The 72,089-nt window shown below is 38.4% G+C and overlaps 1 non-coding gene across 1 annotated transcript; it reads right to left on the bottom strand.

Moving 5' to 3' along the window:
- Positions 1-46,417: 46,417 nt before the first annotated feature.
- On the bottom strand, positions 46,418-46,549 carry LOC115029916 (small nucleolar RNA SNORA17). Its single transcript, XR_003835490.1, has one exon. It is a non-coding gene; the product is annotated as a small nucleolar RNA SNORA17 (small nucleolar RNA).
- Between the last annotated feature and the right edge of the window lie 25,540 nt (positions 46,550-72,089).

Raw genomic sequence — 72,089 nt, 5'->3', positions numbered from 1 at the left:
AAACATGGATCTAAAGTCACTTCTCATGATGATGATGGAGGACTTTAAGAAGGAAATACAGGAAAACACAGGTAAACAGCGAGAAGCCTTTAAAGAAGAAACCCAAAAGTCCCTTAGAGAGTTACAGGAAAACACTACCAAACAGGGGATGGAATTGAACAAATACATCCAGGATCTAAAAATGGAAGTAGAAACAATAAAGAAAACCCAAAGGGAAACAACTCTGGAGATAGAAACACTATAAAAGAAATCAGGAACCATAGATACGAGCATCAGAAACAGAATACAAGAAATGGAAGAGAGAATCTCAGGTGCAGAAGATTCCATAGGGAACATGGACACAACAATCAAAGAAAATGCAAAATGCAAAAAGATCCTAACCAAAACATCCAAGAAATCCAGGACACAATGAGGATACCAAACCTACTGATAATAGGAGTAGATGAGAATGAAGATTTTCAACTTAAAGAGCCTGCAAATACCTTCAACAAAATTATAGAAGTAAACTTCCCATTCTTAAAGAAAGAGATGCCCATGAACATACAAGAAGCCTACAGAACTCCAAATAGAGTGGACCAGAAAAGAAATTCCTCCTGACACATAGTAATCAAAACAAAACAAAAAAAATTGCACTAAATAAAGACATAATATTAAAAGCACTAAGGGAAAAGGTCAAATAACATATAAAGATAGGCCTAATAGAATTAATCCAGACTTCTCACCAGAGACTATGAAAGCCAGAAGATCCTGGACAGATGTTATACAGACATTAAGAGAACACAAATGCCAGCCCAGGCTACTATACCCAGCAAAACTCTCAATTACAATAGAAGAAACCAAAGTATTCCATGAAAAAACCAAATTCACACAATATCTTTCTATGAATCCATCCCATCAAAGAATAATAAAAAAACACCAACACAAGGACAGAAACTATACCCTAGAAAAAGCAAGAAAGTAATCCTTCAACAAACCTAAAAGAAGACAGCCACAAGAACAGAATCCCAACTCTAACAACCAAAATAACAGGAAACAACAATTACTTTTCCTCAATATCTTTTAATATCAATGGACTCAATTCCCCAATAAAAAAACTTAGACTATCAGACTGGCTACACAAACAGAGTCCAACATTTTGCTGCTAATGGGAAACCCATCTCAGGGAAAAATATAGACACTACTTCCAGTGAAAGGCTGGAAAATAATTTTTCAAGCAAACAGTCTGAAGAAACAAGTTGGAGTAGTCATTCAAATATCGAAAAAAAAAAAGACTTCCAACCCAAAGTTATCAAAAAAGACAAGGAGGGGCACTTCATACTCATCAAAAGTAAAATCTTCCAAGATAAACTCTAAATTCTGAATATCTATGTTCCAAATGCAAGGGCAGCCACGTTCATTAAAGAAACTTTTGTAAAGCTCAAAGCACACATTGCACCTCACACAATAATAGTGGGAGACTTCAACACCCCACTCTCATCAATGGTCAGATCTTGGAAACAGAAACTAAGCAGAGACACAGTGAAACTAACAGAAGTTATGAAACAAATGGATTTTACAGATATCTACAGAATATTTTATCCTAAAACAAAAGGATATACCTTATTCTCAGCCTTCATGGTACCTTCTCCAAAATTGACCATATAGTTGGTAACAAAACAGGACTCAATGGACACAAAAATGTTGAAATTATCCCATGCATCCTATCAGATCACCATGGACTAAGGCTTATCTTCAATAACAGCATAAATAAGACAAAGCCAACATTGACGTGGAAATTTAACAATACTCTCCTCAATGATACCTTGGTCAAGAAAGAAATAAAGAAATAAATTAAAGACTTTTTAGAGTTTAATGAAAATGAAGCCACAACATACCCAAACTTATGGGACACTATGAAAGCATTCGTAAAAGAAAAACTCATAGCTCTGAGTGCCTCCAAAAAGAAACTAGAGAGAGCATACACTAGCAGCCTGACAGCACACCTAGAAGCTCTATAACTAAAGGAAGCAAATTCACCCAAGAGAAGTAGATGGCAGGAAATAATCAAACTCAGGGGCAAAATCAACCAAGTGGAAACAAAAAGAACTATTTAAAGAATCAACCAAACCAGGAGCTGGTTCTTTGAGAAATTCAACAAGATAGATATACCCTTAGCCAGACTCACTAGAGGGCACAGGGACAGCATCCTAATTAACAAAATAAGAAATGAAAAGTAAGACATAACAACAGATCCTGAGGAAATCCAAAACACCATCAGATCCTTCTACAAAAGTCTATACTCAACAAAACTTGAAAACCTGGATGAAATGGACAAATTTCTAGACAGATAGCAGGTACCAAAGTTAAATCAGGATCAGATCAATGACCTGAACAGTACTATATCCCCTAAAGAAATAGAAGCAGTCATTAATAGTCTCCCAACCAAAAATATCCCAGGACCAGATAGGTTTAGTACAGGGTTCTATCAAACCTTCAAAGACGACTTAATTCCAGTTCTTCACTATTCCACAAAATAGAAACAGAACGTAGTCTACCCAATTCATTATACAAAGCAACAATTACTCTGATACCTAAACCATATGAACACCCAACAAAGATAGAGCACTTCAAACCAATTTCCCTCATGAATATCGATGCAAAAATACTCAATAAAATTCTTGCTAACTGAATCCAAGAAAACATCCATCATGACCAAGTAGACTTCATTCCAGGGATGTAGAGATGGTTTAATATATGGAAATCCATGAAAGTAATCTACTATATAAACAAACTCATAGACAAAAACCACATGATCATCTTGTTAGATGCTGAGAAAGCATTTAACAAAATCCAACACCCCTTCATGATAAAAAGTCTTGGAAAGATCAGGTATTCAAGACCCATACATAAACATAATAAAAACAGTAGCCAACATCAAAGTAAATGGAGAGAAGCTGGAAGCAATCCCACTAAAATCAGGGACGAGACAAGGCTGTTCACTTTCTCCCTACCTATTCAATATAGTACCTGAAGTCCTAGCAAGAGCAATTAGACAAAAAAAGGAGGTCAAGGGTATACAAATTGGAAAGGAAGAAGTCAAAATATCACTATTTGCAGATGATAATATAGCATAAATAAGTGATCCTAAAAATTCCACCAGAGAACTCCTAAACCTGATAAACAGCTCCAGTGAAGTAGCTGGATATAAATTAACTCAAACAAAATAATGGCCTTTCTCTACACAAAGGATAAACAGGCTGAGAAAGAAATTAGGGAAACAAAAATAGTCGCAAATAATATAAAATATTTTGGTGTGACTCTAACTAAGGAAGTAAAAGATGTGTATGATAAGAACTTCAAGTCTCTGAAGGAAGAAATAAAAAAGGATATCAGAAAATGGAAAGATCTCCCATGCTCATGGATTCTCAGGATCAATATAGTAAAAATGGCTATCTTGCCGAAAACAATCTACAGATTCAATGCAATCCCCATCAAAATTCCAACCCAATTCTTCACTGAGATAGAAAGGGCAATCTGCAAATTCATCTGGAAAAACAAAAAACCTAGGATAGCAAAAACTCTTCTCAAGGATAAAAGAACCTCTGGTGGAATCACCATGCCTGACCTAAAGCTGTACTACAGAGCAATTGTGATAAAAACTGCATGATACTGGTATAGCGACAGACAGGTAGATCAATGGAATAGAATTGAAGACCCAGAAATGAACCCAAATGCCTATGGTCACTAGATCTTTGACAAGGTAGCTAAAGCCATTCAGTGGAAAAAAAAAAAAAAAAAAAGAAAGCATTTTCAACAAATGGTGCTGGCACAACTGGGGGTTACCATGTAGAAGAATGCTAATTGATCCATTTTTACCTCCTTGTACTAAGGTCAAGTCTAAGTGGATCAAAGAACTCCACATAAAATCAGAGACACTGAAACTTATAGAGGAGAAAGTGGGGAAAAGCCTTGAAAATATGGGCACAGAGGAAAATTTCTGAATATAATAGCAATGGTTTGTGCTGTAAGATCAAGAATTGACAAATGGGACCTCATAAAATTGCAAAGCTTCTGTAAGGCAAAGGACACTGTCAATGAGACAGAAAGGCCACCAACAGGCTGGGAAAGGATCTTTGTCAATCCTAAATCAGATAGGAGACTAATATCCAATATATATAAAGAACTCAAGAAGATGGACTCCAGAAAATCAAATAACCCCATTACAAATGGGGTACAGAGCTAAACAAAGAATTCTCAGCTGAGGAATACTGAATGGCTGAGAGGCACCTGAAAAAATGTTCAACATCCCAAATCATCAGGGAAATGCAGATCTAAGCAACCCTGAGATTCCACCTCACACCAGTCAGAATGGCTAAGATCAAAACTTCAGCTGACAACAGATGCTGGCGAGGATGTGGACAAAGAGGAACTCTCCTCCATTGTTGGTGGGATTGCAAGCTTGCACAACCACTATGAAAATCAGTCTGGTGGTTCCTCAGAGAATTGGACATAGTACTACTGGAGGATCCAGCAATACCTCTCCTGGGTATATATACAGAAGATGTTCCAACTGGTAATAAGGACACATGCTCCACTATGTTCATAGCAGCCTTATTTATAATATCCAGAAGCTGGAAAGAACCCAGATGTCCCTCAACAGAGGAATAGATACAAAAAATGTGGTACATTTATACAATGGAGTACTACTCAGCTATTAAAAACAATGAATTTATAAAATTCCTAGGCAAATGAATGGATATGGAGGGTATCATCCTGAGTGAGGCAACCCAATCACAAAAGAACTCACATGATATATCCTCACTGATAAGTTGATATTAACCCAGAAACTTAGAATACCCAAGATAAAATTTGCAAAACACATGAAACTCAAGAAGAATGAAGACCAAAGTGTGGACACTTCACCACTTCTTAGAGTTGGGAACAAAACACCCATGGAGGGAGTTACAGAGACAAAGTTTGGAGCTGACACAAAAGAATGGACGATCCTGAGACTGTTGCACCCGGCATCCATCCCACAATCAGCCAACAAACCTAAACACTATTGCATATGCCAATAAGATTTTGCTGAAAGGACTCTGATATAGCTGTCTCTTGTGAGGCTATGCCAGTTCCTGGGAAACACAGAAGTGGATGCTCACAGTTATCTATTGGATGGAACACAGGGCCCCCAATGGAGGAGCTGGAGAAAGTACCCAAGGAGCTGAAGGGGTCTGCAACCCTATAGGAAGAACAAAAATATGAACTAACCAGTACCCCCAGAGCTCGTGTCTCTAGCTGCACATGTAGCAGAAGATGGGCTAGCCGGCCATCATTGGGAAGAGAGGCTCCTTGGTCTTGCAAACTTTAAATGCCCCAGTACAGGGGAACACTAGGGCCAAGAAGTGGGAGTGGGTGGGTAGGGGAGCAGGAGTGGGGGAGGGTATAGGGGACTTTCAGGATAGCATTTGAAATGTAAATGAAGAAAATACCTAATAAAAAATTGGAAAAAAAAACCAATGAGTTTATGAAATTCTTAGTCAAATGGATGGATCTGGAGAAAATCATCCTGAGTGAGGTAACCCAATCACAAAAGAACACACATGATATGCAGTCAATGATAAGTAGATATTAACTGAGAAACTTAGAATACCCAAGATATAATTCACAAAATACCTGCAGCTCTGCAGCTCAAGAAGAAAGAAGACCACAGTGTGGAAACTTTGATCCTTCTTAGAAGGGGGAACAAAATACCCCTGGTAGGAGTTACAGAGACAAAGTGTAAAGCAGAAACTGAAGGAATGACCATCCAGAGAGGGTCCCACCTGGGGAGCCATCCCATAAACAACCACCAAAACCAGACACTATTGTGGATCCCAAGAAGTGCTTGCTAACAGGAGCCTAATATAGCTGTCTCATGAGAGGCTATGCCAGCACCTGGCAAATACAGAAGTGGATGCTCACAACCACCCATTGGAAGGGGCACAGGGTCCCTAATGAGGGAGCAAGAGAAAGGTCCCAAGGAGCTGAAGGGGGAGGTGATAGGGGATTTTCTGAGGGAAAACTTGAAAAGGGGATAACAGTTGAAATGTAAATAAAGAAAATATCTAATAAAAAATTTAAAACAGAATAAAAAAAGAAATCAGTAGTCATATACAAAAGACAAAGGGGCTGAGAGGAAAATAAAGGAAACAACACCTTTTACAATAGCCACAAATAATATAAAATATTTTAGGGTAACTCTAATAGAGCAAGTGAAAGATCTATAAAATAAAATAAAAATGTCTTTGAAGAAAAATTGAAAAATCTATCAGAAGATGGATAGATCTCCCATGCTCATGGATCAGTAGGATCAACATAACAAAAAGAGGCATTCAACATCTCTTTATGGTCAAAGTTCTGTAGAAATTAGGCATAGAAGTGAAACACCTCAACATAATAAAGACAATTTATAATAAATCCATACCCAGTATTAACTTATATGAAGAGAAATTCAAAGAAACCCAACTAAAATCAAGAACAAAACTTTTCTTCATAAATATTCAATGTATTTAAAGTTCTATCTAGAGCAATAAAACAACTGAAGAAGATTGCATGGATACAAATTAGAAAGGATGAAGTCAAAGTATATTTATTTGTAGACTATATAACTATCTGCATGAGAGAGCCTAAAATTTTCCCAGGTAACTCCAACAGCCAGTAAATATTTTCAGCAAACTATCTGGGTACAAAATTAACTCACAAATATGACTTAGAGAGAAATCAGGGAAGCAATACCTTTCACAATTGCCTGAAATAATACAACACTTCTTGGGATAACTAAGCAAAACTGTGAAGGACTTACGTGATATAAACATTAAAATAAAAAAAATATCAGAAGATGGAAATATCTACTATGTACGTGAATCAATAGAATTAACATAGGAAAAATGTCCATCCTACAAATTCAATGCAATAACTATCAATCTGCCACCAACATTATTGTCAGATATTGAAAGGACAATTTTCAACTTCATATGGAAACATATATACACGCAAATGCATACACACAAAGGAAGAAAAAAAGAAAGAAAGGAAGGAAGGAAGGAAGGACGGAAGGAAGGAAGGAAGGAAGGAAGGAAGGGAGGGAGGGAGGGAGGGAGGGAGGGAGGGAGAGAGAGAGAGAGAGAGAGAGAAAGAGAGAGAGAGAGAGAGAGAGAGAGAGAGAGAGAGAGAGAGAGAGAAAGAAAGAAAGAAAGAAAGAAAGAAAGAAAGAAAGAAAGAAAGAATAGGATAACTAAGTCAATCTTAAATAATGAAAGAAATGCTAGAGGTATAATCTTCTCAGACTTCAACTTATACCACAGAGCTATAGAATTAAGTAGAGCATGAATAGACAAAAAGCAACCAGGTTTATCAATGGGCTCAAAATAAAAACCCTGGCCATTTTCTGTCAGTTCTTGAAGCAGATCCTCTGCCACAGGGCTCCATACTCAAATAGTGTTGGAAAGAAGTGAGTCTCCCAGGAGTGTAGCCAGGCCTGTGCGCCCAGGTAGGTCCACCACTGCTGCTCAGAGTAACCTGCCCAGAACTCTCAGGACACAGGAACTGAGAGGCAGCCTGGGACAGGAGTCTTCCAGTTTCCATCTGCACTCAGAACTGACCCTGTGCCACAGCTGCATACACAAATACAGCCAGGAGAGAGGTAATGTCGTCCCAGCAGTGCCTACACACCTGCATGCACAGGTAAGACCCCCCACTTCTCTTCAAATTCCTGGCTCAAGAGGGATCCTCACAAAGCCATCAGGACACAGGAACCAAGGATCAGCTGGGGACAGGATCGTTCTGGTCTCTCTCTGCACTCCAGAGCTGACCCTGTACCACAGCTCTCCATATCTAAATTCCTTCTGGAGAGAACTGGTCTCCCAAGACTACTGACACAGAGGCTTACAGGACAGAGAAGACACAGTCAGAGACAGTCAGACTAGCTAACAGCAGAGATAATCAGATGGCAAAAGGAAAGCACAAGAACATAAGCAACCAAAACTAAGGATTCTTGGCATCATCAGAACTAAGTTCTCCACCACAGCAAGCCCTGGTTACCCCAACACACTAGAAAAGCAAGACTTTAATTTAAAATCACATCACAAGATGATGATAGAGGAATTTAAGAAGGGCATAAATAACTCCCATAAAAAATACAGGAGAACACAGGAAAACAGGTAGAAGAACTTAAGAAATCCAAAAAAAAAAAAAAAAAAAAAAAAAGCCGTTAAAGAATTACAGGAAAAACAATCAAACAGGTGAAGGAACTACAAAAAAAAAAAAAAAGCCAATATCTAAAAATGGAAATAGAAACAATAAAGAAATCACAAAGGGAGATAACACTGGAGATAGAAAACTTAGGAAAGAGATCAGGAGTCATAGACGCAAGCATCACTAACAGAATACAAGAGATAGAAGAGAGAATAACAGGTGTAGAAGATACCATAGCAAACATTGACACAACAGTCAAAGAAAATGCAAAACACAAAAATCTCACCCAAAACATCCAGGAAATCCAGACACAATAAAAAAAACCTAACCTAAGAGTAATAGGTATAGAAGAAAGTGAAGATTCCCAAATTACATGGCCAATGAATATATTCAACAAATTTGTAGAAGAAAACTTCTCTAACCTAAAGAGTTACTAAATTAAAATGGAATACAACTCTAATCAACAATCAAAGTATTTCCGAAGAGGAAACACAAATGGCCTAGGAACACTTAAAACTATTTAGCATTCTTTGTTACCAAGGGAATTCAAATTAAAAAAGCAAAAGTACTGTGAATTTTCATTTTACATATGTCAGAAAATCCAAGATCAAGAAAACAAAAGTTCATGGTGGCTAGGATCAAAAGTCATGGAATATTCATCTATTGCTTGTAGGACTACAATCTTCTACAGGCACTAAGAAAATTAGTGTGTCAGAACTTCAGGCGTCCAGTAATCAATCTTCATAAAGACCCAGCTCTCTTAAGCACATACTCAAAGAATACTTCATGCTATTACAGAGATACTTGCTCACCCATGTTCCTTACTGCTCTATATGTAAAAGGCATAATTGAGAAAAATTCGGATGTTCCTTAACAAATAAATGGACACAGAAAATGGTGAACATTTACATAGTAGAATATTACTAAGCCATCAAAAAGAAATCACAAAAATCAGAGGTAAATTGATGGAATTAGAAAAAAAATTCTGAATAAGGTAACCCAGGAACAGAAAGACAATACTGTATGCATTCACTTATCTGCTGACATTAATTATGTTGCCAATGACAACCAAGCTAAAATCCTTAGAACTACAGAAGATAAGGATAGAGTTAAAGACTGAGGTGGAGGTAGAATAGTCATAGGTTGATGGGGAAATGCTAACAGAAAGATCAAGTGGGGAGTGCTGGGGAAGATGGGATAAAGGAAGGAAATATGGAGAAGAACAGCTAAAATTAAGGGCTATTTGAGAGATAGTATGAAAACCTAATCCAGTGAAAACTTTCTAAATTATATTCATGTATAAAGGTGATCTAAATGAAATTGACAAATAATGAAGAAATCAGAGCCCCAACTGGATATCTGTTGTTACCAAATGAAGCTCCCAGTACTGGGATTGAATTACATCTAATTGAGTTGTTGGCCAAAGGTGTGTGATAGGAATCCTCAAACTGCCCATGACTACATAACTCATTGAATGTTGAGAAGTCAAGTTGGTACCTACATAGAGCCTTCACCTCTGCATGCCAGTATCTTTGACACTGGCTCTAAACTTGTAGGTCTCAATCCCTTTGATAGGCCAAACAACCCTATCACAGGGATCATATATCATATATCCTACATGTCAGATATTTATACTAAAATCCATAATAGGAGAAAAATTAGAGTTATAATGTTAGCAAAGAAACAAATTTTATGGTTTGGGGGCAGCAAAACATAAAGAACTGTCCCAGTTTTAGGTTACAGAATTAGAAATGTTGAAAACCCTGGTCTATACTATAGGAGGTCTGCATGCTACCAAAGGAGAAAGGTAAGCACAAATGCTTTGATCTTCAATGGCCTTCTGCTTGCAAGATATGCTAGAACAATGCTGGCACAAAGTTTGTGGAAATAACCAGCCAGTATCTGATTTCACTGAAGGTTCCCTCCATGAGATGGAAGCTCTACTTGACACTGCTTGAATAACCAAGAACCTTAGACTAGATTGTCTAGAGACCTCAGGTAAAATCAAATGCTACTGTTATAATCAAATAAACTAACAATGTAGCAATAAATAATTCCTAATCATTTTCAGATGTACTTAAAGATCAGTGTGTCTTCAGCCATATCTCAGAAGTTTCCTCTTGCAGCTGGTGGTAACAAATACAGAGACCCACAGACAGATATTATGCATAGAATGAGATATTCTGGAATACACAGACATAAATGGGATGTCTTCATCAAGTTTCTTCCCTCATGGTTCAGGAAATACTACAGAGCAGAAGATGGCAAGAGTTTAAAAGCCAAAGGTGATGAAGAACACCAAGAAAAATAGACCCTCTAAGTGAACATTACTGATGTACATATGAACTCACAGAGACTGAGACAGCATTCATCAAGTCTTAATGTCTTTATAACAAATTGGCTCTTAGAACTGAAATGAGAAAAATACATATTCGCTGTTTTGAACCCAGAAGTTGTTTCCAAATGAAATCAAATTACAAATAATTTTTTTTTTGTTTACATTGAAGTTTTCTTACTGGCGAAACAAACTCCTCTTTTGGGTAGGCTTCAAGCCCAGTAATAAATGATCAATGAAATGAACTCACCAGCATCTTTAATGGTTCCTAGTCTCATAAGGCATGACAAGTTTTTCTTCTGTTTTTAATTTTATATCTTTTTATTTTGTAATTTATTTGCATATTTTTCTCTTTACCATACAGGCCTGTGGCAAACATTTTATGGCTTCCAGTTTAATGATGTTATAGGATTCCTGAGTGGGAGAACAAGTGGATCTCTGTGTCTGTATTTGATCATGTTCCTTTTCTTTGGCTACTTCCTTTCTGTGTGTTTTGTGATATTCAAAAGTATTAGATTTTGTTTTATCTTATTATATTTTATTACTATCCCTTAAAAGGCTGCTTATTTTCTAATGGAAGAACTAGGTGAGTCCATATGGGAAAGTCGGTTGGGAGGAACGCAAGGAAATGGAGGGAGGGGAAACTAGAATAAGGATATATTATTTGAGGAGGAAATGTTATTTTCAATAAGCAATATATATATAAAATTTGGATTTTAACAAATCTAAAAATATTTCTTTGAGAAAATCTGCTAAGAATATTGATGTGGTTTTAATGAGGATGTGTGAATATTTGTTTTCCTACTGATGGAATTCTTGAGGAAGATTGTTAGTACACCTTTGCTGGGGACTCCTGTAACTTTGAAAGTCTCACATCATCTTCAGTGTGTTTACCTTCTCCTTCTGCTATGGCTCTGGATCTGAGCTTTCGCTTGCTGCCCAAGCTCTTTCTGCTGTCACACATTTGCTCTGACATCATAGACTCTAACCGTGTAAAACAGTGAGCCCAAATGAATACTTTCTTTTATGAGTTGTGTTGGGCATGGTTTTATTGTAGTAATAGAAAAGTAGCTAAGACAAATATGATTAGACAATTTAATAACTGGCTTAAAATATTGTCAAATCCCACATGTCACAGACTTTTTCATTTAATTTATATAAAGGAAATTGATTTATATATGATAGAAACCACCAATACAAAAATGGGAAAAAATTAGTCTTGACTAGTCTCTTCATCATGGAAGCATTTACAAGAACAAGGTAACTCATATTTTTTAAAATTTGAAATTCACCAATGAATAAAAAGCAAGTAGCCAAAGTTGCCTAAATATTTGAGGTTATGGAAATGTTCAATTACACCATATTGGGGCACAAAGACATTCTTGGCAGAAGGGTAAAATGAACATTTCTACAATAGGAAATGCTAGGAAGAATACCAAGGAGCTCGTCATCCTCTTGCACTGTAAAAGCATGTGTGTACATATGAAACTCACTTCAAAGTTTGCTCCATAGACCAAATTATGACTTTTAAGAATCATATCGTAAAGGGAATGGCAATATGGAATATCACTCTGGGAAAACACTGAATAGTTTCTTTAAAGTCAAACTTATATTTACTGTATCAGTCAACTGTCTACACCAAAATATTCAACCTGTAAAATTAAAAACTGCTTGAGTTCTCATAGCAGCAACATTTATAATTACTGAAAAGGTGGAGTGAGCACGAATGTCCTTTAATAACTGGATGGAGTAGCACGCTCTGATAGAGCATTGATCTTACCATGGCCTGGGCACATCTCCAAGGCATCAAGCTGAGTGGAGTGAGCCAGTCTCAAAGGTTCCATGCTATATTACCCCATTGATGTGACATTCTGGAATAGAAAAGAACATAGTGACAAAGACCCCAGGGGTTAGACTATTCTAGAAGACGTTACTGCGCATGGGTAGCAGGAGTCTGGGAGAGACATGCACACTCTGCCCAGCTAAAGTGAAAGCTCAAACTAGAAAGAGTCAGAGAGTTGAGCATTGAAAATAAGCTTAAATTAGAGTATTCTAATATATTTTTTTAAAAAAAAATCTATAAAGTCAACAATCCTAATGGAATGTATGTGTGTTGAGAAGCAGTTTACCTCTATCAAGAATCATGTTAGCAAACTCTAGAGCTCTTGTATTGGGGGTAAAACGAAATGTAAAACCCTATAAAAAGTTTAGTTAGAGGGGACAAGGGAATAATTAAGACTATTGCCAAATAATTGAGTCATAATTACATAAAAATATGAGATTTGAAAATGATTACAATATCATAAAAATATTACACACATAAAATTTCACTCCAGTAAATAACTTTGGTAACATGAATAACAAAACTTTATCATCAAAAAATAGACTCAGGAGAAAACGAAAAAAAAAAACACTCACTAAAACAAATAATAATTATTTTACCTACTTCAAATGATGCCAACAGCCCTCCCAAAGTTGATAGACCCAGATACTTTATGGGACAACAAAAAATTAGTTGAGATGATATGTTCTCATGTTTTGGAACTTAAATGTGTGACTCTATTCTCCCTATTTCTGAGGTAGAAGAAATCGGTAAGTGAGAAAGGACACTATTAGTAAAAAGTAGGACAGACATCAAGTCCTGGCTCTATCTCTTACTCATGGTGCTATGTCATATTTGAAGCAAGTCTGTAGTCAGATCTCACTGTTTTTCATGAGTGAAGAATAAATATCAGGCATGAACATGCCTTGTGCATGCATGAGCATACTCAGTGAGTATTTCCAAAGTGGTGGCAGCACCTAGAATCATGAGGTGTGAATTTAGCAGAGGTTCATAGTACAAAACATCAGGAAAGGTCACCTCTTCCAGGTACTATGTTAAAGACAGTAGGACAAATTGTGCTCATTTTTGAGTCCATAAGATTATAGATTGAAATTTGTATGTGGAGTACACATGGGGCAAGATGGAAAATAGTTCATTGTCACTGCTACATAAAGAATTGATCAATTTTGAACTTGTGAAGATTCAGTCCTCACATTCTAATTGTGAACACTAAGAAAGCCTGTGTGTGTGTGTGTGTGTGTGTGTGTGTGTGTGTATGTGTGTTCATGTGTGTACAATTCACTTCAAAGCCTACAAAAACCAACAAACTATGACATTAAGAATCAAAAGACCCAGATTCACAGCTTTGGGGTCTAGCAAAAGAAGAGCCAAGAAATTGTGATTACAGAAATGTAGTAGATATTTTGGATACAAATTGCCCCCAACTGGTATTTAAATCCCTGGTCCTCACCTAGGGGCACTCTGATGGGACACTGTGGTACCCATATGGATAAAGTGGATCTCTAAGGGATGGGAAGGACTGTGTGATTTATATTCCCAATGGCTTTCAGTACCCTGTGCTTCTTGGTCATTGAAACATAAGAGACTTCTTGTACCTGCTTCCTCAGTGCACCTATTCTTGCATTGATGCCCTCACCATGATATTGGGCCTACATCAACTTAAATAATGAAATAAAATGACCAAATTTTATTTCTTACTTTGCATTTTATCAAGAATCCCTACAACCATCAAACCCAGGCACTATTGCATATGCCAGAAAAATTTTGCTGACAGGACCCTGATATAGCTCTCTCTTGTGACTCTGTGCCAATGCCTGGCAAATACAGAAGTGGATGCCCACAGTCATCTATTGGATGGATCACAGGGACCCTAATGAAGGAGCTAGAGCAAGTAACCAAGGAGCTAAAGGGGTCTGCAACCCTATAGGAGGAACAACGATATGAACTCACCACTAACCCATAGAGCTGTGTCTCTGGTTGCATATGTAGCAGAGGATAGCCTAGTTGGGCATCAATGGGAGGAGAGGCCCTTGGTATTGCAAAGATTATATGCCCCAGTACAGGGGAATGTCAGGGCCAGGAAGCGGGAGTGGGTGGGTTGGGGAGCAGGGTGGGAGAAGGGTATATGTGGCTTTGGGGATAGCATTTGAAATGTAAATGAAGAAAATGTCTAATAAAGAATTCACTCATAGTATTGAGAAAAGTATCTGATACAGAATCCAAAAGACACCCACACACTTCAATATGATGGGAAATGAGGCAGGAGGCTGGAACTATGTGCCAGAGCTGTAGGAAGATAGTGTAGATGCCATTTAAGTTTCCCAAAACCTCCCCTGTACTTCTTGCCTGAGTTCTCAAATATCAGGCCTGATGACTTCCTGGGGTAAAAGGCATCAGATGTAGAGCTAGGTGAGCTCCATCCCATCAGTTGGAAGAAATTGATGTCTGGAGACCTCTGATTGGTATTCCATAATGTGATTCTTTTCAAAGACAGGAGCCTTCTTTGAAGGCCTAGCACAGGCTTGGGTACTACGTATGGAAAATAGTGTACTTATGTGGCAGGAAGAGTTACATTTCAAATGGAGAAATAGGAGGGTTGGGAATCTATAACCCACTCAGAGTGAATCCACTAGTATTCCCCATAGGCACTGTCTCTTACATGCCTTATGGCCTGCTCACTCAATTCTTAGGACCTGACTCTCCAATTAACTGTTGGTGAACAACATAAACCCTTTCTACAGCACCACAGCAGACATGTGGCAAGAGAACTGAGATAATGGAATCTGTCCTTTACACCACCCCGTGCTGGGGTTGCCAAGGCCCAGACTGGGTAGCTGTTGTTTGTCAACTGCTTACCATTACTTTTGCAGTCACGTGATATATAATTTCAAGTCACATAGGTGAATGTTCACTGTGAATTCCCATTTCATGGCTCCATGCCCAATAGTGTCAAAGACAATGACAGAATCATGAAACAATATTTAGTTGGCATGAATTCTGTGCCTGTTCTTTCTTGTGCCAAGCAACTCATTGTATAGTTATATCTCCTTCAGGATAATGCTAACATTACTTGGCATGGTTACTGGTCCTATGACAGGTTTTGGCTCAGCAGTATTCTAGGGATGAAGATACACCCCATGAAGTGGATGGAAGGCTCACACCATGTGAGAACTGACCATCTGGGGAGTTTTAGTAGGTGCTGAAGTGAGTTTCCTTAGTGTGGCAATAGCAGCGCCCCTAGGAAGTGAAGGGCCTGAACTCATCTGTCTCAGAGTGTCTTCCAATTTTTTCCATGTTTCCTCAGTACCCGTTAATTACAATTCTTTCTTCTCTGTGCTCCCTGACTGTTCTTAAACCAGCAAATACTTTCTCCAAAGGAGCTTGCTACTCTTCCTGAGCATAAGCCTGATCTTGATATAGCATACCCATTCATACCAGTCACCTGAGAAGCTCTGCCCTCTCCTACTACCATTGTGGTTCTGGGTGTGAAGTAGCAAGAAAAAAAGTTACATGTTTCATTAATGGTAATCAAGAGGTGAACTATACCCTATATTTCCAACTTATTATCAAAAGACTTTTACACAGAAGTACACAAAATAAGGAATAGAGGAGATTAGTTCAATAGTGAGAACAATTGGATATTCTGATTGATGTTTTGAAGATGGTTTTCCTATGGATTCCAAGGTGGCTTTGGCCTTAAGACTCTGCTTCCATAGCATTCTACGTGTCACCCACTAGTTTCAAAACTTAGAGTACTCTCTCAACATCACTCATCTTGTCCCAATGAAGCCAGACAAGGCAGTCCTCTCCTACATAAGTGCATGGGACTGCAGAACAGTTGGTGTATGCTCCCTGGTGGTGGCTTAGTCTCTTAGCTCCCAGGGTCTGGGTTAGGTGACACTTTTGGTCTTCCTGTGGGGTCTCCATCCCCTTCATCTCCTTCAATCCTCCCCTCACACTTTCATAGGGTCCCCTGATCTCAGTCCAATGGTTGGCTAAAAGTTTCTGCATTTGTTTCAGTCAGTTGCTAATAAAGCCTCTCTGAGGACAGCCTTGCTGGGCTCCTGTCTGTATACACGACATAGCATCAGTAACAGTGTCAGGGTTTGATGTTCACCCATGGGATGGATCCCAAGTCGGGCCAGTTACTGACATGCCTTTCCTTCAGTCTTTGTTGAATTTTTGTTACTTCATATATTTTAGACAAGAACAATTCTGGGTCAAAAATATTGAAGGTGGGTGGCGACCTCATCCCTCTGCTCTGGGCCCTGTCAATCTACTGGAACTGGATTGTTCATGCTCCATCTCCCTACTCAAGGGCATTTCCACCAAGGTAGCCCACATTGAGTTCTGGCACCTCTCACTTTCCAGGTCTTCAGGATTTTCTAGCAGTTCCCCCCATTCCAACTCCCAGCAGCTGCATGTTACCATTCATTCTTCTGGACCTCTAGGGACACTTATCTTGGACAAAGAAGCCAAAATCATACAGTTGAAAAAGGAAGGCATCTTTGACAAATGGTACTGCTCTAACTGGCAGTCTACATGTAGAAGAATGCAAATTGATCTGTATTTATCACCTTGTACAAAGCTCAAGTCTAAGTAGATCAAGGACCTCAAAATAAGATCAGATACACTGCATCTAATAGAAGAAAAAGCGGGAAACACCCTTGAACACACTGGCAGAGGGGAAAATTTCCTGAACAGAATACCACTGACTCAGGCTCTAAGATCAACCATTGAGAAATGGTACTTCATGAAACTAAAAAGCTTCTGTAAGACAAAGGACACTGTCAATAGGACAGAATGTACAGATTGGGCAAAAATCCGTACTAACTCCTTATCAAATAGAGGGATAATATGGAAAATATATGAAGAACTAAGGAAGTTAGACTCCAAAAAACCACATAACCCAATTAAAAAATTTAATACAGAGCTAAACAGAGATTTCTTAGCAGAATATCGAGAATGACCAAGAAGCACTTAAAAATGTTCAACATCCTTAGTCATAAAGGAAATGAAAATCAAAAGTTTCCTAAGATTACAGTTTACACCAATAAGAATGGCTACAATCAAAATGTCAACCAACAACTCTGCTGATAAGGATGTGGAGAGAGAGGAACACTCCTTCATTGCTGGTGGGATTGCAAACTATTACAGCCCATCTAAGGTACATCTAAAAAATGTTCTAAAACTTATCATACTACAAAGTCTTGGAAAAGATCATCCAAGCCGTTTTTCAGATCTGGATCGCAGGAAAGAGATTGAATTTGTGTCAGTCACAGGGACCATGGAGCTTCGAAAAGAGGGAGGTGGCTGAATGCCTTTGATCTCCTCCTTTATAAACAGATAGCCTGCAATTTAGATTGCTTTGATGTTGTTTAAAATATAAATAACTTAAGCACAGTTGACATATCACTACTGTGGAAGTCTCAGACAAACTTTCTTTCTTCTGCTACTGGAATCCCATTATGACCTGTGGGGCCTTTGAGGTATACTTATACCTACACCTTAAGAAACCTTGAAATCAAATTACCAGAGAAGTGAATGAAAACACAATGTATGATGAAAAGGAGTGTGACTGTTGCCAATTAAAATCACATTAAGGTGGGGCATTATAGTAGTAAGTATTTATTTTATTTCTTTTAATTTCTGTTGGCATATTGCTAGTCAAGAATGTTGTGGCTTTAGTTTACCAATATACATGCCAATCAACTGATAAGTGAGAAAAAATGTGGAATGTTTACACCATGGAATATGATTCAGCTGTTACAAAAATGAAATCCTGCGATTACAGATAAATGGATGGAGCTAGAAAAAATATCAGCTGTTATAAGGTAACCCAGTCCCAGAGGTATAATTATTATATGTATTCTCTTATAGGTGGATGTTGTCTGTTAAGACTTTGATAAGCAATTTACAGTCCATAGAAGTTAAGTATAGAGTAAGAGACTGAGTGGCAGTGTTGGATCTCCCTAAGAAGAGGAAGTAGATTAGGTAGTTATGGATGGCAAGGGAAGGGAACTGGAATGGGAAGAACAATGGGAAAGAAGCAAAAGGGGGATGAGGAAGGGAGTATATGGGGAGACAGCCAAAACTAAGGGGCACTAAAAAGATCATATGGCAAACTAATACAGTAAAAGTTTCTAAAATATATGAAGTTGATGTATAAGAAGTCACCAACACAACATGAAAGACAGAGCCACAACTTGACACACTTGACACCAAATGAAGCTTCCAGTCCCATAAATAGGTTATGACTAATCAAATTATTGCTGAAAGGAATTCTATGGGAAACCTAAAACAACCAAGGCTGTTGTCAAGGCCATTAGTTGCTCTCCTATTGACAGTAATGCTCTTATCCCTGAGGTAACATGTACACAATGTATTGACCATAGAGAGTTAGAGCTGGTGCCTACCTAAGAGCCTTTACCCCGATAGTCTAATGTTCATGGCACAGGAAGGTACTCAGCTCACTAAGAAAGAATAAAAATAAACTCCTGGGGGGCTGGAGAGATGGCTCAGTGGTTAAGAGCACCGACTGCTCTTCCGAAGGTTGTGAGTTCAAATCCCAGCAACCACATCATGGCTCACAACCATCTGTAATGAGGTCTGATGCCCTCTTCTGGGATGTCTGAGGAAAGCTACAGTGTACTTACATGTAATAAATAAATAAATCTTTAAAAAAAAATAAACTCCTGTCCAGGTAAAAACTTTTTGATTTATAATGGTGATCTTCCAGCACTCTATGTGAGTTCAATAGTGGCACAATGTTATAAAAGTAACCAAACAAGATCTGATACGTTCTAAGGTCCACTCCATGAGATAGAACAAGTACTCAAGATTGCTCAGGTGGCCAGTAACATAGTGCAGGGACCTATAGTGAATCCAAATACTACTGTTTTGATAATGGCCCATAGCAATAAAACGACTTCTATTTTTATCTTCCTACATTCATAGGTGGGAACCTGGAACATCCAGAGAAGCTTTATCCTGCAAGAGATAGGCACAAATACAGAGATCCACTGCAAGTCAATATACAGAGAGTGAGAGACCTTTGAATAATCACTCCTAAATGGGATGTTCCATCAAATCCCTTTCCTCAGTGCTCAGGGAATTCGGTATAAGAGAGGGCAGAAAGAGTGTAAGATTGGAAATGAGTTCAGGACACTAAGGAAGCCAGAGATTCTAAATGTGGCCCATGCACACATGAAAGCAAACACACACTAAGGCAGCATGCACAGGAACTACATAGGTCTATACCAGATGGGATCCTAGAGGTAAGAGGAGAATTGGTCACAAGCCCACATTCCTAACACAGAAGGTATCTCTAACTATTCATAACCTGCAAATGAAAGATTGGGTTTCTCCAAGGTAGTCTCACTGGGGAATCCCCTTTTACGATTAGGTCTCATGTTTATCAGAAGACGGGCTCCACAAAACTAAAGAAAAAAAAACCTTACAAATCCTTTGTGTATGTAGTTGTTTTTTTAATGGGATTCCTATGTGAGCAAATATATGTGTGTCTGCAACTATGGGGGTTTTGTTTATTTTGTTTTTGTCCTTTTCAATTTTGTTTGTATTTGTTTATCTTATTTTATTATTTTTCATTATTCTTTAGATGCTTGCTTTCTTCCTATTAAGAAACAGAATTGGTGTAGATCTGGAATGGGAGCAGGGCAGCACAGTAGTGGGAAAGAGATACTGTAATCAGAATATATTGCATTTGAAGAAACTATTTTCAATGGAAGAAAAAAGGTAAAAATCTTTAAAGCATATAGAAAGTTATTATAAAATTCACTGCTATTAATTTTTGTTCATCTAGAAGGGCCTTGTAAGCTACCTTTTAGTATTCCAGCTTTTAAAACGCCCATGCTCAAAACTTCTGAGTCTTCTGGCTTAGCACCAACCTCTGGATTCTTGCCTGCATCAACTTCCTTTCTATGTTATCATTCCTGACACTGAATATGCATGTGAGTGATGGGTCTTACCTCTAAGTTCCTTAAGAACTACTTATATATTTGAAACTTAGCTATGATCCAGCTCATGTTTCTGTTCACTGTGTTTCATATGTTCATGATTATTTGAAAAATATATTGTACCTTAGACTTAACTCCAGACACAACTGTGGTTACTTTGTATCTGTAGATGACTGGTAACAGTATCTTGAATTTTGTCTGTAAATCAGCATTTCTCAAATTGAATTAGGGACTCAAAGTCATCTTTCACTGAATTCTAATATGTGAACTACTAAGAACTATGTAAAACTCATTTCTCATTTATGTTAATTATCAGCTTTTCTTGAAGCTGATGTTCAGAATTTCTGTGCATTTTATTTTCAAAATTAACCTGTATACTTAGTATATGACTTCCACCACAAATCATCACACACAGTTTAAAACAACACAAACTTATCCTTTCAGTGTTCTGGAGACCAGACACCTAAAACTAAAGTGCTAATAAACTGAAGCCCTCAGACACCTTGTAAGAAACATCTTTGCCTATCCGAGGTTCTAGAGGATCTGCCCTTACTGGCTTCTTTGAGTTCAGGATGGCAACTCTACTTCATATAACTTGTTTTCTGTATCTTAAAAGGACACTGTATTTTGGATTTAGAATCTACTAAGATCATGCAAGCTGATTTTTTTATCTTGACATCATTAAGTTAACCTTGTTTTTAAATGTAAAGAGTTCTTTTTGATGACTGATGAGGTTAGGTAAAGGGCTCAGTGGTAGAATGCTTGCCTGCCATGCACAAGGCGCTAGCCTTGATTCGTTTTTGGTCTTCCACAATTTTATCAACATATATTCTGAATTTTGATTGTCTTTACTACTCATTCCCCACTCTCACCCTTCTACCTTTTGTCTAAAACTTTTCTTCTCAACAGCAGTCTTCCCATTTTGATACTTCTCTTTCCTTTGACCTACTGAGTCCTTGTGCTCAGCTGCATGATCAGGAGCAGGAGTCATTTACTGGAGCAAGCATGATGTATTTGTGACTACACCTCTAAAGGAAATGATGCCCCCTTTTCCCTTTGCCAATTAGTTGCCTGCAGTCCCCCAGTGAGGGGTGGGACTTCATGATCTCTTCTCTGTATGAAAAATTCTCAGTGGACCCAGTCTTGTGAAGGAAGATTTTGTGCAGGTAGTTCTAAATTTAGTGAGAGTAATGACCATAGCATGTCCTAGAGATACTATCTTTATCGCTCCTCATTAACCATTAGCTCTTATGTTGTTTTTCTATCTTTTTCTGTGCTTTTCCTTGAGCACTACAGTGAGTAATGTTACTATTCTTGTTTAGGGCAAAATACAAGCATAAGTATTTAGAAGAAAATTTGGCAACATGACCATTTACATATTCTACATTTTAGGTGAAGAGCATACTGCTATTCTGTAGGTCACCAGGCTACTTTACTTTGGGGGAAATGAGATAAATGTTGAAACAAGATACATACTGGTACTTAAGACTTAGGAATCTGTCTGTTGTCTAAGAGTATCAACTATAACGTAGTGCAAACCATCCAGATACATTTCCATTCCATTTGATCTGTACTGTACTATGTGTAACAACTAGTCGGAAGTACCATGTAAGGAGGTGCATGGCTCATCATTTAGGTTAAATATTCACTATCTTAATTTACCTCTTTCCTATCATGTTTTCTTCTAAGAACACTTCACACATGGATTTGCTTTCCCAGTTTAAGGCATGCATCTCTGTTTGACTACCCCTCTGATCACATGAGACTATTTCTTGACTTATTTCTTACCTCCTTCAAGTATTTATGCTTAGTTTTCATACCCCAACCTCCTGTTATTGTTGCTCCAGGCTGGGTGTATAGTGTTCTTTCAATAATCTTTCTCTGTAGGTCATATCTCTAATCCTTTTATCGTTTTGGATCCACTCCAATTTATCAATGTCTCCTTCTAAAACAAGCAGTCCAAGTGCTCCATGAAGTGCTGTGCACCTTGGTTTTAAGGAGAGAGATAACAGCTATTAACAAGAAAGTCAAGGGATTTTCAGAAACACACTCTGGAATTAATCACAAGCATTAAGGTAGCCTTCCCTAGTGTCTTACATACTCTTTTGTGGCTTCGACAACGGCATTAATTTCTTTCAACCATCAAGAGGAAAGGATAAATCAGATAGTTAAAAGTGTATTAGTTATGGCTAAAAATACTAGAAGTTTGAATTTATTCCATTTGTGCCTGGGCAAGCACATATGTTCTGCATGTATCTGTTAACTCATTTCATCCCATATTTTTCAACTGTACAGATGAGAAAATGAGGGGTATGAGAAAGTAGGAAAGTTTGGAGGTCTATTAAAAGGTTAAGTGGATTTGGAAGATGGATTTGTAACTTAAGGCACTTGCTATCAATCTGATGTGTTGAGTATCTCTGGAAATACCATAGAGGAAGGCAAGAATGGGCCCCAAAAGTGGTCATGTCACATGTCACACCTCTGAGCATATGTGTGTGTTAAGATAAAATCCTAAGATTTAAGAATAAGTTTATCTGCAGCATCTATGGGATATGGTTAGACACTTAAAAAAGAAACTGTGTTAGTTTAACTCCTAATAAATACTATGAACATTACTTCATTTAAAGGATGCTTCACTAAACACTGAGTTTACTCAGCTATTTTATTTTCTCCAAAATGTTTTGCCTGTCTAGACTTGGCCTTTGAATTAAGAGTAACCTTTCTAGTGGGTCATTACCTTAAAAGGTCATTTACTCTGTAACCAACCCCTAGGGTGCCATTCAAAAGGGGTAATTTCTCAGTGTCCATAATGAGGTCTTCCCACAGCTTTAACTATTGCTTTTTAAAATTCCCCTTTTTTACACAGTAAGCTGTAGATATATTTTCAATTGTGTGCAATGAAATCACACACACACACACACACACACACACACACACACACATATTCTTTATCTATCCCTGATCCAAGTCATGTAATTTTTATAAAAAAATTTCTGCTTAAGAACTCAATCATAACAATGAAAAAATAACAATGGAGAAATCCCAGGCTTAGGAAAATATGGAATAAAGATGCCCATCAGATTTTATTATGTGGAGATAAGCTTTTGGCAAAGGCAGAAGGTTCAAACCTGTTTATATAAAAGTACCTGGAATATTTTTGAAACTATATTAAAAAGCCCCCAGACCACCTGGATCAAATTTCCACAGGTCAGAATCTAGAATTTAGTATTCTATATTAGAGTAGTAATAACAAAAAGCTTGAAGAGAATACTTGCTTTCTCACTTGAATTTGGGTCCTGGACTATTGACCAAAATCTATTCAAGGGAAGCACCCTAATGTTGGTAATAGTAAGGACACCCTGGTTTGCATAGTTTTCTTTTTAATTAATTTGCTATTCTAGTGATAGTGAACACTACTCTAAGAATTAATCACTAACTGGTTACACAGTCTACAATAAAAACAAACAAGAAGTTAGACTTAAATTTACTCTCTAGTACCTACAGTAAGCCACCAAAGTATTAACAATTGGACTGACCCAGGTATCTGAGTAATTCTCCAAACCCTTACCTTACAGGAAGTTGGGAAGTCTTGATAGCTATAGAAGATAAGCCAATGAGAACAAAATACTATAGGGAAAGAGAGACAATGAAGCTAAATTAACGTTACTCTAACTTTCTTCAGTATCCATGGTCCGTATATAGTAAGTCCTCCGCCTTCTCAGCCTTAGATATGTCCTAGAATTGTATCACCATATTTCAATGGCTAATTGTTTCATTATTGGCTGAGTGACCAGCAACATAGTTGTTCATCTACCTGTGCCTCAATGTTCTTAGCTACAAAGTGAGTTATTATGATGATTAAGTATGTGAAATTCTCTACAGACAAGGAACTATTTCTCTGAAGTCATCAATGTCTCATAAATGTCAGCATCATTGAAGTATGTAACTCCATAGATGATGATGATAACTATGATGATGATGAAAATGATATGTGTGCATGTGTGCTTGCTTGCCTGCATGCATGTGTGTGTGTGTGTTGATGGTTCAGAGAGAATCTTAGCTAATAAAAATCACATGCAATGGGTAGTTCACAAATTAAAAGAATTCCTAATAATTGCACTTATTTATTTTAAGAACATGATTTTAATATTTAGCAGTTACAACACAGGCACTGGTATGTGCTCAGTGTCCACATTTTCTTCTTTATCCCTCTCAGTGGCTCCATGACTTGTGAACACTTTCCTTCATCCTCTTTAGAGAGATGAGCAAACAGAGTAAAAAGTTAAGTAAGTTGTGTAAACTAACAGAATCAACTAAGCAAAGATGATGATCTATCTTCCTGCTATGTTTCTCCAGATCCTCTGCTTAAGGCCTCTACTTTCTTGTCATTCTGCAGGTAGTGTTCAAAACAAAATTTCACATGAACAAACTACAGATTTAATATATATTTTTAATATCTTCCTCTGATGCTTCTTTGACAGGTCTTCACTCTCTTCCACTGGATACCTTGATTTGCAACAACAACCTGCCTTCTATACTGTCCAGTAGCTATACAATTCTAACATACAAGACCCTTCTCACACTCACTGGCATATGAATTAAACCGTATGCAAAAATTACTTTCCCATTCATAATTCAATTGTCATTTTCTGTCCTCAGCTATTAATGAATGCCGAGATAGCTGACTATAACATTTATAGTAAGGAATGTTACACAGTGAGAAAAATAATCTGCACATTTCTGGAGGATTTTTTTTTCCCATTCAGTATTGGTTAACTGAACAGTTACCACTTGGAGTGTTTGATTTTTGAAAAGGTGAAATAGGATTTGGCCTGGACTTGGGAGATATCACAAGGTGAAAAGGTCCCTGTGTTGCCCTTGACATAGCCCATAAACAATGGCCAGAGTCATATTCTAAGAATTCACACATTCAAAAGTGAAAAGGGGGAATGTGCCCAACCAAGGAAGACAGGCTTTGGGGAGGACAAAGGCGGCCTTTCATCATTTTATCACAAAAGCCCGAATGTGATTGCAGGAGGGTTACTGTGTGTCATCTCTCCATAGCAGCCTGCCCACCCCTTCCTTTTTTAAAAAATAAAATTCAAGAAAGAAGCATTGTGGTTTAGCTGACAGTCACTGCCTGTGCTACATGGGCTCTGTCTCTTCCCTAAAGCCACACTGAGGTGTTGTATAGCATGATATTTGCAGACTAAAGAAGGTGACATTTTCAAGATAAAGACAGGCAGCCCTGTGGTAGGATCAGCTGTCTGGAACTGGGTTCAGTTAGAAATGATTATTTTCCAGTTGTCCCGTCATCTGTTTCTCTTCCTAAAAGGTTTTTCCTTTGGGGAAAAGTCTCCAGATGCACTTTAAAGTGCTATCTACCACACACATCCCAAACCTGGCAGGGAGCCTGAAGGGACTGAGAGAGGCTTTTCTATGGAACATAACATCCAAGCATTAACAGTGAAAGCAGATCCTGGCCTCTCTGCATGATGCCTGGCTGGATTCAAAAATTCCTTTGAGTCTCCTGTGTGAAGACAGCCTCTATGGTCAAGTCAGAACCATTCTACAGCCTGGGGTTCCAGACTGAATAAAACAGGAAAAAGGTATACGTCAGGGAAGCCCAGCATCCATCTCAGATTTCTGACTGTGAATGGATGCCATCAGCTACCTACACGTCTTCTACATCTTCCCTGTATCTTCAGGATAGACTATACCCTCAAACTGAGAAGCAAAAACATCTCATCCTTTTCAAAGTTGATATTGTCAAGTATTGAATGTGTCAAGTATAGAAATCAAAAAAGTAGTCAACATAATTATCTTGACTGTTGTCTCTTCTTGAATATGTATCTATACATGCATATGAAATGTGTATACATACCCTAATGAATATATGGAAATGTGTAAAGATGAACAAAATTATCCTCTAAAAATGACTTATTGTTATTCATAACATAGGATATGAGAATTAGAAAGATTTTCCCAAAAGCATTGATCTAGTAAGAGCTGAGAAATCCAGAGGTACAACTGTCTCAGAATCTGTAGCATGTATTTTTCAATGTGCTAGCTCTCAATTCTAATAATATAGGGAATGCAATAGGGGCTTGAAGCAAAACATAAACTCTACTTGACTTGAACACAGCATAGCCTATATCTTGATGGATAACCTCCCAGTACTCCTAGGCAAAAGCAGTTCTACTCACTTTCCTATGGCCCAAAATTCTTGCCCTTCTGTGTGAACCTCTCGAGCTCCACATTTCATATGCATCTGTGCTAGATGAAATGTTCTAGAGTCATAATCTCTAGAACAGAGCATCTAACATCATAGGAGAATCTATGGTCACTGTGTTTTATTGTTTCTATGCTCAAGGTCCATGAGGTACTGGCATCTTCAACTAACATTTTATCTACGGCAATCACAAACTAAGTTTGTGAAGAAAAAAATTACCCTAAACCCTGGAGGCATTTATGAAACATAGAAATAAAGATATTTGATTAATACATAGGGTTGAGAAAGAACAGCATTGCGACACTTGGCATGAAACTGAAGTAAACAGCATAAACAAATGTGCACAGAACATGGGGACATTGGACAATTTTAACAAGAGAGTAACCCTATGGTTGAGATTTCACTACAAGGGCTTCAGGGAGTCATAATGTGGGTCTGTCTTGTAGATATGCATACTTTTTCAATCAAAAAGTTGCTACCTGAAGACTTCTACATCTGAGTATCTAAGTCAAGCAGGTTGGTGCACATACATGATTCTGGCTACTCAGAGGGATGAAGTCAGATGGATATTTGAAGACTTCAAGATCAGCCAGAACAACATGGCACAAACAGATAAATGAAGGAAGAAATTAATATAAAATACATAAATGCCATATTCTACATGTTAGAAACACCCCCCGCCCGCGCTCGCGCACAAACACACACACACACACACACACACACACACACACACACACACACACACTCACACTCACACACACACACATTCACACAAACACACGGAGTTTCTTTTTCACACACACACTGAAACAGTGAAGCATGATTTGGGAAAATGTTTGAGATTTGTTTTAATAAGCACAGTATGAACTGCAGGAAAATAGGAGTAGACATAAACTTGGTCAGATGTAGAAAACTGTAAAAACTGGTACAGTGACACACAGAGATTCATAATAGCATTTTTCTGCTTTTATTTATATTAGCATAATTTAAATAATGATCACTTATTTAAGATCCTCATTTCAAGAAAAATATTAATGATTAAGGTTACCAGGGAAGCTTATTTGGTTACTATGAACTGAAACAACAATGAATCTTTCATTAAATGAATAAGTCAAAATAAAATTGTCTTGCAAGTTAGCCCTGTTGCTTCAGTAATTTAGAGTACTATAATAACAGTTTGCATATACATTGAGCCTTGCTGAAAACCATTCCAATTGTGTCATCACATGATCTTTGGGGAGATACTGACAGCAGCTGTGACACCAGAAAAAGTCTGCCTTAGTTGGTCCCTAATAAAAACTCTGGTGAATATCTCAGTCTCTTTTCCTGACTTCTGAATTTCTTATAGCAGTTGAAACGTAGGCAGGGCAGAGTAGAAATAACACAATGGTAGTGATTCTTACTAGTATCACAGGAAACACCAAAGCCTAAAATATTGCACAGGTGCGACTGTTCATTAGAGGGGTTTCTGTACATGACTGAAACTAATAGAATGAAAATGTGTGAATGTATATGTTCATATGTCTGTGTGTGTGTTCATGTGGGTGTGTGCATGTGTGTGTGTGCATCTGTGTGCGTGTGTGTATGTGTGTTTGCATGTGGGTATGTATGTGTGTGTTTGCATATATATTTGTGTGTGTGTGTGTGTGTGTGTGTGTGTGTGTGTATTAGTAGTGGGATTATGACAGTGACTTCCAGGATGTGGTCTGACTAGTCTGACAATGACTGTCTCCTTATATAAAAGCCAAGAATCTGACACTTGTTCAATCCACTAGGTGGATTTCTTAGTTGGTCTTCAGTTTCAGTTTCAATTGATGTTGCATTCTAATTAACAGGAAAGGAATGCCTCAGTAGCAGAATAGATTAGATGAACTTGACAGTGGAGTGAGGGCAAAAGTGACATTCTTTTTTTGTTTTTTGTTTTTTTTTGGTTTTTTTTTGTTGTTGTTGTTGTTTTTTGGGTTTTTTTTTGAGACAGCGTTTCTCTTTGTAGCCTTGGCTGTCCTGGAACTCACTTTGTAGACCAGGCTGGCCTCGAACTCAGAGATCTGACTGCCTCTCTTCTCTCTCCTCTTTCCTCTCGCCTCTGCCTCTGCCTCCCAAGTGCTGGGATTAAAGGCGTGCACCACCACGCCCGGCCAAAAGTGACATTCTTACTTGTTTGTTTGTTTGTTTGTTTGTTTGTTTGTGGAAGCCATCACTAGAAGGTGGAGCCCAGATTTAGGGTGCATTTTCCCACCTCAAATGGTAGAATCACGATCATTCCTCACAGAAATGCCCAGCTGTTTGGATTTCAGTTGATTCCAGATGTAACCTAGTTGAAATTCAAGATTAGCCATTATAATTGTAAACACAGAATTCCCAAAGAAAGCTAGAATGGTGTATGGTCCATTTTTACACTCGTACCTATCAGTATAGACCTCTACAAAGGGGAAACAGAACAAAATAAAACAAAACAAACAAACAAACAAAAATCCTTAGGTCCACAAATTTAATTACAGATAATCTGTATTATGCATGATATAAGTGTTTATCAAAGATAAATTTCAATGTCCTCTTAAAGTTTGAAACATTTAGGTTTTTTGTGCTTTTTAATGGTAAGATTCATTTCAGTTCTATATGGGAAGAGGAAAAACTGTGTCCCACAGTTTAGGATTAATAAAGAATTTTTTAAAGCTGAAAAATGTAAACGCTGGCCTATCATCGCACATATTCTGCTGTTATCTTCTCTCTGCTTTCTTTTCTGTGAACTCAGAGATGACAAGCACTATATTGTGCTGAAGGAAACAAGGAAATCCATACATTAAACTTAATATTCCAGCATCATGACTCTCAACTAAGAGTCATCCTGCTCACTTCATATGAAATATGACTTGGTACAATTTCTATGGTCTTCTTCAAATTGTCCCCACAAAGCCTCAGAGTATTTGGGACAGGGGTAAATCCATATGTTCTTCAAGCATCCAACAGCAAAGATTACATAACAACAATTTGGAGCATCATGCTTCATGTTTTTTGGCTACTGAAACTAATCACGATCCTATACTCACTCATGTGTGGAACCCTCTTTGTATAGATACAGGGATGGCAGTCTAAGAAGGCATCTATGGGAGGAGGAGTCAGAGTTACAACCTAATTTTTCATTAAGCAGTTGCAGAGGCAAACCTGTGAACCCTTTTCAAGCATTACCAGCCACTATTCTTGTGTTTTAGAGGTTCGCCCATTAGGTCATTAAATGCTTTGAGCTCCATTTTCCTTCTCTATAAAAAACAGTATGACACTGGACTAGTGGGTTGTTATAGTTATGCGGCATGAATAATGTAGTAAAAGTAATAATGATCATATAATGGTCATATTTTATATGGTAGTTACTTACCATGATGTAATTAATGCATTCCATCTTCATTATTTAGTATGGGCCTCCTGCCTTATTTCATGCAGACAGCTGTTTATTTTGGCACCCAGATGCTACCAGCATCATGTCTGCCATAGCTGAAGACAGCAGAAAAGAAGCCATTCCATTAATATGTTCTTAGGAATTTCTCTTGACACTGAAGTAGGTTTCTCAAGCATTGTTATTTAAAATAGGACTGGCCACAGTTTCTGTAAGAATCAGTTCATCAGACCATGATTGACACAATCCATACCCAATGTGTTATAGATCAAGCACATATTCACATCACTCATGGTAAACTATGATTCCTCTTTTACAAGAAGGAGATGCTTGGATTTGAAGAACAACTTACCTTGAGTCTCAGAAACGGGAAAAGCAAACTGATATTGTTAACCTTGTGGGCCTATTTTTTGTAGTCTTGAAAGTGCCTTGGTAAGAGGCCAGAAGAAAGAATCCGACTTGAGACCTATGTGTGACCCATTACCATCATTACTCACAACTTTATTATCTTGAAGTCAGTGGTATTGTGCAGTGAAAAATTCAAAGTGAATGGAAAAATCACATTTTAGAGACAAGGAAGCTATAAGGAGGTTGCTTAAAGTAGTACTATGCCTGTTGGGAGCTGCACCCTGATGATTGCAAGGATTCTGAGAGCACCCTTTGTTCCCATTTCCAGGAGAGGCTCTATTTCTGACAGGCAGTCCATCATCCCTGCTTTGGAGGCACTCACCCCTCCTTTGCAAATAGTGAACTGCTATATGGATAGACTCCAATCTACCCAACACTGGCTTTCCTGATTATTCCCACTCGTGTGGGTAATTGCTTGAGTAAGCTGACCTGCCAACAGAATGGGCCTGCTGAGATTATGGTGTAGAAAAAAAAAATTGGGTATTTGCTTCAGAGCTTCCTTTATGTTTCCATTTTTGATTAAGCTCTGGCAATGGGTACCAGAAAGGATGCTGTTTCCTTGGCAGCAGATCTGTACAGCACTTGCTAATGAGACCACCACAGTGAGTTTTCTTTCTGGGGAGATGAGTGGGAATGGGCAAGTCTTGCACTCAAGTGAAACAGTTGCCCAAGTCTGTCTGCTTAGCTCTCCATTCTAGAGAATTGTGGGATAATTCTGTCCTGCCAACAAGTCCTTCAAAACTAAGCTTATTGAAGGAAGATCACAGCTGGGGGAAAGAAGATCTAGAGATTTATTGAGCTGGGGGTGGGACAAGAATCACTGGATGAGCCCAGTAGAGCTATTTGAACCCAAGAGGAATAGCCAAACACTGTGATTAAAATTTGAAAGTACTATGTTTTAGATAAAAGGAGAAAAGAACATACTCAACAAAGAGCTAATGAATCAGACATACCTCCAAATAATTAATAGTAATAACCCAGAAAAAAGTGTTCGGAATTACTAAGAAGCATACTTCTGTGTGTGATGCAAATAAACCAGAATGAAACAAAGTCACTGGGTTTAACATGAAGAAACTGTCAATTTCACAGTAGGTATCCTTAGCTGGTCTGGAACTTACTGTGTAGATCAGATGGACTTGTGCAAGTAGTGAGCCCTCTGCCTTTGCTTTTCTAGTATAGGACTACCCCCCCCACACACACACACAAACACACAATACGGAGGTGTGGTTGTTAATCATAATTAACAATTGAATTGGATTAAAATACCACTAGAATAGAACACACAATTGGATGGGATTCCTGGAAGAATTAATTAAATGGGGAAAATATACCCAGAATTTGGGCAGACCTACATATGATGGAGTAAAAGAGAGAGAAAGAAGCACCAGACATCCTCTCTCTGCTTCCTGGTCACTATGATGTCAGCTGCACATTGCCTCCAAGCTCCCCCATACTGTAACAACATTATGAAACAATGAGCCAAAATATATCTTTTATTTTTTTAGGTGGTTTTTCTCAGGAATTTGCCTCAATGGCCAATGTCTAATTCAAGATTTAAGCTGTTGATTAACTTTCTAGTCAAGCTGAAGACTGAGCTAACTTCAAGCATCTCAAAGGTTTCTTATTTAATTCAGATGCCCCTGCTTATGGAGGTTTGGAATCATGAAGGGTGGGGGACTTGGCTTTAGAGAGCTGCATGTCTCAAGGCATGCCCAATGCCAGACCATTATGTTTCTCTAAATAAGAACAAGAAGTGTTCGTGCACAGTATGAACGCTGAAATTCTCATGCCCAGTGTGTTTTGCTTCTAACATTTTTCTTGCCATTTTTTGGAAGGCTGTGGTTATTTAAAAGCCATTTTTAGTCTGTCTGGGCCTGATACTTTTCCATGTAGCTCAGAAAATTTTTTCCTTAAGTTTGCTGATCAAGTGATGTCATTGCTTGTCAGTACTGGTAATTACAAATCTCAAGAAAATCTCCTGATCCCACCGAAAAGCATGAATTCACTTAGAGATGTCCAACTGCATCTGCCCCAAGCTATAAACTCCTTCCCCTTTTCTCATGAGATTAGATAAAAATGAAGGTGTACTGCCTAGGCAGAAGCAGCCCTTTTCTTTGTATACTTTCCATTCTACCACAAATGGCCTGTGTAAGTCTTTGGGCTTCCTTAGTAATAACCACTACCAGGAGTGATGGTTCAATTGTTTCAGGTACTAGCTGCTCTTTCAGAGGACCAGGTTCAATTCCCAGGGTCCACAGAGCAGCTCATATCTATATATAATCCCAGTTTACAACTTTAACTTCAGGCCAAGGTAATCTGACACCCTCTTCTATCTTCCATGGGCATTAGCCATGCAAATGGCATACAAATATACATCCAGGCAAAGTACTCACATATAAAATAAACATTTTCATTTTAAAAACTAAACTTGAAATTCTTAAAATTCAACTTCTAATACTATGTACCCCATGGATTTTGGTTACCTTGGGTAATTAATACACTTCACTTCTCTGTGCCTCAGTGTGGGAACTGTGAGTTGGCTGGTATATGGTGAATAGAATAAAGAACTTCTCCAAAGTTATTAAGAAAAGAACCAATGGCTAACTGTCATCTCTGGTATTAAGAGAAATAATAACAAGGAGGAGAAAGACTTATGGAGTGTATGCATATGATGAGACATCATCCCATTCTCTACCGTGAACTGCTTCTCAGGACATTGAAGAGAATCCCGGGCTTACGTTGGAGTGGCTAGTTACCTGGCTGCCATTTCAAACTCGAATAGGGTTGGTAAAGTTGAAGTTTTGGCTTTGAGGTATAGTTGGACTCCTTGGTGGGAACCTTCAGTAACATCCCATGGGCTTCAGCAGAGTGCTGATGACTGTGTTCTTCTCCTATTTTTGCCAAAGACTTCCCAGGTATGCAGATGGTGTCTGGGATAAAACAGAAGCCCGCTCTGTTTATTACACCTCCTTCTAGTGGCTTCATCTATTGTCCATCAAACTTGTGACATTTTGGCCTTGATTGGGTTTTCCTGAAGCCCCCTACACTGATACCTGGGAACACTTGCAGATCCATATGTCATCACTGCTCTATGTCCTTCAGTTCTCAGAACTCCACATTAACTGATCTCAAGTGATGAAAGTACAGATGGAGAGACCATAGACCAAGGAGAACTCTGTTTCTGCCAACAAGGTACAGACTTACACTGATGACCTTCTAAGCTTGAAGTTGAAAAATTTGAATTATTCATTTGAAACTATAATACCTTGATTTAGTAAATTAGTATTTATACCTGCAATATAGTTTCTAACACATTGGCTAAAACATTATGTGTGCCCTGGTGCTGCTATTGGTTACAGAGTTAATCAACAAGCCCAGTCATTTGTTAGAAAAAGCAAACTACTTGTAAAAAGAACTTTCTTCTAGATGCAAAGACCCTTAATTTAAATATTGAGTCTCTCTTCTTTTTAGGGACCACGGACAAGTTACCCAAAATCTGTAATCTAGGTTTGCCTTATTGATAAAAACTAAAAATATTGTGTTTGCTGCACATGGTGATGGTGATAGTGATGATGATGATGATGATGACAACGACAACGATGATGATTAAAGGGACAGGAGGAGGGTGAGGAGGAGGAGAATTGTGATAAAATGATATCATTTCCCTCTAGTGGTGTTGTCAAACATTTATAGTGAGTTGTTATATATCATAACATCACTAGTGAGAACTGGAATTAGCCCTGCAACTTCTTGGGTCTCATGTGCCTGCTGAATTGCAGTCCGCTCCTAAGCCTAAACATAATGAAGCTTCCTTCTACCAGGCTTCCTTTTGCCAGCTTTCCATGTACAGTGTGGGTGTGTGTTTCAATCCCTCTCTACATGAGCGATCTCTGCTTTGGACCTCTGACAACCTGTCTAGCACTTTTTAACTTTGTTCACCAAAAAAACAGAATCCCACACCTTATAGTATAGGCTAAGTTAGGACATTGATCTTGAATCCACTCAGTCCTCAGAATTTTTTTCCCCAGTGCCACCAGATCCTTAGAGTGGCTTATTGCCATGCCTGAAAAACAGAACAAACTAACTTATCTACACTGTAAGTGTTAGTTAATTTTTGTCAACTTGAAACAAACTGGAGTTTTCTGAAGAGGAACCTCAATTGAGGAGTGGCCTCCATCAAATTAGCCTGTCAGCAAGTCTGTAGAGCATTATCTTTATTGATGATTGATGTGGGAGAACCTAATTCACTGGAAGTAGTACCACCCCTGAACAGATGTTCTTGTGTTATATAAAAAAAGGCTGATTAAACCACGGGCAACAAGTCAGAAAGCAGCATTTTACTATGGCCTCTGCATCAGTTCATGCTTCAAGGCTCCCTTCCTGATGGAATTGCTGCTTTGGCTTCCATTTGATGACTGGCTATATCCTATAAACCAAAGAAAGTCTTTATTTCACAGGTAGGTTTTGCCTTCGTGTTTATCAGAGCAACTGAAACAAATTAGGAAAGTCTGGTGATATTAGATTCACTTGTGTCCCTTATACCTGTCCTCCTTTCCAAAGTAAAGCAAGCAGACCCAGTTTCATTTTAAATATTTAATAAGGCAATGCACCTGAAAGTTCTATCCATAGTAATTGTACTGTAAGTCTTGGTAGATGACAGTTCTTAATGTGTGGGTTGTCATTGCTCCTCTCTACATCTCTGCATTCTGTCCCCCTCCCGCATCCTCTTTGTACTCTCTGTGCAGTGATACAAAACAGCATCATCTGGGTGAATTTATTAGTAGGTGTAGTCCTCATTTTCTACACCTATAAAGAGCAGAGCTGTCTTAGCACCACAGCCACCACAGCCCTATTATATTGAGCATAATATATAAGCCTTTAGTAGCCTCTGTGATGATTTATCTTACCTTGTCTTTATTGTAATGGACGATTCATTGAAACATAAGGATCTCTCCCTGCTCAAGAAAATGTTTTTCTATAAATTTAAATTTTTTTTCCTATAATCTATCAGGTATCAACATTTTAATATTTTATATACTCCAACCATACCTTCAGGACAAGAGATTTGTTTACATAGCAAATGAGCTACTGGGAATTCCTTTCAGGAGTTTTCATTCTTTGAATAATTCTAATGATGGCTGAGTTCCTGGGAAAATCTTTTATGAGGATTTGTATTATTTATAGGAGAAACAAGACTGCCCAATTTGTTGAACACCCAGATATGTTACAAGCAAGCTCACAGTAAGAAGTCAAGAAATGTTGGTGTGAAAAATATGGCTATCACATGGCCTTTACAATGAAGCTGGGTATTTTTATACTAATAAGCCTTATACAGACCATAGTATTAGAAGATAAGATTTTATCATAAAAAGTTAAAAAAAAACATGTTGGATTTTCTAAATACTAAGCATATTTGTGGTATTGGTCCATAGGTTAAGTAGAGAGATGTGTATATATTCATAATATTTGCATCTATAGCATATACTTCCTGAGAACAGGTATGAATTATCTTTGTGCTCCTACTATTACCAACTCATTCACTTTTAAAAATTGGAATTGGAACTATTAAAGACGGTATTTGGGTGATCAATCTGAAGAAATGACCTAGCATTCTCTCTGCTGTTGTAAAGGCTGATCAATATATAAAACGCAGAGAGAAAAAGCAAAAAGAAAGAAAAGAAAAGGAATCATGAGAAAAACATAAAAGTCTCAGAGGCTCTGGAAAGGAAGAAATTCTCTCTGCCATTATCAGTGGAATTTGGCCAATACATAAGCATTATCTGAGCCAGAATCATCCTACTCTTTTTTTTTTTAGGTATTTTCTTCATTTACATTTCCAGTGCTATCCCAAAAGTCCCCCATACCCTCCCCCCCACTCCTCTACCCATTCACTCCAACTTCTTGGCCCTGGCGATCCCCTGTATTGAGGCATAAAAGTTTGAATGACCAATGGGCCTCTCTTTCCACTGATGGCCGACTAGGCCATCTTCTGATACATATGCAGCTAGAGACACGAGCTCCAGGGGGTACTGGTTAGTTCATATTGTTGTTCCACCTATTGGGTTGCAGATCCCTTTAGCTCCTTGGGTACTTTCTCTAGCTCCTCCATCGGGGACCCTGTGATCCATCCAATAGCTGACTGTGAGCATACATTTCTGTGTTTGCCAGGCCCCAGCATAGCCTCACAAGAGACAGCTATATCAGGGTCCTTTCAGCAAAATATTGCTATCGTATGCAATGGTGTCAGTGTTTCTCACCTGAGGAATACCGAATGGCTGAGAAGCACCTGAAAAAATGTTCAGCATCCTTAATCATCATGGAAATACAAATCAAAACATCCCTGAGATTCCACCTCACACCAGTCAGAATGGCTAAGATCAAAAATTCAGGTGACAGCAGATGCTGGTGAGGATGTGGAGAACACTCCTCCATTGTTGGTGGGATTGCAAGCTTGAACAACCACTCTGGTAATCAGTCTGGCAGTTCCTCAGAAAATTGGACATAGTACTACTGGAGGATCCAGCAATACCTCTCCTGGGTATATATACAGAAGATGTTCCAACTAATAATAAGGACACATGCTCCACTATGTTCATAGCAGCCTCATTTATGATATCCAGAAGCTTGAAAGAACAAATGTCCCTCAACAGAGGAATGTATACAGAAAATACGGTACATTTACACAATGGAGTACTACTCAGCTATTAAAAAAAATGAATTTATAAAATTCCTAGGCAAATGGATGGACCTGGAGGGCATCATCCTGAGTGAGGTAACCCAATCACAAAAGAACTCACATGATATGTACTCACTGATAAATGGATATTAGCTCAGAAACTTAGAATACCCAAGATATAAGATACAATTTGCAAAACACATGAAACTCAAGAATAAGGAAGACCAAAGTGTGGACACTTTGCCCCTTCTTAGAATTGAGAACAAAACACCCATGGAAGGAGTTACAGAGACAAAATTTGGACCTGATGAAAGAATGGACCATCTAGAGACTGCCATATCTAGGGATCCATCCCATAATCAGCTTCCAAACACTGACACCATCCTACTCATTTTTAAAATTATCATTTAGATATATATTCTGTATAAATTGCATTGTATAGATTCTATAAATAGATAGAGTATATAGAGTATATAGCTTGTATTATATCCTGTATTAGATGTATAATTTGTACTTTGTGGAGCTTCCATTTCTGTTTGTCATCTTCCCTGAATGGCCACATTCCACACTTATGTGAAGGTCTCTTTCATTTAGAATAGAAATGTTACCAAGGGTTCTAACTGAAGTTTCTCCTATGAAAATCTAGATTGAACATAATGACAAACTCAAAGCAATAGCATTAATCGGAAATTGATGCCTCTTTTCTCTTTGTGGATCCTTCTAGTCTTTATATGGGGCTCACTGACTGTCATAGTCATTGCACAGGCCATATCTTCTTCCAAATTTGCAGCAGTGGAGACCCTAATTCCTCCCAGATCTGTGTGCATAAGAAATAGTCTTGTTCTTACCATTCTGTCTCTCCAAGACTTGCTCCCACTTCTCACAGCTGACTACTACCCTCTTCCATATTCCATCATAAGTTTGTCGTTTTTTACTGACTCTTAATTTTCCAGTAACAGGTGTTACTAATCATGATTCCTACCTTGAATGCTGAAAGATCCATAGAATTTTTCTTTAGTAAGATTAGTTTGACAGGGGGATTTTTACACACAATATTTCTAAAATACTAGATAAGAAATAAAAAGTTAATATATAAGAATTAAACAAGAATTTAATAATAGAAAACAGTTCTAGAATGCATTTGTTATATATGCCTAGTTTCAAATACTCAAAGTAATTGCAAAAAATACAGTAATTGCACAAGTACTTGTTATTATGAGATATCTTCAGTCTCCTTATGTCAAGAACATTATTTCCACTTATATTTGCTCTTCTGTTTGGTCTTTTTCTATTATAGCACATTTTCTTCACTAAATACCATAGTGAATACTGACCAGGAAGTTCACCTCCAAATCCAGAAATGGTTCAGAACATACAGTCGTCTCAAAAGTCCATGCTTCGACAAGTATAACAACAGTTCATGTCTATAACTCAGCCCTTGGCATGTGGAAGCAAGAACAGAAGACCATCTTTCACTAAATTGTGATTTGGAGGTTATGCTGGGCTTCAAGAAACCAGTCTGAAAAACATTACAGAAGCCAGGAATGGTGGCACACACCTTTAATCCCAGCACTCAGGAGGCAGAGGCAGGTGGATTTCTGAGTTCCAGACTGGCCTGGTCTACAAAGTGAGTGCCAGGACAGCCAGGGCTACACAGAGAAACCCTGTCTCAAAAAAAAAAAAATTACAGAAACAAATCTTATTCGCATCACATTGTACCTATAAATGTATACAATTTTGAGCTAGAAATTATAAAAAAAGAAACCCTCACATTTGAATTGGTATTCTGAAATAGTGAATTGAATCATGAAGCACCCAACACAGAGAGGTTATGAACATGCAGGAGCTCAGCAAAGCTCCATGTCAAGCTAGAGGACAGCAAACTCGAAGGAACATGTGTCAAGACAGAGAGGCCCAGGAAGACAACTACATTACCTCACATCAATGAGAACATGGGTAATGAGAGCTTCAATCATAAGGATTCTCACAGGTGCAGGAAAAAAAGAAAAAGAAATGTTAATAAGTGTCTTTTCTTAAAGACCAGCATTCAAAAAATGTGTAGCCTATTTGAGAACTATTTCAAGAAAAAGGAATCTATTACTAATGTTTTTAAAAAGAAGGAAATCATTTTTTCTTTCTTTTTTTTTTTTTGTCAGACGGAAAGAGTTTATTGTGTACTTGCCCCAGGAATGGTGGAGCTGATTGCACCCCCGCCACCCCCCACCACCTCCCCTCCCCCGCACTCGCACACACGCACACAAGCCAGAATCCTGCAGAGCTTTTAAACATTTATTTATTTATTTATTTATTTATTTATTTATTTATTTATTTTGCTTTTTTTATTGGATATTTTCTCCATTTACATTTCAAATGTTATCTCAAAAGTCCCTTATACCCTCCTCCCCGCCCTGCTCCCCTACCCACTCATCCACACTTCTTGGCCCTGGCTTTCCCCTGTACTGGGGCATATAAAGTTTGTTAGACCAAGGGTCCTCTTTTCCCAATGATGGCCAACTAGGCCATCTTCTGCTACATATGCAGCTAGAGACATGAGTTCTGGGGGTACTGATTAGTTCATATTGTTGTTACACCTATAGGGTTGCAGATCCCTTCAGCTCCTTGGGTACTTTCTCTAGCTCCTACATTGGGGGCCCTGTGTCCCATCCTATAGATGACTGTGAGCATCAACTTCTGTATTTGCCGGGCACTGGCAAAGCCTCACAGGAGACAACTATATCAGGGTCCTTTCAGCAAAATCTTGCTGGCGTATGCAATAGTGTCTGCCTTTGGTGGCTGATTATGGGATTGCCCCCTGGGTGGGGCAGTCTCTGGATGATATCCTCCAAATACATCCATTTGCCCAAGAATTTCATAAATTCATTGTTTTTAATAGCTGAGTAGTACTCCATTGTGTAAATGTACCACATTTTCTGTATCCATTCCTCTCTGAGGGACATCTGGGTTCTTTGCAACTTCTGGCTATTATAAATAGGGCTGCTATAACATAGTGAAGCGTGTGTCCTTATTACCAGTTGAAACATCTTCTGGGTTTATGTCCAGGAGAGGTATTGCTGGATCTACTGGTAGTACTATGTCCAGTTTTCTGAGGAACCACCAGACTGATTTCCAGAGTGGTTATACAAGCTTGCAATCCCACCAACAATGGAGGAGTGTTCCTCTTTCTCCACATCCTCACCAGCATCTGCTGTCACCTGAATTTTTGATCCTAGCCATTCTGACTGGTGTGAGGAGGAATCTCAGGGTTGTTTTGATTTGCATTTCCCTGTTGATTGAGGATGTTGAACATTTTTCCAAGTGCTTCTCAGCCCTTCGGTATTCCTCAGTTGAGAATTCTTTGTTTAGCTCTGTACCCCATTTTTAATGGGGTTATCTGAATTTCTGGAGTTAAGCTTCTTGAGCTCTTTGTATATATTGGATATTAGTCCCCTATCAGATTTAGGATTGGTAATAATTCTTTATCAATCTGTTGGTGGCCTTTTTGTCTTATTGACAGTATCTTTTGCCCTACAGAAGCTTTGCAATTTTATGAGGTCCCTTTGTTCAATTCTGGATTTTACAGCACAGGCCATTGCTGTTCTGTTTAGGAATTTTTCCTCTGTGCCCATATCTTTGAGGGTTTTCCCCACTTTTTCCTCTATAAATTTCAGTGTCTCTGGTTTTATGTGGAGGTCTTTGATCGACTAAGACTTGAGCTTTGTACAAGGAGATAGGAATGGATCAATTCACATTCTTCTACATGATAACCACCAGCTGTGCCAGCACCATTTGTTGAAAATGTTGTCTTTTTCCACTGGATGCTTTTAGCTCCCTTGTCATAGATCAGGAGACCATAGGTGTGTGGGTTCACTTCTGGGTCTTCAATTCTATTCCATTGGTCTACCTGTCTGTTGCTGTACCAGTACCATGCAGTTTTTATCACAATTGCTCTGTAGTACAGCTTTAGGTCAGGCATGGTGATTCCACCAGAGGTTCTTTTATTGTTGAGAATAGTTTTTGCTATCCTAGGTTTTTTGTTATTCCAGATGAATTTGCACATTGCTCTTCCTAATTCGTTGGAGAATTGAGTTGAAATTTTGATGGGGATTGCATTGAATCTGTAGATTGCTTTTGGCAGGATATCCACTTTTACTATATTAATCCTGCCAATTCATGAGCATGGGAGATCTTTCCATCTTCTGAGATCTTCTTCAATTTCTTTCTTCAGAGACTTGAAGTTCTTGTCATACAGATCTTTCACTTTCTTAGTTAGAGTCACACCAAGGTATTTTACATTATTTGTGACTATTATGAAGGGTGTTGTTTCCCTAATTTCTTTCTCAGCCTGTTTATCCTTTGTGTAGAGAAAGGCCACTGATTTGTTGAATAATCTTAAAGCATCTTACTGTGTAGAAGGCCTTCAGCTTGCAGACATCCCTTATTGTCTCTAACCTCAGAAATTACTCTCTCCATAAGAAGACCAAAGCCTGGTGGACAGAAGCAAGACTTGTCTCCTTCTGGAGAGGTTATTAGGAATCCATCCTTCATCTTCCTAAATATCTTACTCTGTAATCCTTGGGGTCACATCAACTCCTTCCTGCCCTTTCCTCTTTTTAACAGGGTTCCTTTCCCCTTGCTCTCATTTAGACCCAGGACAAGGAGCCCTACTTGGCAACCTCGGTACTTTGTGTACTATGTGTTTTAATTTCCTCTTATATTTCATTCAGTTGCTCACCCTCTTATATTTCTTTACATATAACTAATGTCCTTTGTTTCCAGGAGTCCCATGATGTCTACCTACCCTTGGATTATTATATGATAGAGACTAATCTATTGATAAAGAAGCTAAAGAGAAAAAGAAGAAAAAGTGAGAGTCTAAGCATTCTTTGTGAAATTCAGGAGTTATTCAAAACCTATGGCCCACTGTCTTAGTCAGGGTTTCTATTCCTGCAAAAACATCATGACCAAGAATCAGTTGGGAAGGAAAGGGCTTATTCATCTTACACTTTCCACATTGCTGCTGATCACCAAAAGATGTCAGGAGCGGAACTCAAGCAGGTCAGGAAGCAGGAGCTGGTATAGAAGCCATGGAGGGATGTTGCTTACTGGCCTGCTTCCCCTGACTTGCACAGCCTGCTCTCTTATAGAACCCAAGACTACCAGCCCAGAGATGGTCCCACCCACAAGGGGCCTTTCCCCCTTGATCACTAATTGAGAAAATGCCTTACAGCTGGATCTCATGGAGGCATTTGCTCAACTGAAGCTCCTTTCTCTGTGATAACTCCAGCTTGTGTCAAGTTGACACACAAAACCATCCAGTATACCCACTTGATCATATTCAGCATGTAAATTGACTATTGGGGACAGTTCTGTCTAAATATTCATGTGCAATAAGGACTTAACCTGTTCGACTGGTAAAGGTTTTGAGGCAATTTGGAGAAATGTGATTATATCTGCAATTTGAAAGGCAGAGGATATATAAGCAGGTATCACTTAAAGAAAAATGCTCATGCCCATTCAAGTTTTAGAAAACTTAGAGCCTTATTACAGAGAGAAATGATACATTTACCCAACCAACCTTCCAACAAATCTCTATGTGGATACTGTTGATCAATATTTAAAGTTGATATAATGCAGTCACACAAAATATCAGAAGGCCCAACATCACATTGACAAAGACAATCTAGTTAGAAGAGTCATCACCCAACTTCAAGACTTCAATGGCTATAATAATTAAAACAGTGTGATGGACCCACCTGGGTAAGGTGTTCTCACAAATATCACAAGGTGATTTTATCTGAAAAGGCTGGTCTTAAATAGATGATGCTGAGAACACCTGGTCACTAAATGAAGCTACCTACTTCACGGCTTCCAGTAGATCAGATACAAAAGGGATCAGAGCACAACGTGGGGAATTCAGAGTTATGAAATTGCCACACAGTAATTGTAAATAGTGGAAATGACCTTGGCCAAAGCCATGTGTGCAGACACAGCTCCTTAAGCACTACTTTCAGTGTGCACCACATCTTTGACTTGAAGATGGTTTTCAGCTTTCTGTTTAATATGTGTTCTGTGTTCCATTGTAATTTCTTCTTTATATCATGAGCTATTCAGAGGTGTGCTATTTTATTTTTGAACAAGTTTTCAGCTATTTTGGTTTGTTATAATTCATTTATTTTTGAGCAGGTTTTTAGGCTAGCATTTTGTTTATTATAATTCTAATTATGCTCAATGAACATGCTCTGTTAGAGTTCAGGTATTTAAAGTGTGCTGAGAAACACTTAACTACTCACTATGTGTTCTGGTTCACTAAAGGTTTTGTGAATCCTTGAAAATAATGAAGATTCAGCTCCAGTGAGAAACAGGGTGACACTGGGTCAAGTTTCCATTAAGTCAAGTTTGCCAGGCATGTTCAGATCTTCTACATCCTTAACCCCTGTGTGTGTGTGTGTGTGTGTGTGTGTGTGTGTGTGTGTGAGTGTGTGTGTGTGTGTGTGTGTGTCTTTTCTTCTTGTTTCTATATATTAAAAGAAAGTTTAAATCGGCTTCACAAATGCATACAAGCTTATTTTTCTTTGCATATCTATCAATGTCTTTATTATGTTTTATTCATTTTTGTTCCTACATGGACTTTAAATTCGGGACATCTCCCTGGTTAGTTAAACGTTACCATTATTGCATGACATGACAGGTTTATCTTCTGTAATCTATTGTTTTGTTGGGCATTTTAATTGCCTCCAATTTTCATTGGAATCATATTTATAGAATATAATTAAATTATACATCAGATATTCATATATAGTAGTCATTTTCTACACATATAATATCCACTTCAGGAACACTTTGCAAATATTAAACCTGAAAACCCCCCTTCCCATATACTTTAATCACCTCTATATTATTTATAATAGGTAATGAAATTAAAAGCTACACAAGAAGTTGTTTTGTTCTTTTGTTTAGTGGCTAAACATGGGAGGACAAGTTCCTACATAGCCATCACAAATATCTTTCTTCAGAGCATTTATGTTGCTCTCTCTTCCCTCCTACTCATTTTTCATATCCTTTATATATTTGCATTATTGATTCTGTTGTTAGTTACATGTATGTGTGTGGGTGCATGCATGTGTGCATTTTAATATGGGTTCCAGTGGAGTCCAGTAGAATGAGTTGAATCTTCAGGATCTAAAGTTACAGAAGGTTGTGAACTGACCAATGAAAGTGTTGGGAACTGAACTTGGATTCCTTACAAGACCAGCTTTCACATCCTTATTTTAAAACTATTTCTACAATAATTATACCTCAAGAGTATTTAATATCAATGTAATTGCTGTTTTTCTATTTTTATATATCCATGCCTTTTAACTGGAATTACTTTTTGACAATCTTAAAATTAACTTAGTCAATTTTAATTTAATGTGCTTGTTAATACAATGGGTATATCTTTGTCATGTTGTTTTATAATATGTCTTTTCTTCTTTTATTATATTAGATTATAATAATATATGTATTATATATCATATTATAACAAAAAGGGCCAGCTTTACCCTGCTTCCCAGGTAAAGTACAAGGCCTGGTCTCCTGAGTGTTGCAGCTGGTGAGGAGCATGGCCAGTTCTCCTGCTCTCATGATCCTAGACCAAGCTCTCCCATCTGTCATAGATGATGAAGGATGAGAGAGCAGAGCAAGATCTCTCTCTCTCTCTCTCTCTCTCTCTCTCTCTCTCTCTCTGTGTGTGTGTGTGTGTGTCTCTGTGTGTGTGTGTGTGTGTCTGTCTCTGTTTCTCTCTGTCTCTCTCTCCTCTCTTTCTCATCCATGCCATCTCACAACAGACAAGAGGCAGGGCTGACACACTTGGGAAAGGCTCACCTGCAACCCCTACACCCAGGGCCAGCTCTGCTCTCCTGTGCTTCAGCTGATGAGGAGCAGGGACAGCTCTCCTCCTCTTATGTCTCCAGAGATAGCTCTCCTGCCTGTTGTAGATGGCAAAAGGCAAGGGTCAAGGGTCATGGAGGGTGTCTCTCCCTTGCACATGCTGCCAAACTAAGACAAGTTGTGGAGCTAGCTCTTCCATGCTGACATCCTTGGGGCCAGCTCACCCACACCCTTGCCATCAGGGTCAGCTCTACTGTGCTGCCCAGGTGAAGTACAGGGACTGCTCTCTAGAATGCTGCAGCAGGTGAGGGGCAGTGCCAGCTCTCCCCTACTCTTATGACCTTGTGTCAGCTTTCCTGCTTGCTGTAGGTGGCAAGGGGTGAGGGGCACATTTCTCCCTTGCCCATGTCACCACATGGCAGACAAATGGTGGGACCAGCTCTGCCATGTTCACATCCTCATGGCTGACTCATCAGTGCCCCAGACACCAGAGTCAGCTTTATTATGTTGCCTAGGTGAGGTTTAGGACCTGCTCTCCTCATTGCTGCAGCTGATAAGGGACAGGGACTCTTACGGTGGCAAGGCCCAGGTCTCTTGCCTGATGCAGATGGTGAGGAATGGGGGGCCAGAAAGTATCACTCCCTTGTCCATGCCATCTCATGAGAGACTAGTGGTAGTGCCTGCTAACCCATGCTCATATCCTAAGGGCTATCCCACCCTCAACTCCAGCAATGTGCAGAAGCCTCTGTTCTGAGTATTGCAGCTGACTAAGGGCAGGGTCATCTCCCTGCTCCTCCAAGGACCAGCCATCCCTTGTTGCCTAGGTGAGGAGTGGGGCAAGTTCTACACAGCTCTCAGATATTAACATGTCCCCAGGTGGCAGCCCAGACCAGGGAAATCTGCCTGGAGTTTAGTTGTAATAGACCCCTAATGCTTCAGCCCCACAGATTTAGATGTGATCCCTGCTGGCAGCACAGGCCAGGGCCCCACCATGGTCCCAGAAGGCATCATAGGCTACTTGCATCAGGCTGTTGCTCACTACTCTACAGACTCCAGTTCTGTCCTTGTTTATTGTGCCCACATCTTCCTGTTTTACTTTGTCTTCCATTTCTTCACCAAGTATTTGTTCCTCTATGAGGTGCTCAGGATCTCTGAGTGTCTGAGTTCATCTCAGGAATTGTCTCAAGAGTGCTGTGCACCCTCATATATTATGGTGCCAGACAGGGGCCATCTACAGTATGGTTTGCACCCCAGCCCCCCCCCCCCAAGGCCTGAATGGTGCCAGACTGGTGGTCATCTCAGTGTATCTTCCTGTCTGGGCCACATGCCTCCACTCTACTGTTCATCTCAGACTTGCTCTTGACCAGCTAGTCCAAGTATCCCCTTGTGAAGGTCATCTGTCTTGTCCTGGGAGCTTATCTAGGCCTGCCTAACACCAGATTGGTGTTCATCTCAGGTTCCCTTTTTTCAGGAACTATTTGACTATTAATCATTCAGATGTTCTTAGGTCAGAACAGTGAACATATACCTGGCCTCTCTCCTCTCTGTCAGCTATTGACCCACACGAGTCATAGAAAGCACATCTGTAATACCTCTGGAGGCAATGACATTTTCATGTTTTGAAGTTGTGTGTTTGGTAGGTTCCTTAGAAAGGGTCAGCATGAAGCGACTCTATTTTGTGAGTTTTGCTTCGTGACAATAGTCATAATAATGTGTCCTTATGACTGAGTTTCTATCTTGTTAAATATAAATATTAATTTACTTTTTCTTTTCTATGGATCTTAATTATATTATTACAATATTCTTGTCACAAACTTCACCATCAAGAGAAATAGTGATCTAATTTTATTTTCTTTATAATGTATATATTCATTTATGATCAGTGAATAAAACTATTATTTAAAGCATAGTTTTTAGTTTCAATTTAATTATAACTCATTTGGCTTAGATTTTCAGAGTGTTGATTTCTTCTCTAGAGGTCAGAATAATGACTCGTCTATTTTGCTATGTTAGCATTATTAAATGCATTTTTAAATTTTCAGATATTTTAATACAATATTTGAATATTTTCTCCTGTCTTGGTTTGATTTTCTTCCCATATTTTGTCTTTAAAATAAGAAACAAACAAAAGGGTGCACATGCGTGCACACACACACACACACACACACATACACACAAAACCATGTAGTTAGTTCTGTGTTGCCTACCTAATTCTGAGTACGGGACCTTCTCTGAGGTGTGGTTCAAGCATCATTTCACTGGAGAAATTGGTGTAGTTTGTCTTTTTTTTCTTATGCAGGGAGTTCTGAGAGACAATGAAATTGGGTAGATATGGATGTAACTAGGGGCAGGACCTAGAAGGACTTGGGAGGAGGGGAAATATGATTAAAATATATTTTAAGAAAAATGTATAATCAATAAATACAAAAAGATTAAAAAATATTTTAAAGTTTTCATCCCTTTTTTTTATCCTTTTCCATTTTGATGCCTTTATTTTATTTTTACATTATATTTAATTTTTTCTAAAGGCATCATTTGTATATTTACTTCTACATTTACTTCTGTATAAGTCAATTAAAAACTAACAACTACTTTCACTTTGAATTTTGATTCCTTTAAACCACTGAGATTCCTAATTCTGCCCAAGGTTTTGCCTTTTAGATATACCTCTTTACTTATTTTAGTAAGCACCTTTTGAACTATTGACTGAATCTTTGGGAATTTGTTTTTTGATAATTCACTAGACTTATGGTAGTGTACTATTATGTATCTTCTTTATAGGAAGTTCATAAATGATGCTTTCCTTCATGGGTTTTAAGGCAAAATTATATAGAAGATAAAGAAACTTGCTGGTGAAAGTTGACTCTGGTAGTGTTTTAAGGGTAAATTATGGGAAGTTTATTTTCCAATCCTCTGTTGTGTGTAATTACATAAAACCATCTACTGGTATTTGAAAACATAGAGAAGTAAAATGCTCTGGGAAACAAAGAATCCAAAGGGGGCCTGGGAAGCAAGGAAGTGAGAACAGCTGGGAAGGCCATGCAGTATGCAGGGCTTACCTGTAAGAAGGTAAAAGCAAACAGAGTATCTAAGGCAGCCCAATTCTAACAATTAAAGGCATATTTGGGGTCATGGTCTGGTAGATCCTGGTCCATGACTAATTGACTTTGGAGCTTGAAGCTGTTGGTTGGCTAACACATGATGCCCAGTATCATATAGAATAGGAACATTGCTCACCTCCTGGCCAGAGAGCAAGAGAGCCTGAGAATGGTGGTGTGTTTCCTGAGAAGCACACCAAGTTCCAGAGATAAACACAACAGGTACACCCAACAGCCATCGAGTTTTACACAAGCCTTTGGAGGACACGTAAAAACAAAAACATAGAACACATTGTTTACTGCGGGGAAGCGGGTGTGGCCACATGGGCAGACGTTTACTGCCTTGCCCGAGCATGCGCAGTGAGGCTGCATGTGTGGGGCTGCCTGCCAGGCTGGACTGTTCCTTGTGATCCAGACCTGTCAACCTATTGGTGACCGACCTGTGCGCATGCCTGGAGCGTGTGTGAATTCTGATTGGATGAGGTGGGATGGAGCTAGATGAGGTCAGTGGGCGTGAGTATGGTTGTTTAGCCCTTGCCCTAAGTAGAAGCTAGTAGTAGTAAGAGAAGCTGAGTGGAAGAAGAGAGTTGTAAGAAAAGCTGCAAGAAGGACAAGTGGAGAGAGCTGTAAAAGAAAAGGCCACAGTAAAGAAGCTGTTGTGTGAACCTGACTTGGTGTCCGTGTCGTTTGTGTCTCTCCCGCTCGAAGGACCAGTAGCAGTTTACAATGAAAGGGAGATATTAAATAGAGAATGTAGTATACAAGCACAAAAGATATTAGAGTGTAAAGCTTCACTTAGATTTAAGAACTTTATGACCCAATACAAAGATTTCCATTGTTGATAAGTTAGAAGATGTCCTCTTTTTATCTAATCCATGTTTAATATAATTAATGTAAAAGTTCCAGCAGGATTTGATAAAACTTTTCGGGATGACAACGTATATATGGAATTAAAGGTAAATACACAGAATGAATCATTTGAAGGAAGAAAGAGGACACATGCGATCTTGGAACCATAGCACTATGGAATACACTGTTAAATTAAGAGGGGCAGGCTCTCAGGAAGAGAACCATAAGACTGTCATAAAGTTTCCACTTGGTTGATTTCACCCCTGAGTTTGATTATTTCCTGCCGTCTACTCCTCTTGGGTGAATTTGCTTCCTTTTGTTCTAGTGCTTTTAGGTGTGTTGTCAAGCTGCTAATGTGTGCTCTCTCTAGTTTCCTTTTGGAGGCACTCAGAGCTATGAGTTTTCCTCTTAGAAATGCTTTCATTGCGTCCCATAAGTTTGGGTATGTTGTGGCTTCATTTTCATTGAACTCTAAAAAGTCCTTAATTTCTTTCTTTATTCCTTCCTTGACCAAGGTATCATTGAGAAGAGTGTTGTTCAGTTTCCACGTGAAGGTTGGCTTTCTATTATTTATTTTGTTATTGAAGATCAGCCTTAGTCCATGGTGATCTGATAGGATGCATGGGACAATTTCAATATTTTTGTATCTGTTGAGGCCTGTTTTGTGACCAATTATGTGGTCAATTTTGGAGAAGGTACCATGAGGTGCTGAGAAGAAGGTATATCCTTTTGTTTTAGGATAGAATGTTCTGTAGATATCTGCCAGATCCATTTGATTCATAATTTCTCTTAGTTTCTCTGTGTCCCTGTTTAGTTTCTGTTTCCATGATCTGTCCATTGATGAAAGTGGTGTGTTGAAGTCTCCCACTATTATTGTATGAGGTGCAATGTGTGCTTTGAGATTTACTAAAGTTTCTTTAATGAATGTGGCTGCCTTTGTATTTGGAGCATAGATATTCAGGATTGATAGTTCCTCTTGGAGGATTTTACCTTTGATGAGTATGAAGTGTCCCTCCCTGTCTTTTTTAATGACTTTGGGTTGGAAGTCAATCTTATCAGATATTAGAATGGCTACTCCAGCTTGTTTCTTCATGCCATTTGCTTGGAAAATTGTTTTCCAGCCTTTCATTCTGAGGTATTGTCTATCCTTTTCTCTGAGATGAGTTTCCTGTAAGCAGCAAAATGTTGGGTCTTGTTTGTGTAGCCAGTTTGTTAGTCTATGTCTTTTTATCGGGGAGTTGAGTCCATTGATATTAAGAGATATTAAGGAAAAGTAATTGTTGTTTCCTGTTATTTTTGTTGTTAAAGTTGGCATTTTGTTCTTGTGAAAAACTATTCAAAGAATCAACCAATCAAGGAGCTGGTTCTTTGAGAAAATCAACAAGATAGTTAAACCCTTAGCCAGACTCACTAGAGGGCACAGGGAAAGCATCCTAATTAACAAAATCAGAAATGAAAAAGGAGACATAACAACAGATCCTGAAGACATCCAAAACACCATCAGATCCTTCTACCAAAGGCTATACTCAACAAAACTGGAGAACCTGGATGAAATGGAGAAATTCCTAGACAGATACCAGGTACCAAAGTTGAATCAAGATCAGGTTAATGATCTAAACAGCACTATATCCCCCAAAGAAATAGAAGCAGTCATTAATAGTCTCCCAACTAAAAAAAGCCCAGGACCAGATGGGTTTAGTGCAGAGTTTTATCAGACCTTCAAAGAAGATCTAATCCCAGTTCTTCACAAACTATTCCACAAAATAGAAACAGAAAGTACCCTACCCAACTCATTCTATGAAGCCACAATTTCTCTGATACCTAAACCACAAAAAGACCCAACAAAGATAGAAAACTTCAGACCAATATCCCTTATGAATATTGATGCAAAAATCCTCAATAAAGTTCTTGCTAACCGAATCCAAGAACACATCAAAACAATCATCCATCCTGACCAAGTAGGTTTCATCCCAGGGATGCAGGGATGGTTCCATATACGGAAATCCATCAACGTAATCCAGTATATAAACAAACTCAAAGACAAAAACCACATGGTCATCTCGTTAGATGCGGAAAAAGCATTTGACAAGATCCAACACCCATTCATGATAAAAGTCTTGGAAAGATCAGGAATTCAAGGCCCATACCTAAACATGATAAAAGCAATCTACAGCAAACCAGTAGCCAACATCAAAGTAAATGGTGAGAAGCTTGAAGCAATCCCTCTAAAATCAGGGACTAGACAAGGCTGTCCACTTTCTCCATACCTATTCAACATTGTACTTGAAGTCCTAGCCAGAGAAATTCGACAACAAAAGGAGATCAAAGGGATACAAATTGGAAAAGATGAAGTCAAAATATCACTTTTTGCAGATGATATGATAGTATATATAAGTGACCCTAAAAATTCCACCAGAGAACTCCTAAGCCTGATAAACAGCTTCGGTGAAGTAGCTGGATATAAAATTAACTCAAACAAATCAATGGCCTTTCTCTACACAAAGAATAAACAGGCTGAGAAAGAAATTAGGGAAACAACACCCTTCTCAATAGTCACAAATAATATAAAATATCTTGGCGTGACTCTAACTAAGGAAGTGAAAGATCTGTATAATAAAAACTTCAAGTCTCTGAAGAAAGAAATTATAGAAGATCTCAGAAGATGGAAAGATCTCCCATGCTCATGGATTGGCAGGATCAACATTGTAAAAATGGCTATCTTGCCAAAAGCAATCTACAGATTCAATGCAATCCCCATCAAAATTCCAACTCAATTCTTCAACGAATTAGAAAGTGCAATCTGCAAATTCATCTGGAATAACAAAAAACCTAGGATAGCAAAAACTCTTCTCAAGGATAAAAGAACCTCTGGTGGAATCACCATGCCGGACCTAAATCTCTACTACAGAGCAATTGTGATAAAAACTGCATGGTACTGGTATAGTGACAGACAAATAGACCAATGGAATAGAATTGAAGACCCAGAAATGAACCCACACACCTATGGTCACTTGATCTTCGACAAGGGAGCTAAAAACATCCAGTGGAAGAAAGACAGCATTTTCAACAAATGGTGCTGGCACAACTGGTTGTTAACATGTAGAAGAATGTGAATCGATCCATTCCTATCTCCTTGTACTAAGGTCAAGTCTAAGTGGATCAAGGAACTTCACATAAAACCAGAGACACTGAAACTTATAGAGGAGAAAGTGGGGAAAAGCCTTGAAGATATGGGCACAGGGGAAAAATTCCTGAATAGAACAGTAATGGCTTGTGCTGTAAGATCGAGAATTGACAAGTGGGACCTCATGAAACTACAAAGCTTCTGCAAGGCTAAAGACACCATCAATAAGACAAAAAAACCACCAACAGATTGGGAAAGGATCTTCACCTATCCTAAATCAGATAAGGGACTAATATCCAATATATATAAAGAACTCAAGAAGGTGGACTCCAGAAAGTCAAATAACCCCATTAAAAAATGGGGCTCAGAACTGAACAAAGAATTCTCACCTGAGGAATACCGAAAGGCAGAGAAACACCTGAAAAAATGTTCAACATCTTTAATCATCAGGGAAATGCAAATCAAAACAACCCTGAGATTCCACCTCACACCAGTCAGAATGGCTAAGATCAAAAATTCAGGTGACAGCAGATGCTGGCAGGGATGTGGAGAAAGAGGAACACTCCTCCATTGTTGGTGGGATTGCAAACTTATACAACCACTCTGGAAATCAGTCTGGCGGTTCCTCAGAAAATTGGACATAGTACTACCGGAGGATCCAGCAATACCTCTCCTGGGCATATATCCAGAAGATGTCCCAACCGGTAAAAAGGACACATGCTCCACTATGTTCATAGCAGCCCTATTTATAATAGCCAGAAGCTGGAAAGAACCCAGATGTCCCTCAACAGAGGAATGGATACAGAAATTATGGTACATTTACACAATGGAGTACTACTCAGCTATTAAAAAGAATGAATTTATGAAATTCCTAGCCAAATGGATGGACCTGGAGGGCATCATCTTGAGTGAAGTAACACAATCACAAAAGAACTCACACAATATGTATTCACTGATAAGTGGATATTAGCCCAAAACTTAGGATACCCAAGATATAAGATACAATTTGATAAACGCATGAAACTCAAGAAGAATGAAGACCAAAGTGTGGACACTGTGCACCTTCTTAGAATTGGGAACAAAACACCCAGGGAAGGAGTTACAGAGACAAAGTTCGTAGCTGTGATGAAAGGATGGACCATTTAGAGACTGCTGTATCCAGGGATCTGTCCCATAATCAGCTTCTAAACGCTGACACCATTGCATACACTAGCAAGATCTTGCTGAAAGGACCCAAATATAGCTGTCTCTTGTGAGACGATGCCGGGGCCTAGCAAACACAGGAGTGGATGTTCACAGTCAGCTATTGGATGTATCACAGGGCTCCCAATGGAGAAGCTAGAGAAAGTACCCAAGGAGCTAAAGGGATCTGCAACCCTATTGTTGGAACAACATGATGTACTAACCAGAACCCCGGAGCTCTTGTCTCTAGCTGCATATGTATCGAAAGATGGCCTAGTCGGCCATCACTGGAAAGAGAGGCCCATTGGACTTGCAAACTTTATATGCCCCAATATAGGGGAATGCCAGAGCCAAAAGAATGGGAATGGGTGGGTAGGGAAGTGGGGGGCGCTATGGGGGACTTTTGGGATAGCATTGGAAATGTAATTGAGGAAAATATGTAATAAAAATATTAAAAATCAAAAAAAAAGAATAAAGACAAAATTTATTAAGATCCATTAAAAAAAAAAAAAAGACTGTCATAAAGACACCTATGGCAACTGGCTTCATCTGAATATGCTTTCCAGAAGGAAAGCCCTCAAGGACAACTGGCACAGCCATTTGATTTCAGTTAATCTTGATGACACTGGTTATAAATACATTTTAAATTCCTGACATATGATTGAAGGAGAGATTCCTAAGGTTATCTCCCTCAGGCAAATCTATTAACTTTCCTAATCATATTCTCATCAAGCATTATTAATTGATGGGACCATTCATGCCAAGGCTTATAGAAAACCCACATCCTGGCCTATAGGATCCTTTAACCATTACACCCATGTTTACTGAATCAAGAATCAAGTATAAGTCTTCTGTTGAGAATCAGTAAGAAGCTGGTGTTCGTATGCATGCTCAGTCAAACTGAAGAGATCAAAAAGCCCTGCAGCACTTTTGGCTTCCGCATTCAGATCTGTTTATGGAGAAATAGACCTTGTTTCTTCTACTCTCTACTATTTAACATAGTTTCTAAAATGGTGTTTAAACTCCTTACTTTTTCTGAAATTATTAAGTCCTAGAAAATGATAGATTCTTCTTGCTGAGTATGAAGGATCTGTAATCCTATATGCAATTTAACACTCTTAACGAGAGTCATACCTATGGTTGCATATAGCAGAAAAAGGAAACAGTGGAAGAGCTAATTATTTCCAAGGAGTAAAGGAGAACTGGGTTGTAATCTTCGGAAAGCACCTGACCTGACAACACCAGAGAGGACACAGAAGGGAATCTTGTTGCCCCATGGGCAAGAAAGTCTTGTTTTGTTTTGTTTTGTTTTCTGATGGATATATGGACCCTATTCTCTGCTCCCTTCATGAAATACTCAGTAAACTCTCCCACATTCATTTTCTTCAGAAAATTTGCCTCGAGGAAGACACACACACACACACACACACACAAAAGGCTGCAGTTTAGGCAAGAACCACTATTGTTGGGAAGGGGAACACATCATTTTTTTTTTTCATAAAGACACCAAATGTTCCCACCTTTATACAAGTATAAAACCCAAACTTGTGGCTGTGAGAATCAAGGAAACATAACCATTTCTTCACAGGAAATTTACCTGTTGACTTTTTTTACAACCCAATGCTCCCTCTAGAATCTTCACAGTTTCCTTAAATATTAGCTGTATGCTGGGTGACTGCCTCTGCTCTCTCACAGGTTTCTCTGTCCTCCTCCTAACTGACTGTGCAGATCCCTTCAGCCTAGGGATGGACAGTCACCCTGGAACTGGAGCATAATGTGGCCCGACAGTAGACTGGGGATTTCCGTAGATTAAGTCGAGTTGAGGAGTGAGTTGAGGAGTTAAAGGATCCGGGGATGTCAAGAACTCTGCTCTCTTCTGAGTTTGGGATCACATCAGACTGAGGAGGTATAGGATCACTTGAAACTCTCTCTTGGAAGCTACATAAACCCAACACCAGATTGTAGGTGAGTTTTCTGCCCACTTGCTGCCTTATCCAGCTTTTCAGGCGCAGCTCTGAATCCTGTCTTAAAAGCAGCGTTGTCATATTCTTGAGAAAGCCTAAACTTAAGTGACAGGACATAAATAGCTGGAGAGAAAAACCTAGTTCAATATAGGCCACAGAAAATCCAACCCCCCACAAATCCCCACCCTCAAGTCCTCCACACTGGACTAGGTAAGAGCATTACATCACTAACAGCGGCTCCCATTGGCTGATGGAACCTCACGGACCAGAAAGCTGCTCCTGAACTAACTCTTTCTTGTCCTTGTAAAGCATCAGAACGCAGGATAGCATAGGCTAGAACAAAGGCCCTGGGCAATGACACTTTCAGAGCAGCAAACCTTGCTGGGTCACTGCTTAGGCTTGAATGCTGCTTGGAGCTTGTGTGGCGAGTACAAGCAAGCTCCTGAAAAGTGGGAAGATGCTGGCTTGACTGGGAGCTGACAGAGATCTCCAGTAAACTAAGTACGTCTGCTTTCTTCTCACACTAGTGTTACTGCAAAGATTCTCATTGTAATAAGTTTTGACAAGAGCTGGCAAAGGGAGCAGGTGCCAAGGAATCCAACTAGTCAGAGGCATTAGAGACACTGTGGGCACTAGAGGATAGAGGTGTTTCCATGGGAACCAAGTGAAAGGTGTTTGGTGGTGGCTGTTTAGGAGGCTTGTTTTCTTGTTTAAGACAGAGCTGAGGAGCATCTTGCTCTGTTTTCTGCTTCAGCCTCACTGGGTAAATCCCTACTCCCCCGCCCCCAGCCCCAGCCTTAAATAGGATTTCAGGAATTTAATTTCTCTGCTAACATGAATAATGCTTAAGTATTAGGCACAACAAAATCCCTTGGGAGTGGCGGAGGTAGATCAGGACGGTTCTAATCACAAAACTATTTTTGAGGGAACAGTGTTCTGGCCAGGGTCAAAATAGAATCACTCCTTTGAAGGAAATTTAAAGACAGCATTTTGAACTTCAAACTCCCCACCTCTGCTTGCATAAGCATCTTTTCATTGTGTATATTTTAGCATTCATATGTCTGAGTTTTCAGATGCATATGTCTTGGAATGACCCAGAATCTCAGAAATGTTGACAAAAAAAAGAAAGAATACCTAAATTTTGCAGGGCTTTACATTAATCTCAATTTATTTTATTTTCATTTAAAATATGATTATATCATTCACTCTCCCTCTTTCCTCAAAACAGCTCCCTTTCATGTTCATAGCCTCTTTAGTTATTATTTTGCATATATATCTGAATGAAAAAATATATAAATATAACCTGTTGAGTCTGTTCAGTGCTGTTTGTGTATTTTTAGGGCTTTCCAGTTGGTATAATATAAGCAACCACGAGGTTTACTGCTATAAGGGAGATTGCAGATTTGCACACTGAGAGCTTAAGAGTCCAGATTATAACATCCAGTCTGGGGCAGATGCTGTCTCTCTGGAGTGAAAAGATGGCAGTTGGCCTGAGATCATCTGCATGTGCTATTTCACCTTTCTACTCAAATACCTAAAATTAAATGAAGGATGTGTGACCCATGATATCCGTGTCCATTTCTTTCCACAGTCTCATGAGCTATAAGACATCAAAAATATCAGTGTGAATAAATCAAAGATCATGACAACTTCAGTTGTAGTAAAAGAGTAGGGAAAGGACTGTGAGCAAATGGGTTATAGAGTTTCTATAGCATTATTGTTATTCCATGTTCAGATGCCTGTTCTAGCTTTTTTGTTGGAGTGAAATTTAACTACAACAAGTTTGTCTTATTTCCCCCCTGAAGCCCCTGGATTAAACACTCAGAAATTTATTGGCAAAGAAAGAATCCTTCTGTGGAAGGAAAAATCATTAAATACAGGCTGCACTCATTAAAAGTTCCCCATCCAGATGGTCGTTCCTTCAGTCTCTGGTCCACACTTTGTCTCTGTAACTCCTTCCATGGGTATTTTGTTCCCACTTCTATGAAGGATCAAAGTATCCACACTTTGCTCTTCTGTCTTCTTGAATTTCATGCTGTTTGTTAATTGTTTCTTGGGTATTTGCGCTCCTGGGCTAATATCCACTTATCAGTGAGTGTATACCATGTGTGTTCTTTTGTGATTGGGTTACCTCACTCAGGATGATATTTCCTAGTTCTATCACTTTGCTTAAGAATTTCATAAATTCATTGTTTTTAATAGCTGAGTAGTAAATGTAGCTCCACTGTGTAAATGTACGACATGTTCAGTATCCATTCTTCTGCTGAGGGTCATCTGGGTTCTTTCTAGCTCCTGGCTATTATAAATAAGGCTGTGATGAACACACCTGGGAATCTATCCCATATACAATCACCTAACCCAGACATTTTTGTGGATTCCAACAAGTGCTTACTGACAGAAACCTGTAATGGCTGTCTCTGGATAGGCTCCACCAGTGCCTGACAAATACAGAGGTGGATCCTTGGAGCCATCCATTGGACTGAGCACAGGGTCCCCAATGAAGGAGCTAGAGAAGGAACCCAAGGAGCTGAAGGGGTGGGTTATCAGCCTCATATGAGGAACAACAATATGAACTAACCAGTACCCCCAGAGCTCCCAGGGACTAAATCACCAACCAAAGCATACACATGGAGGGACTCATGGCTCCAGATGCTTATGTAGCAGAGGTTAGCCTAGTTAGACATCAATGGGAGGAGAGGCCCTTGGTCCTGTGAAGGCTCTATGCCCCAGTGTAGGAGAATGCAAGGGCCAGGAAGCAGCTGTGGGTGGGTTTGTGAGCAGGGGATGATGGGAGGGGATAAGGGGTCTTAGAGGGGAAACCAGGAAGGGGATAACATTTGAAATGTTAATAAAGTAAATATCTAATAAAAAATAAATGCAAAAAAGCCAAAAAAATAAAAGTTCCCCATCAATCCACAAAATATTGTACAAGTGTCTAAAACTGCATCCTGAGTAATACATCATCTGTTGCTCAAACTACTTTGCTCTCTGTAAGGTTCTGTTGGCTTTGTCTTTATTGTATTTATAATATAATTATATTTTGAGTGAATTATCCTTAGTATATTAGTGAAGACACCATGAAACCCACAATGGGAATGTGCAACACAACAGGACTTTCTTTTTGTTGTCCCTGGCTACACACACGGTTGTCTGGTCATTGGCAGTTATGATTAAATGTATATCAACTAAGGTCGGATGAACAGGATTATGAAGAATATAGCTATTTAAAAACAGACTTCTGATATAGGTGCACACAAAGTTTTGCACAAATTATTAGTTCATTGCTCTTAATTAACCGCTAATATTTCAAATACATTTCAGAGTGTAAGTCCATTTGTCCTCTGAAGCAACTTTACTTGGGGAGATGGTTGCTCTTTGGCAACATTTTTGTTGCTGCAAGTTCAGAACTTCATGAGGTCCTTTTGTGTTCCCTAGAATATCTAACAATGAAATTACTTGCTGCTGCTCTGTTCAATTTTATAAAACATCACTAAACCCTTCTCTTAGTTTCTTTTCCTAAAATTGAGGTAAAATGCCCAGACAAATACAACTTAAGAAAGAAAGGTTTTACTGAAAAGTTTCCGGTATGAAAAGTTCCAGGAATAAAGGTCATCACAGCAAGGTTGTCTGAGGAAACATGGCACCTCACATCCATAGTCAGAGATGGAAAACAATGAGGGTGTGGATAGCACTCAGCACTGTACCCCTTCTACATCCCAGTTCCCACTCACAGATGAGGTGGATCTTCCCTCATCAGCTAACAAAATTAACTCCCTCACACACCTAGCCAGAGGCCAAAGAACAAAATCTGACAGGCAATTCCATGCTGAGTTATACAGACAACACCAATGACCATAACATCTAAAACACAATCACACAAACAAACAAAAAATGTTTCTGTTTCCCAAGAATAGTGGAAAATTTTTCTGGTAAGGAATGGAACTTTTAATGTGATAGTGTGTGTTGTGGATAGCCCTGGAGCTGATTACATTTGATGTTAATTCAGTCCTCCTCCGAACAATGGCTGTGATCAAGGAATGAGTCAGCACTCAGGTGATTTCCGGTAAACCTGCTTCCCACATTAATTTGTGAAATAAAAGAGAGCTGATGATTGGGCAGATGATAGGGAAGGTGGAGAAGAAAGGGGAGAGAGAGAAGAAAGAGAAATGAAAGAGGGACAGGACACAGAGGAGAAAGAAGAAAAGCAGAGCAAAAGCACATGACCCGGAGAAACCCCAAGTTCTAAGGGGTCTCATAGATGTGCAAGATGGTAGTGTAGCGGTAGATCTGCCCAATCTAGATGAGCAGCATGTATTCATACTAATTGAGTCGTGTTTTCATTGCGGGGGTGTATTTGGGTTGGAGACATTTACCACAACAGGTGTAGAACATTTTATATATCTGGTTAGCTATGATTATTTTTCTATGTAATTATTGTGTTTTACATATTTGGAGAAGCCTTAACTTATAAATTCAGTACTATAATACTAGCTTAATAGTTACAATAGAGAACAATTGTAAGAATGTAGTATAATACTCATTATTTTAACTTGTAAGTTGTTCATTCTTTTCACATAGAATTTTTGAATTGTGTTTTTGTCATGAAATGGTACAGAGGAAAGACGCAAGAGGGGAGAGATTACTGTACCTACTCTGTGACTGAAATGTGAGGAAAACAGTGCATAGCATTTCCGTGTTTACAGGTGAGACGAGAACACCTTCACATCTCCATGGTGTAGGGACTAGAAACAGCTTGCCTTCTTCATGGATGAACATTCCCCGTTCTCATATTTCATCTCCATTTGTGAGTATAGACTCCTTAAAAGGTTTCTTATAGAAGAAATAAAATGTGTTCATTGTTTTTAATCTAGTCAATGAGATGTGCTGATGGCAATGTCGAGATTCATGGCATTTAGTCATCAAATGAGAATCTTTCCATCCACATTCAATTTTGTTTCTCAGTTGCAGTTTTCCAAGTATTTAAACTGCTGACCTATTCTATGTGCCCATTTTTAGAATGCCATTTTTATGTGCTCTGTTTTGACTTTTAAAATACAGAGGTATTTTTAAATTATTCTCATAGACATAAAATATGTATAATTAACTTTATTTGACCTTTGTGAAAATTAACTTTCACCACTGAGAAGGGACTATAGAATACCTACATCCAGAAAGACTCTCCTATGACTTTCAGAGTGGGAAATAAGAATCTTATTTATTCCACGTTAGGTTCATGGTTCATATTTCACATTGTTTGTGATGAAAAGCACATACTAGTTACCCAGATAATTATCAGTTTCAGTTATCATTCTATATTTTTGATGTCTCTTCTCATTGAACAACGTACTTTAGTGATTTTTTCATAATATAAATGGCAAGGCTTTGTCACAGTCTGAGAATTTTGTGCTTTTATTTTAGCAGTGCTCTTTGTATTTTTTGTTTTAGCAGTTTCATTCTGGTTTCATGCCACTAATTTTTATTTAATTAGTCATCTATTATGCCCTGTGCTATGCTTCTCCTTTTGAACCAATATTACCAGTGTTACCAATCTATTGACAATGTCCCAGGGTAGAATCTCTGCTTTTTATTTTGTCTGCCACCCATTTTGATGATTAAAACACATGTTTAACTGGGCTGCCAAGAAATCTCAGCATGAAGAGGCATTTGCGGCCAAGCCTGAGTTTGATCCCTAAAACCCACATTGTGAAAGGCGGTAATTGACTCCTGAACTTTGTCTCTGACCTCTACATATGTGCTGCGGCATGCTAAACAGACAATCAAACACATAATTGAATAAAGGTTTGAAAAAATGGTGTGCAATTTCTACAGTCTGTTCACCACAGGGACGTCAGCCACTTCACTACAAACCTGTTATAAGCATGGCTGATGTCATGGTAGATACCTTACTTCCAGAGGTATATTTGCAAAGGGTAACCTTGGGTGAGGACATCACCAGCTTGTGTGAGAGACAGAGCTCTTCAGAAGCACTGGGAGGAAGGTTTCAGCCTCAGCTTGATCTTCAGTCCCTGTAAGAGAGCCTGAGCCAGAACCCAACCATGTAACTTAGTAAGTGGTGCTCCTTTGAGAGCACTGAACAGTCAGTTTGCTTACTGGCTGGTATGCTTTTCTCCTGTCTGTATTGTTCCCTATAACTTTCTTTTTAATTTTTGAGATTATAATTTTATTATAGCCTTTTCCCAAACCTTCCCTTAGATCCCTCCTTAGTCTGCTTTAAATTCATGGTCCCTTTTTTTTTCAGTAATTATTCTTGTATCATACATGTTTATGTATACATATAGGCATTCCCAAATGTAACTAGCTCAGTCTATGTAAAGTGAATTATATACATGTTTTCAGGGCTGACCACTGGGCACCGGGCAGTCCATTAGTGAGTTTCAGGTTTTCTCCATTGCCTTTATTTATTTGTGTGCAGTGGAGTCCTCCTGAGACTTTCCCTGTCTACTTTAGTGTGTCACTCATTTTATCTTTGTTCAGCTCACAGTTGTACATTTGTGTTGGCCAAATCTGGTGTTGGTTTTCTCCTTTTGATTGAAACCAGATAGTTTCTATCAAGTTCTCTCCAGCTTACCTGATGATTTCTTCCACCCCATGAGTATTTTTATACCTCATTCTCCAGTGTATAATTATCTTCTGTTATGTTTCATCTAATACATTCTAGAATAATATTGGGTCTTTCCATTTTTTTTTTTTAATATTTCCTCCTTATTTAGGGAAGAGGAGAAATCATGAACTAATGGTCAAGGTCTTGCTTGCCAACTCTAATATCAGCACCATTCTGATTCCCCCATGAGAAATGAGAATATTCTCAGTTTTTGCCAAGGAACTTTGGGTTTTACCCTTGAAATTTGAGTATTTCACCATGACTCGCTGACTCTCATTTAAATCCGAGATGGGGGTGTCGAATTTTTTTTAGGAAGTAATTATAAATCACTTCTAGGGAGTCATTTGAGTCTGCTACATTGAGATGGGACTAATATTTCAACACTTCTGGCTTTCAGCTATAATGAGTGTGACCTTCCAAAGTTCTAGAAGAGCCCTCAGGTACAGAGACAAAGATATTAGATCAGAAATTGGAGGATTTTGAAATGGTGGTGTCCATGGACTATGATGGGTTTTGACAGTGTCTGCTAGGAGGGGATTTTAGTTTGAGGCATTAATGTAACTCTACCTTTACTTAGCTGCTGCTCTTGTGTCACTCAAGTGATTCAAAGCAACTGTCAGCTCAGATGTTTTCCTTTGTGAGAGAAAATACAGATCAGTAGAAAACTGTAAGTCTTTCTGGGTTTTGTGTCTCTAGTGCTTAAGCCTTCTGTGATTTACAGCAGTAAACAAATTGTCTCAGTGAGAATCAAGCTTGAGGCGGTGAGGTGAAAAGGGAGGGAGACAGTTTTAAGAAAGAAGTCCATAGAGCTCAAAAACTTACACCAAGACCACACAGAGGACAAGTACCCAGTGAGCAAATGTGGCTATGGTTTCCCCAACTTTGTTTTCTTTTTGTAGATGGCAGGGAACTCTGAAGATGCCCACCCTTCAAATGCACAGCCAACATGGAGCGAGTGGATAAGAAATACTGAGCCCCCTGGAAAAAGATGTGTGTGACTAGACCCATTTTCAACAATTCTTTAACTCATTCAAATCCCCGGTGCACTTGAAAATACATTTCAATGTGTACAGAGTTCACTCTGAACTGTGTACATTATTAAAGAACACAACAACAAATCACCTGTTTATCATAAAATACAGTTCTTCATGTAAAAACAAGAATACATAAACTTGTCACATTCTCTACCAAAGAACTTCGATCATCTGTTTTTCTTCATCTATTTATTTATATACTTTTGAGAAAGTCATTCAGAAAATTCACATAGTAATGAAAATATCATTTTCATTTTTAAAATATGTATAAAGACTGTCTTTGTTATTTCCTTAGTTGAAATATAAAGTGTGATAATTAATGTGACCACTCAGAATGGCCTTTTTCTGGATAAGGGAAATGTGGAGAAACTTCTAGTTTCTTGGAAGTTTTCAATAAACAGGTTTTTAATTTTATAGAGTGTCTTTTCTATAAAATGCCTTTCTTTCCTTAATTTATGAAGACATATAATCTAAGCTTAGTTTTTTTATCTTCAATATTAGTTAATCAGTTAAGTGTGGGCCTGAGTACCAGAGGTTTTCCACGGAGATCTCTAGCCAGGCCTGGTGTGAGGGTTCCAGTGAAGGGAACTGAGCATGGGTAGGGAGATGAAGTCTCTTCCTTGCCTTCCAGGTCACTTGGTAACTCCAAGCTGCTCTGCACTGAATCTGGTCATGCTGGGCCTATGAGAAGCTAACTATCCAGGGAGGAGTGTCCCAAGTGTTACAGCTCTTAGAACAAAAGACTCAGATGATGGAATAGTTCTCACACACCTTTAATTCCCTGGGTAGGATTTATATACAGTTTTGGGGGTGATTCAGGTTTCACAGCAGGTGCCTCTCATTGGCTTGGACTGAGAGCTTGGGGAAAACCTTATTTACATGTGGGAAGGCTTGTAGCTGCTCCTAAGTGACTGATAGCCACACCCCTCTGCGGGAGGGGACTGGGGAGGACTGTGGGGGCGGTAATTTCAACAGGAGCAAGGGGTCCAGGAGTCATGATCTAACCCCATCTGTCCCATGCAGGTGGAAATCACCACCCATCGGGTGTCCGGGGTTCCATGCTCGACTGGAGACCAGGCTGTCTGTGCACAGCCCACTGCCCTACAGTTAAGTGTGTTATTCTAATTTGATTTGGCCATTGTTGGTAAATTCAACTCAGCCTGATCACCGAGGATGTTTACCTTATAAGATAAGCTATATATTTTACTTCAGAAGATGCAACTATTTGAAAGGTCTATTTTATGATTTATTATCTTCTGGATGTGTTATCAGGATCATAACAGATCTTTAAAGGAGGGAACAATGACCCATGCATTTCAATCATGGTAACAATATGAATATATAAACTTATTTTTGAAAGATTATGAAAGATTATGAAAACTGACCAGGGACACCAACTTTTATTAATGCATTAAAAAACACAGAAAAAGATCACTAAGAATTTATTTAATGTCAGATTTCCTTTTCTTTTGAAGAATATATTTGGTGATTTATGCTCTCAGACAAATTGTCCATTTCTTCTAAGTTTTCAATTTACTTTTGGAAATTTCTGACGTTTTTGTTTGTTCATCTCCAGTACCTCTATGGTTGATATTTCTTCTAATTCCTAAAATGATCTAATTTTTATTGATTGACCATTTTATTTGTTTACATATCAAATGTTATCTCCCTACCCGGCCTTTGCTTCATGAATCCCCCCTCCCTCCCCCTCCCCTTTGCCTCTAAGCTGGTGCTCCCTCACCCACCCACCCACTTCTGCCTAACTCCTCTAGCATCCTCCTTCTCTGGGCCATGGAACCTCCACAGGACCAAGCACCTCCCCTCCCATTAATGCCAAATAAGGCCATCCTCTGGTACATATGTAGCAGTAGCCATGAACCCATCCATGTATACTCTTTGGTTGGTAGTTTAGTCCCTGGGAGCTCTGAGGGTTCTGGTTAATTCATACTCTTGCTCTTCCTATGGGGTTGCAATCCCCTTCAGTTCCATCAGTCCTTCCCCTAACCCCAACTCTTCCTCTGGGGTCCGTGATCCAGTCTGATGGTTGACTGTGAGTATCTGTATCTGTCTCAGTCAAACGCTGGCAGAGCCTCTCTGAGGATAGCCATACCAGGTCCGTCCACAGACATTAAAATAACCTATTGGTGAATTCTCTCTCTCTCTCTCTCTCTCTCTCTCTCTCTCTCTCTCTCTCTCTCTCTGAAACATCTTATCAGGCTGTGTAATCAGCTTTACATGGAGGCAACTATTAATTTTTAATTTTGTTGACTTTTAATATTCTAGTTTTTAAATCTCTTTCATCATATTTTACTCTAATTGTCAGTTGTTCATTATTTGGGGAGCTTAATATGTTCTATCTCTTATTAAATTTTATTTTCTTAGGGCATTTGAATGTTCTAATGTTCTTGCATGAAATCCAGGGTTGTGCTGTGTACCCTTCCCTCCATTATTACATGTGATTCGACTCTGGTTTTCATTTCATGGTTTCCATTCCATTTTTAATTCCATAAATGTTTGAACCCTTCATTAAGTGAGTTGCTCACTCACAATTTTTAACTTATTTTCGTCCAGAAAATATAGTTAGCAATGTCAATAGCTTAGTGTTTCTGAGAGATATTCTTCATTTTAGAAGATACATGACTATTTGAAAAAATAACTGTGGTTATAATATTAACATGTATTTATCAAGACATGTAGCATATTAATAAACTCAAGGATATAAAGTATATATAATTTTATTTATCTATGTGGATATATTTTGAGGAAAAGATTATAGGTAGTGTGATGATTTGTATATGCTTGGCCCAGGAAGTGGCACTATTTGGAGGTTTGGCCTTGCTGGAGTAGGTGTGTCACTGTGGGTGTAGGCTTCAAGACCTACTCCTAGCTGCCTAGAAGCAAGTATTCAGCTATCAGCCTTCAGATGAACCTTCAGGATCTCCTAAACCATGTCTGCCTAGATACCATCATGTTCCTGCCTTGATGACAATGGATTGAACCTCTGAACCTCTAAGCCAGCCCCAGTTAAATGTTATCCTTATAAGAGTTGCCTTGGTCATGGAGTCTGTTCACAGCAGTAAAAACCCTAACTATGACAGGTAGAAAAGTAGGCATATAGGTGGTAGAAATGTATGATAAATGATATCTAGATAAATAAAAAATGAGAGAGATCATTTTTATTTTGAGTATAACTCATCAAATTTTATTTGATTTACTTATTTCATATATTAATATTTCTTTCTTTTAATGAAATATTCTACTTTTTTGCATGTTAACTAATCAATGTTAGTTTGACACTTTTTCTTTAAAATGTTATTAAGCATTGATCTATATTATGTAATTAGAACTATTACATAAAATTATGGAACATAGAATTATTACATAAGATCCTTTGAGAAAATGTTTCCTGTAGACAGTGCTGCCTGTGAATTCACTGGGAGCTGTGATAGGCCTTGAACTACCACTCTTTGCACCTTCACCCAAGAATTTGAATTGCAGGCATGTTCATCTTATATAGTTTATAAATTGAAATTAATTGCCAAGCCACATAGAAAATTGTTTCTTACATTCTCTTGTGATTCTCATTGCCATGTATTACTTTTTTTTTTTTTAACCAAGTTTTTCGGGTCATTATTTCTGTGTGGTGTATTCTGACATTTCTTTACAAGTTCTCCAGTATTATATCTGCATAATAGCCAGTTCATTGAAGTTTCACCTATAGAACACTGCATTCCAAGTGTTTCTTAGTAGAAAGTATATTTTGACATAACACCTTAAAGTTTGTTCCTCATCAGTAGAATGGCTGAATAATAATCTTATAAGGTGCACATGGTTGTTTTTATTATTTTTTTATTTCTCATCTAATGTAATTGCACAAGACTAAAACTTTTTGTATGTATTTCCTGAGCTTCATTTTTCTTCATCTGAGCAAGTTTTTCTTCTGTTGTTTCTGTAATTCTCTGTGCCTCTCATCATCTTAAATCTTGGCAAGACATTTTCTCTCTCACAGATAAAACTAGGAATTGAACACTGACATTTTTTTTATTTTATTTTATTTTATTTTACCTTTCTTATTTGTTTCTGTGTTATTTCAAATTTTGCTAATGATAATTTGTATAATTAATCAGTGTTTTAACAATTTTCTCTCTCCCATTGCATCTAAAAGAATGTTAACCTCAAAAGCATATTTAAGCTCTGGAAACATTCTTTGGCACTGCACGTAGGATACTGGTAAGTCTCATTTGAAAATGTATAGCCTATATCATATTCATATCACATATTACCTTGATCAGTGTTTGTTCTGGATTTCTTTCTTATCTATCTATCTATCTATCTATCTATCTATCTATCTATCTATCTATCTATCTATCTATCTACACACATACATACTCATCCTTCAGATGAGATAAGGATATGCTTCATTATGTTTCATTTTATGTGCACCCTAACTTACAGGTCTGTCTGTGTCTGTCCATCTGTCTGTCTGTTTGTTTGCTTTATAATTTGCTAGTTCTTGAATTCTACTAGGTACTGGGAGACATAGTTACACTACATTTTATCCTCATTCAGATAGATATACAACTTCTGTTCTGAACTCATGCCTCATCTCTCCATCCACCCACCTTCTTATGTTAGGTATACTTGAGGAAGTTCCACCACAGGGACACTCATATATCTGAAGACCTGCTTCTTTTCAAAATATGCTCCTTATAAATCCAAGGTGAGATTCATTACATTCATGGTTAGATCAACAAGAATTAGAACCATTCGTATTATTCAAAAATGTAGCCATTCAAAATCAATACAGATTAAATCAGAAATTTTGAAGCAAATAGTTTAATGATTACAGAAGAATAAATTCATTAACAGGAATCCTAGCAATAAAAATTAAATGATATAGCACAAATTAGCTATAGTCACAAAATTTAAAGACATTTTTATAACTGCATTGAGAACTTTGAATCTTGACATGTAAAACATTACAACAGGCAAGAAAAGCACAGATAAGCACTCATTCAGAAACTGAATTCTAACTTTCCTTTTGTCTTAGGGTTTTACTGTTGTGAACAGACACTATGATCATGGCCACTCTTATAAGAATAACATTTAATTGGGGATGGCTTACAGGTTCAGAGGTTCAGTCCATTATCATCAAGTCAAGGACATAGTGGCATCCAGGCAAGCATGGTTCAAGAGAACCTGAGTGTTCATCTGAAGGCTACTAGCAGAGTACTGGCTTCTAGGAAGCTAGGATGAAAGTCTTATAGTCCACACCCACAGTGACACACCTACCCTAACAATGGCACACCTACTTCAATAGGTACATACCTTCTAATTGTGTAACTCCCTGGGCCGAGCATATAGAAACCATATCACATCTTTGCACGTGTACTGAGAGAGATTTCAATGACAGTGAGTCAGAAGTATAAAAATCACTTTTATCAAAATCAGTACTTTAATATGAATTAAGCAAGGAAAAGAAATAATAGAGATGCTAACATGGATTGAGGAAAGACTACCACAGGACCACAATCTTATATAAAGAATTATATACAACTAAGGAACTATGAGAGTGAGATAGTCTTCGTCAGGGAAGAGCATATCAATTAATTGTTCAGTAAAGAATAGTCATCACTGAAAACATATGAACAAGAAAGTTTACACAGACAGAGCATGCAGTACATGTGTATATAGAAATTTGTAGAGATATACACATGTATGTTTGTAATAAGGATTTAAAAAATTAGCCCATGAATCTGAAAAAAAATTAAAAAAAACTATATAGGAGCATTTGAATGGTGAGTGTCAAAAGGGAAATGACTTAATTATAAATTATGTTCCCATGAAAAATATTTGAAAACCTCTTCTATAAGCAATGCTTTGTTATTAGTATATCACACATAAAAACTTATGTTAGAACAATTTCAATGGCCAGCATGAGATGGATTTTTAATCTATACATTCTGGCATTTCTATATGTAGCTATAGATATTTGCATGTTTGTACCGCTTGTTGAGTTATATTTAAAAGTAGTCCCATGATGTTGGGACTCTCATCTCTCCAAGGTCAGTGGCAAAATTCACTCAAAGGAAATTGAATAAGTTGTAAAGTCCCATGGCCTCTCCAATAGGAAAGATAGATCTGGTATCAGATCTTCACAAGCTATGTTGGGGCTGTGGTGCTGTGAGAGACTCCTGTCACTCCCTTTTTCTCTTTCTTCTCTCTGGTGGTTGTTGAAAATTCAGCTCTGATGGTGCTAATGTCTCACAAACATACTGTGCACAGGTATCTATCCGCCATTCTCCTCCTCATCCTCAAAGTACTTCACCTAAATATGGGATTTGTTGATGACTGAGAAGTTGCAGCCCATTTGTCACAGTTCTGATGGAAGAATTGACTATTCAGCTAACCCAACCTACAATGAAAAGTACTTGAACTTTGCCTAAGATCTATAATATTTTAGGGGAGTAGCTATAAAACTACAAAAAGTCATAAAGGAAAAATAGGTCAAGAGCGTAACATTTCTTAGTCTTTAAATTTAAATTTAAAAAGGAAGTTAAAAATCTGCCAGTTTCACCCTAGATTCCCATAGATGTCCCTATAATAACAACAAAAAATGGATATAGCCAACTTTAATTTTGTTCTTAGAAGATGAAAGTGAGGGAAATCTTAATGAGTTATTTTGGTTGGTGAACACAGCAAAAGGGGAGTAGCAGAGAATGTGAGTGTGGAGTTGTTCCTTCAGCAAGAAATCCTATGTGTGAGAGCTAATTCTGAAGGGACATTTTTATTTACTCTTGATAGTTAATTACAAAAGCAAGTAAAAGTTGTCCCAAAGATGCACAACCAATTTTTTTTTCTAGTTAATAACAGGATTGTGGATCACCATACTTAAGTATGACTCTTTAAGAAACGTCTGCATATTTCTCGTTCAAATTCCAGAAGAGGTTAAAACTTCCCAACATTCCTGTGAAATGTCAAACTCAACCTCAGTTACCAGCCTCTCTCAGGAACTCTGCATATCTAAAGTGGCAAGAGTGGGACCCATCAGGGCCACTTGTATTTGACTGGATGAATTCAGAAGGGTAGAAGAGCCTTTTGGTGAAGAGGACATAATGCAGGTTAAAACATCTTTACTCATTAAAGCTAACTTAAGAATGGCTGTGTGAATTAGTGAGTAGAGTGAATAATTGAACAAACTGTTGAAAATTTCATCCAAGGGTGCCTATAGCCCTGGAGGAGAGAGGGACACTGGTGACAACTTGCTCCTTAGCAAGCAGGTTCACAAACTTACTGAAGATGTATATTTTTAAAATGTGTTTTATCTCATCAAGGTAAACTAAGTAATGAACCCCCACAGTGACTTTCCTGTGAGCATTTAGTTTGCAAATGCCCAAATGGTAGTCACTTTTTTGAACTTTATCTGTTTAGTATTTACTGATCAAAGCAAGTCACCCCCTTAGAAAGACATTATAGTATTTTCCAAATAGAAAGCATTCTCTTCTGTGTTGTAGGGGAACTCTTGTTCCTGAAAAGTTTATGAATTAGAATCCTAAGCCCTTTGTTTCTCAGAATGTGATTGCATTGGAAAGTTAGACATATAAAGATAATATTGAGTCATTATGTTGGGCCTTATTCTAATCTGGCTGAAGAAGTGAGCCAGGAGACATCCTCTTCCAGACAGAGCTTTGTGTGAAGAACTAAGGAGAAGTCAATAATACAAAACCTGAAAATGAAGGCCACAAAACATACCAGCCTTGCCTATGCCTAATTCTTATACATCTAACCTGTCATTTCTGGAAAAGATTACATATTGCTTTAGCCAGACAGTCTATCAAATTTGTTTACTTTCACCCAATTATTGAAGAGCTTTTATCATTACCCTACAATCCACCCAAGGAATATTGAACAACCTGTATGGCTTGCTTCAGTTTGAACCTATCAGTAAATGATAAAATTAAATGAATTCTTGAGGATGAAGTCATAAACACAGAGAATTAGTGCTCTCTGAACACACACACAAACACACACACACACATACAAACACACACACACATACATACACACACACACACACAAAATACAATCTCAGAGATAGAAGGATGACTCACTGTTTAAAGTGATTGCTACACAGGCTTAAAGACCATAAAACTCACACAAGGTTAGCTCCTCAGAACACATGTAAAACGCTAGGTGGACATGAAAGACCAGTTATCATTCCAATTTAAAAAGACAAGGGGTCATCAAATGAAGTTGGTTAGAGAAACTAGGGGTATTGGTAGTCTCTGGGTTTGCCCAAGAAGCCCTGTCTCAATGAATAAGGTTGAAGGGTGATGTAGGATGATTCCTGATACCAACTTCAGGATTCTACATGAGCAAACACACATTTGTGTTACCATGTGTGCAGCGATGCATATGCTCTCTCTCTCTCTCTCTCTCTCTCTCTCTCTCTCTCTCTCTCACACACACACACACACACACACACACACACACGTACACATGTGCACATATAAACCAGAAAGGGAGAGACAGAAAGACAGACAGACAGACAGACAGAGACACAGAGACAGATACAGAGAGAAAGTAAAGTAACAACAACAACAACAACAAAATCCATGCTTTCCATGTCTATGCAAGAGATGCCCTAGCAAGGGTACAAGAGTATGGAATAACTGAGACACCAGAAGAATTTTGAAAACGATACTACCATAGTTGATATTAGACAGATCATTTCTGATTCTCATTTTGTTCATTTTATTTTATAGGCAGGGTCTTTACAGTTCCAGCTGGCCTGAAATGTGATGTCCAATCTCAAATGTATAGTGATCCTACTACTCTGATCTAGCAAATACTAGAATTAAAATATGCACTATCATAGCTGACATCTCCTGATATTATGAATATAAATTTTTGTTGTATAAGAATCCAGTTTATAGAACAGTAATGATAATTGTGATGTTGGAGATTGGTTCAGAAGACCATCCATATGCTAAGATGCATATGTAACTTCATCCTCAGCTATGAGTGTTATCATGGCATCATATCAGAATAGTGTACAGATTGAAAAATAGCAAACTCCACATATCTAAAGGTTATTACCCCAAACCCCATCCTAATTCTCTACCAAAGATAATTACACAGTGCAGAAAATATACTAATAGATTTAGGAGATTTTATAGTTGTCTTAGTCAGGGTTTCTATTCCTGCACAAAACATTGTGACCGAAGATGCAAGTTGGGGAGGAAAGGGTTTATTCAGCTTATAATTCCATG

This window comes from Mus caroli, unplaced genomic scaffold, assembly GCF_978045245.1.
Source record: "Mus caroli unplaced genomic scaffold, Mus_caroli_1 scaffold_19, whole genome shotgun sequence".
NCBI classification, from domain to species: domain Eukaryota; kingdom Metazoa; phylum Chordata; class Mammalia; order Rodentia; family Muridae; genus Mus; species Mus caroli.
Note: the sequence above shows the minus strand (reverse complement) of the source record. Positions and strands in the feature narration are given on the sequence as shown.